At 40.4% G+C, this 72089-nt stretch overlaps 1 long non-coding RNA gene and 1 pseudogene across 1 annotated transcript; both read left to right on the forward strand.

Annotated features, from left to right (window-relative positions):
* The first annotated feature begins 218 nt into the window (after positions 1–218).
* Positions 219–23183, forward strand: LOC113904424. Its single transcript, XR_003514509.1, has 3 exons — positions 219–757; positions 20735–20831; positions 23145–23183. It is a non-coding gene; the product is annotated as an uncharacterized LOC113904424 (long non-coding RNA).
* Positions 23184–26517: 3334 nt separating this feature from the next.
* On the forward strand, positions 26518–28676 carry LOC113903976 (annotated as a pseudogene).
* Positions 28677–72089: the final 43413 nt, after the last annotated feature.

Genomic DNA, 72089 nt, shown 5'->3' on the forward strand with positions numbered 1-72089 from the left:
GCAGCATGCCAGGCCTCCCTGTCCATCACCAGCCCCCAGAGATTGTTGAAACTCATGTCCATCGAGTCGGCGATGCCATCCAACCATCTCATCCTCTGTCGTCCACTTCTCTTCCTGCCTTCAATCGTTTCCAGCATCAGGGTCTTTTCCAGTGAGTCAGTTCTTCACATCAGGTGGCCAAACCAGGGTCTCCTGCATTGCAGGCAGATTCTTTACCAACTGAGCTATCAGGGAAGCTAAGTTATATCAGTAATTTTACTTATGTGTGCTTGACAGTGTACTATGCATTATTAATATATCTATAGCACCATTAATGTACACTAATCTTTATGCATATTGCTCTGAAAAAATTGGTACAAAGCAAAAACCACACGGTGAAGGGGCTATGTCAAAGGGACACAGGGGCCAACCGAAAGAGATTCCAGTGGCCAAAGTTGGGATAATTTGAGCAATAAAGTGATTATAATTCATGTTAAAAAGTAAATATCCCCGAGTTCATGCTGAGATAAATAAATACTTGGAGGAAGGAAGGAATAAATAAATAAATGGAGAAGAGACAAATCTCCCATGCTGGGGATTCCAAATATTTTTTTTGCAGATATTCTGCCCTCAAAGATGTGGAGGATAGCTACCTACGTCTTAAGTGTAAGGAGCACATGGTGACTTTCTTCCAAAGAGGGAAAAAAGGGTAACTTTTCAGAGGAGAGACACGACAAACACCACCTCAGCCCGGTGATTAAGGTCGATATCAACAGTGGTAAGTCACGTGATTAGTACGTGCTCTTTACGTGGTGTACCTTACCCTTGTGGGCTTCCTCCTCAAAACCTGTAACCCCAGTGTAATCATGAGAAACCCATCGGATAAATCCCAGTTCAGGGACACTTTGCAATATATGTGACCATTGTTCCTAAAATTTGTCAAGGTCACACAAAATAAGGAAAGTCTGAGAAACTGGCGCAGCCCAGAGGACCTTAAGGAGACATGACAACTAAATGTAATGCGGTCTAGTGCATAGGGTGGGTCCTAGAACAGGGAATGGAGTTAGGTAAAAACCAAGGAAATATGAATAAGGCATGGAAAAGAGTAAGGCAAAACTCTGACTTTTAGGGGGAAAAAAAAGGTATGTATTTGTGATTAGAAGTGCCATCCAAACTTTAGAAGCATAGTAAAGAAAATAAATGCCAATACTGTATGATAAAATGTTATGTTAATTTTAGGTGAACATTTTTCTAGGTTGATATATCTACAGAGGTAGAGCATATATATGTTTATATATACACACACACACATAACACACACACATATGTACACTCAGACACACACACATACATACATACACACATATATAGTAGGCATGCAGACAAGCAATCTTATAAAAGCAGGATCTTTGTATGTGTTTTAAAATTTTATTTTAGGCACAATTTGATTCTTTTACATTATGAAGTATATCAAACATACATAAAATAACTAACTGACCCCTACCGCATATTTAGGGCTTCCCTGGTAGCTCAGTTGGTAAAGAATCTGCCTGTAATGCAGGAGACCCTGGTTTGATTCCAGGGTCAGGAAGATCCCCTAAAGAAGGGAAAGGCTGCCCACTCTAGTGTTCTTGGGTTTCCCTGGTGACTCAGATGGTAAAGAATCCACCTGCAATGTGGGAGTCTTGGGTTCAATCCCTGGAGGAGGGCATGGCAACCCATTTCAGTATTCTTGCTTGGAAAATCCCATGGACAGAGGAGCCTGTCTGGCTATGGGGTCATAAAGAGCTGGACACGACTGAAGCAACTTAGCATGCGGATTTGTACATTATTACCACAGTCAATTTTAGAACATTTTTATCATCCCCCCAAAGAAATTACACACACATTAGCGTTCACTCTCTATTTCTCCTCAATCCTCTCAGTCCCAGGCAATCAGCAATCTACTTCCAGCCTCTATAGACTTACTTCTTTGGAACATGTCACATAAATGAAATCATACAGTATGTTGTCTTGTGACTGACCTTTTTCACTTAGGATACTGTTTTCAAGGGTCCTTCATCTTAAGATATGTATTAGAACTTTGTTTTTTTTTTTTTTACTGCTGATTAATATTCCATCCTATGGATATACCAACTTGAATTATCCATTCATCTGTTATAGACATTTGGGTTATTTTCACTTTTTGGCTATTACAAATAATGCTGCTATGAATGCTTGTATACAAGTTTTTGTGTGGGCTCACGTTTCCATTTCTGTTGGGTATATACCTAGGAGTGGAATTATTGGATCATTTGATAATACTGTGTTTAACATTTTAGGGAATTTCCAGGCAGTTTTGAAAAATGGCTGCACCATTTTATTAATACATTCTCACTAGCAGTGTGTGAGAGTTCCAGTTTCTCCACATCCTCACCAACATTTGTTATTATCTGACTTTATTGATTTTAGCCTGTTCTAGTGCTTTTACTTTTCACTTTCATGCATTGGAGAAGGAAATGGCAGCCCACTCCAGTGTTCTTGCCTGGAGAATCCCAGGGACGGAAGAGCCTGATGGGCTTCTGTCTATGGGGTCGCACAAAGTCAGACACGACTGAAGTGACTTAGCAGCAGCAGCAGAAGTGAGTATGAAGTGATATTTCATGATGGTTTTGATTTTCATATTCCTAATGGCTAGTAATGTTGAATATCTTTTCATGTTCTTATCGGTCATTTGTATATCTTATGTGGAGAAGTAACTATTTAGCTCTTTTGTCTATTTTTAAAATGGGTTATTTGTCCCTTTTATTACTAAATTGTATGTTCTTTATGGATTCTAATTGTAAGTCTCTTATCAGACATATGGATTTGCAAATATTTTCTCCTAGTATATGGATTGTCTTTTTCATTTGATAGTATTTTTTGAAGCACAAAAGATTTTAATTTTGATGAAGTTCAGTTTGTCTAATTTTTCTTTTGTTTCTAGTGCTTTTGGTGCTTAAGTTAGTCAAAGCTTTCTAAGGTCATGAAGAATCACTCCCATATTTTCTTCTAAGAGTTTTAAAGTTTGGGCACTTACATTTATTGATGGTCTAATTTGAGCTAAATTTTGTGTACGGCGTGAGGAATCGTTAAATTTCATTCTTTTGCATGTGACTATTCAGTTGTTCCAGAGCATTCATAGAAGAGACTATGTTTTCCCTCCATGAATTGTCTTGTGATCCTTGTTGAAAATAATTGATTGTTAATGTAAGGGTTAATTTCTGGATCTTAACTTCCTGCCATTGCCTTATATGTTGATCCTTATGCCAGGACTATGTGTGCTAAGTTGCTTCAGCCTTGTCCGATCTTTGCAACCCTATGGACTGTAGCCTGCCAGACTCCTGTGTCCATGGGATTCTCTAGGCAAGAATACTGGAGTGGGTTGCCATGCCCTCCTCCAGGGGATCTTCCCGACCTAGAGACGAAAACCATGTCTCTTGTGTCTCCTGCATTGGCAGGTGGGTTCTTTCCCACTAGTGCCGCCTGGGAAGTCAGCACTATACCGTCTTGTACTTTTGAAATTGGGGGAAAGAGAAGATATTTTAAAAGTCATTGTTTTAAACTATTAACTTTATTAAATTTAATAACAGAAAAAGAAATAAAATACAATATAAGGATTCTTGAAATTTAGAAAATATTCTTGTTGCATAAGTTGTCAATTCCTAAAATAGCTAAGACTTAAAAGTCATCAAGAATGGGAATTTTGATATTTTGAAAACATGTAGTTATATTTCAGATTCTATGACTAACTCTGCTTTAAAAAATAAGCAAATTAGCGTCTTCATAATTCCTATCACTTCCCTTTTCTCACATTTTATTTTTACTAATAATATTTTTATATCATGTTATCAATGTTACAAGCAGTATATTTAAAACTATAACCCATACAGTGGTGTGGTCTTGGTTATACATTTACATCAACTCAGTACTCCCTACCAGTCCATGTTATCTAGATTGTTGACTATAGGTTCAAAGTTGGGTGTAATATTTTCTTTCTTTATTGAGTTATGGTTGATGTATTCTATTGTATAAGTTGTAGGTGTATCATGCAGTGGTTTACAACTTGTAAAGGTTATACTCCATTTATAGTTATTATAAAATATTGGCTACATTCCTTGTGTTGTACAATCTATCCTTGTAGCTTATGTATAATACTCTATTTCTTAATCACCAAATTGTATTTCCCCTCTCCCCAATGCTATTGAAAAGCTTGTTCTCTATATCTGTGTTTGCTCCTTTTTGTTATAATCACTAGTTTGTTATATTTTTTGTGTTCCACACATAAGTGATATCAAACAGTATTTGTCTGTCTCTGTCTGATTTATTTCATTTAGCATAATAACTTCCAAGTTCATCCATGTTGTTACAAATGGCAATATTTTCATTTTTAATGGCTGCATGGTATTCTATTGTGTGTGTGTGTATATGTGTGTATATATATATACCTCACATCTTCATTCATCTGTTGATGGACACTTAGGTTGCTTTCATACATTGACAGTTGTAAATAAGTAAATAATACTGCTATGAACATTAAAAAACAGAGATATGACTTTGCTGACAAAGGTCTGTCTAGTCAAAAGCTATAGTTTTTCCAGTAGTCATGTATGGATGTGAGAGTTGAACTATAATGAAGGCTGAGGGCTGCAGAATTGATGCTTTTGAACGGTGGTGCTGGAGAAGACTCTTGAGAGTCCCTTGGACTGCAAGGAGATCTAACCAATCAATACTAAAGAAAATCAGCCCTGAGTATTCACTGGAAGATCTGATGCTAAAGCTGAAGCTCCAATACTTTGGCTACCTGGTGTGAAGAGCCGACTCATTGGAAAAGACCCTGATGCTGGGAAAGATTGACGGCAGTGGGAGAAGGGGTGACAGAGGATGAGATGGTTGGATGCCATCTCTGACTCAATATACATTTATTTGAGCAAACTGTGAGAGATAGTGAAGGACAGGGAAGCCTGGCATGCTGCAGTCCACGGGGTCACGAAGAGTCAGACACAACTTAGCGACTGAACAACAACAACAAAAGCAATGCACGCTGGAGTAAGTGTGCCTTTTGATTTAGTGTTTTTGTTATGTATGTATGCCCAACAGTGGAATTGCCGGGTCATATGGCCGCTCTATTTTTAGTGTTTTGAGAACTCTCCATACTGTTTTCCAATGTGACTGCACTAATTTATATTCTCACCAACAGTGAACAAGGCTTCCCTTTTCTCCACATTCTCACCAGTGTTTGTCATGTGTGTTCTTTTCGATTATAGGCCATTCTGACAAGTATGGAGTGAAATCTTTTTGTGGTTTTGATTTGCATTTCCCTGATGATAGCAATGTTGAGCATCTTTTCAGCACAGTGCCTGTTGGCTATCTGTATTTTCTTTCTGGAAAAATGTCTATTCAATTCTGCCCATTTTTAAAATTGGTTGTTGTATTTTTTGATGTGAAGTTGTATGAACTGTTTATATACGCTGGGTATTAATTCCTATTGGTCATATCACTTGCAAATATCTTCTCTCATTGAGTAGATTTTCTTTTTGTTTTGTCAGTGGTTTTCTTTGCTGTGTAAAACTTTTAAGTTCAATTAGGTCTCGTTTGTTTATTTTTGCTCTTGTTTCCTTTGCTTTAGGAGACAATTACAAAAAATAAAACAAAAGAAAAAGAAAAACTACTATGCTGAAGTTATGCCAAAGTGTTCTGCTTATGTTTTTTCCCTCTAGGAGTTTTATAGTATCTGATCTTACATTTAGATCTTTAATTAATTTTAGTTTATTTTTGTTTATGGCATTAGAGAATGTTTTGATTTCATTCTTTTACATGTAGCTGTCCAGTTTCCCCAGCACCACTTATTGAAGAGACTGTCTTTTCTCCTTTGTATATTCTTGCCTCCTTTGTCATAGATTAATTGACCATGAGAGTGTTGGATTATGTCTGGGCTCTCTATTCTTTTTTTATAATTAATCTTATTTATTTATTTTGATTTTGGCTGTGCTGGGTTTTGTTGCTGTGCGGGCCTGCTGCAATGAGTGGAGGCTCCTGTAATGTGCAGGCTTCTCGTTGTGGTGGCTTCTCTTGTTACTGAGCATGGGCTCTAGGGGGCACAGGCTACAGTAGTTGCAGCACGTGGGCTTAACAGTCGCAGCTTCTGGGCTCTAGAGCATAGGCTCGGTAGTTGTGGCACGCAGGCTTAGTTGCTCCATGGCATGTGGGATCTTCCCAAGATCAGGGATCAAGACTGTGTCCCCTGCGCCGGCAGGTAGATTCTTTATCTCTGGACTCTCTGTTATGTTCTCTTGATCTTTGTGTCTGTTTTTGTGCCAGTACTGTACTGTTTTGATTACTGTAGCTTTGTAGAATAGCTTGAAGTCAGGGAGCATAATTTCTCCAGCCCTGTTCTTCTGTCTTCAAATTGTTTTGGCTACCAGGAGTCTTGTTTTGACTACCAGAAGTCTTGTTTTTCCATACAAAATTTAAAATTATTTGTTCTATTTCTGTGAAAAATGCCATTGGTATTTTGATAGGGATGGCATTGAATTTGTTGATTGCCTTGGGTATTATGCTTATTTTAGCCATATTAATTCTTCCAATCCATGATAATGATATATCTTCCCATCTTTCTGTGTCATCTTCAATTTCTTTCATTGATGTCTGTTTTTTGGCTGTGCTCCATGGCATGCAGGATATCAGTTCTCTGACCAGGAATCAAACCTGTGCCCCCTGCCTGGGAAGTGTGAAATCTTAACCACTGGACCACCAGGGAATTCACAATCAATGTCTTATAGTTTTCAAAGTACAGGTCTTTTACCTCCATAAGTAGGTTTGTTCATAGGTATTTTATTCTTTATGATGTGATGGTTCCTTAATAGGATTGTTCCTTAATTTCTCTTTCTGATAATTTGTTGTTGGTTCATAGAAGTGCAGCACATTTCTATATATTAATTTTGTATCTTGATGCTTTAATGAGTTCATTGATGAGCTCTAGTAGTTTTCTGGTGGTGTCTTTAGAATTTTCTATGTGTAGTGTCATGTCAGAGAAGGCAATGGCACCCCACTCCAGTACTCTTGCCTGGAAAATCCCATGGACGGAGGAGCCTCGTGGGCTGCGGTCCATGGGGTCGCACAGAGTCAGACACGACTGAAGTGACTTAGCAGCAGCAGTGTCATGTCATCTGCCAACAGGTACAGTTTTTACATCTTCCTTTCCAATTTGAGCTCCTTGTATTTCTTTCTCTTTTCTGTTTTCTGTAGCTAGAACTTCCAAAACTATGTTGAAGAGAAGTGGTGAGAATTGGCCTTCTTGTCTTGCTCCTGATCTTAGAAGAGATATTTTCAGCTTTTCACCACTGAGATATGGGTTTGTCATATATGGTCTTTATTTGAGGTATGTTCCCTGTGGGCTCTCTGGTGGCTCAGCAGCGAAGATTCTGCCTGCCAATGCAGGAGACATGGGTTTGATTTTTGGGTTGGGAAGATCCCCTGGAGAAGGAAATGACAACCCATTTCATTGTTCTTGCTGGGAAATCCCATGGACAAAGGAACCTGGTGGGCTACCTGTCATGGGGTCACAAAGAATCAGATGTTACTTAGCAACTAAACAATAATAACAATATCAACAACAACATTCTCTCTATGCCCACTCTCTGGAGATTTTTTAAAAATAATAAATGATGGAGTTGAACTTTACCAAAAGCCCTTTCTGCATCTGTTGATATGGTCATATATATGCGTATCTATATGTCTTCTTTTGAAAAAGTGTACTCAGGTATTCTCATTTAAAAAAATTGGAATTGCTTTACAATATTTTGTTAGTTTCTGCTGTACAACAACACAAATCAGCCATAGGTATACATATATCCTCTCCTTTTTGAGCCTCCCTCCCACCCCCTTATTCCACCCCTCTAGAAAGCAGCAAGCTGAGCTGCCTGTGCTATATAGCAGCTTCCTGCTAGCTATCTACTTTACACGTGGTAGTGTTTATATGTTAATGCTCTCGATTTGTCCCACCCTCTTCTTCCCTCTCTGTTCTACAAGTCCATTCTCTACATCTGTACCTCTGTTCTTGCCCTACAAATAGGCTCATTAGTACCATTTTTCTAGATTTCATATATGTGCTTTAATATATGATATTTGTTTTTCTCTTTCTGACTTACTCCACTCTGTATGACAGGCTCTAGGTTCATCCACATCGCTACACTGATTCAATTCATTCCTTTTTTTATGGCTGAGTAATAATATTCCATTGTATATATATACCACATCTTCTTTATCTATTCATCTGTTGGTAGACATCTAAGTTATTTACATGTCCTGGCTATTGTAAATAGTGCTGCAGTGAACACTGGGGTGCATGTGTCTTTTGAGTTATGGTTTTCTCAGGGTATATGCCCAGTAGTGGGATTTCTGGGTTGTTTGGTAGTTCTACCTTTAGTTTTTTGAGGAACCTCCATATTGTTCTCCACAGTGGCTAAACCAATTTACAGTCCCACCAACAGTGTAAGAGGGTACCCTTTTCTTCACACCCTCTCCAGCATTTACTGTTTGCACATTTTTTTATGATGGTCATTCTGACTGGTGTGAGGTGATACTTCATTGTAATTTTTATTTGCATTTCTCTAATGGTGAAGTTGAGGATATTTTCATGTGCCTCTTGGCCATATTTATTTAAGTCTTCTGCCCAGTTTTTGATTGGATTGTTTGTTTTTTTGATATTGAGTTGCATAAGCTGTTTGTATATTTTGGAGATTAATCCTTTGTTGCTTTGTTTGCAGATATTTTCTCTCATTTTGAGGGTTATCTTCTCCTCTTGTTTACAGTTTCCTTTGTTATGCAGGGGCTTTTAAGTTTAATGACATCCCATTTGTTTAGTTTTGTTTTAATTTTCATTACTCTAGCAAGATCCAAAAAGATCTTGCTGTGGTTTATTTCAATGTTTTTCCTATGTTTTACTCCAAGAGTTTTGTAGTGTCTGATCTTACATTTAGGTCTTTAATCCATTTTGAATTTATTTTTGTGTGTGATGTTAGGTAGTGTTCTAATTTCATTCTGTTACATGTACTGTCCGGTTTTCCTAGCACCTCTTATTGAAGAGATTGTCTTTTTTACACTGCATATTCTTGATCCTTTGTCGTAGATTAGGTGACCACAGGTGCGTGGACTCATCTCTGGGCTTGCTGTCTTGTACCATTGGTCCATATTTCTGCTTTTGTGTGAGAACCATGCTGTCTTGTTTACTGTAGCTTTGTAGTATAGTTTCAAGTTGAGGGCGTGCTCCTCCAGGTCTGTTTCCTTTCTCAAGATTACTTTGGCTATTTGGAGTCTTTTGTGTTTCCATACAAATTGTAAAATTTTTAGTTCTGCTTCTGTGAAGAATATCATTGTAATTTGATAGAAATTGCCGAAGATTGCATTGGGTAGTATATTTTTCTAATCCAAGAACATGGTATATTTCTCCATTTGCCTATATCCTTTTTGATTTATTTCATCAGCGTTTTATAGTTTTCTGAGTACAGGTCCTTTACTTCCTTAGGTAGGTTTATTCCTGGGTATTTTATTCTTTTTGTTGCAGTTGTACATGGAATTATTTTCTTAATTTCTCTTTCTGCTTTTTTTCATTATTAGTGTATAGGAATGCAAGACATTTCTGTCATTAATTTTGTATCTGACAACTTTGCCAAATTCATTGATTAGGTCTAGTAATTTTCTGGTGTCCTCTTTAGGATTTTCTATGCGTAGCAACATGTCATCTGTAAACAGTGACAGTTTGACTTCTTTTCCAACTTGTATTTCTTTTACTTTTTTTCTTGTCTGATTGCTGTAGTGAGGACTTTCAAAACTATGTTGAGTAAGAATGGTGAGAGTGAACATCCTTGTCTTGTTCCTGTTCTCAGGGGAAATGATTTCAGTTTTTCATCATTGAGTATGATGTTGGATGTAGGTTTGTCATATATGATATTTATTATGTTGAAGTAGGTTCCCTTTATGCCCATTTTCTGGAGAGTCTTTGTCATAAATGGATATTGAATTTTGTCAAAAAGATTTTTCTGCATCTATTGAGAGGATCATATGGTTTTTATTCTTTAATTTGTTAATATGGTGTATCACATTGATTGATTTGCATGTGTTGAAGAATCTTTGCATTCCTGAGATAAACATGACTTGATCATGGTGTATGATCCTTCTAATGTGTTGTTAGTCTGAATGCTAGTTTTTTGTTGAGGATTTTCACATCTATATTCATCAATGATATTGGTCTGTGATTTTCTTTTTTATGATGGCTTTTGTTTTGGTATCAGGGTGATGGTGACCTTATAGAAAGAATTTGAGAGTGTTCCACCCTCTGCAATTTTTTGAAAGTGTTTGAGAAGGATAGGTGTTAGTTCTTCCCTAAATGTTTGATAGAATAGTACGTGAGGTATATGGTCCTGGACTTTTGTTTGTTGGAAGATTTTTATTCACAGTTTTAATTTCTTTACCTCTGATTGGTATGTTTATATTTTCTAATTCTTCCTGGTTTGGTCTTGGAAGAATTTGTTCATTTCTGAGAATGTGTTCATTTCTTCCAGGTTGCCGGTTTTATTGGCATATAGTTGCTGTGGTAGTCTCTCACGATCCTTAATATGTCTATGGTGTCAGTTGTGATGTCTCCTTTTTTATTTCTAGTTTTATTAATTTGAGTCCTCTCCCTGTTTTTTCTTGAGAAGTCTGGCTAAAAGTTTATGAATTTTCTTTATCTTCTCAAAGAACCAACTTTTATTTTATTGATCTTTGCTATTGTTTTCTTCATTTCTATTTCACTTATTTCTTCTCTGATCTTAGTGATTTCTTTCCTTCTACTGACTTTGGGTTTTGTTCGTTCTTCTTTCTCTGGTTGCTTTAGGTGTACGGTTAGATTGTTTATGTGAGATTTTTCTTGTTTCTTAAGATGAGACTGAATTGCTATAAACTTCCCTCTTTGAACTACTTTTTCTGCATTCCGTAGGTTTTGGTTATCAAGTATTCATTGTCATTTGTTTCTATGTATTTTTAAATTTCTTCCTCAATTTCTGCCGTGATCTCTTGGTTATTTAGCAGTGCACTATTTAGCCTCCATGTATTTGTGGTTTTTACCGTTTTTAATCCTGTAATTTATTTCTAATATCATAGCATTGTGGTTGGAAAAGATGCTCAATACAATTTCATTTTCTTAAAATTTTCAAGGCTTGATTTGTGTCCCAAGATGTTGTCTGTCCTGGAGAATGTTCTTTGTGCACTTGAGAAGAATGTATTCTGCTGCTTTTGGGTGGAATGTCCTGCTGCTGCTAAATCACTTCAGTCGTGTCCGACTCTGTGCGACCCCATAGATGGCAGCCCACCAGGTTCCCCCGTCCCTGGGATTCTCCAGGCAAGAACCCTGGAGTGGGTTGCCATTTCCTTCTCTAATGCATGAAAGTGAAAAGTGAAAGTGAAGTCGCTCAATTGTGTCCGACTCTTAGCGAACCCATAGACTGCAGCCCACCAGGCTCCTCTGTCCATGGGGTTTTCCAGGCAAGAGTACTGGAGTGGGGTGCCATTGTCCTAAGAATATCAATTAAATCTATCTGGTCTATTGTGTCATCTAAAGCTTGTGTTTCCATATTGGTTTTCTTTCAGATGATCTGTCCATTGGTTTAAGTGAGGTGTTAAAGTCCCTTGCTGTTATTATGTTACTGTAAATTTCTCCTTGGTCATTAGCATTTGTCTTATGTATTGAGGTGCTCCTATGTTGAGTGCATAAATATTTATAATTGTTATATCTTCTTCTTGGATTAATACCTTTATTATTATGTAATATCCTTTCTTATCTCTTGTGACAGTTTTTATTTTAAGGTCTATTTTGTCTGATATGAGTACTCCTACTCCAGCTTTTTTTTTTAATTTCCATTTTCATGGTATAACTTTTTCCATTCACTCACTTTCAGTCTGTATATGTCTCTAGCGTTGAAGTGCATTTCTTGTAGGGAGCATATACATGGATCTTATTTTTGTATCCATTCAGTCAGTCTGTGTTTTGGTTGGGGCATTTAATCCATTTACATTTAAGATAATTGTTGATATGTATGTTCCTATGAGGGGCTTCCCAGGTGGGGCTAGTGGTGAAGATCCTGCCTGCCAATGCAGGAGACATAAATGATGCAGGTTCCTTCCCTGGTTCGGGACAATCGCCTGGAGGAGGGCAGGGCAACCCACTCCAGTATTCTTGCCTGGAGAATCCCATGGAGAGAGGAGCATGGTGGGCTACAATCTCAGGGGTCACAAAAAAGTTGGACACAACAGAAGTGACTTAACATATATTTCTATTACCATTTTCTTAACTGGTAGTTTTCTTAATTGTTTTGAGTTCGTTTTTGTTGGTTTTTCTCTTTGTGTTTCCTGTCTGCTACTGCTACTGCTGCTAAGTCACTTCAGTCATGTCCGACTCTGTGCGACCCCATAGACAGCAGCCCACCAGGCTCTGCCATCCCTGGGATTCTCCAGGCAAGAACACTGGAGTGGGCTGCCATTTCCTTCTCCAATGCGTGAAAGTGAAAAGTGAAAGTGAAGTCGCTCAGTTGCGACTGACTCGTGGGGACCCCATGGACTGTAGCCCACCAGGCTCCTCCGTCCATGGGATTTTCTAGGCAAGAGTACTGGAGTGGCTTGCCATTGCCTTCTCCAGTGTTTCCTGTCTAGAGCAGTTCTTTTAGCATTTGTTATAATGCTGGTTTGGAGATGTTGAATTCTCTTAGCTTTTGCTTGTCTATAAAGCTTCTGATTTCTCCATCAAATCTGAATGAAATCCTTGCTTTCAGCACTTTCACTGTTTGTGCCTGGGCTTGATTCCTGGTCAGGGATCTAAGATCCTGCAAGGTATGTGGCACAGCCAGATTTTTTTTTTTTTTTTAAGCAACAGATTTCTGTACATTAACCTTGTATTCTGCACCTTCATTGAATTTGTTTATTGGTTCTAATAGTTTCTTGGTAGATACTTTAGAGTTTCCTATATGCAATATCATGTCATTTGCAAATAGTGACAGTTTTGCTTCTTCCCTTCCAGTTCGGATGCATTTTGTTTATTTTTCTTGATTATTACCGTGACTAGGAGTTTCAGTACTATGTTGAGTAAAAGTGGTGAGAGTGGCCATCCTTGTCTTATTTCCTGAACTTCAAGGAAATTCTTTCTGCTTTTCTCCCTTGAATATGGTGTTAGCTGTGGTCTAGTCATATATAGCCTTTATTGTGTTGAGGTATGTTCCCTTTACACCTTATTTTCTTGAGCATTTTTATCATGAATGGGTGTTGAGTTTTGTCAAATGCCTTTTCTGTATCTATTGAGATGATCATGCATTTTCTTATCCCTCCTTTTGTTAATGTGAAGTATCACAGCAATTTATTTGCAGATATTGAATCATTCTTATATCCGTGGAAGAAATCAAACTTGATCATGGTGTATGGACCTATTTATATGTTGTTGATTTTGATTTGCTTTTATTTTGTTGAGAGTTTTTATATTTGCATTCATCAGGGATATTGGCCTGTAATTTTCTTTCTTTTTTTATAGTATCTGATTTTAGTATCAGAAGAAATTTAGGAATTTTCTCACCTATTCATTTTTCTGGAATAGTTTGAGAGATGTATATAATAACTATTCCTTTTATGTTTGGTAGAATTCCCCTGAATGGTCTTGGACTTTTAATTGTTGGGAGTTTTTAATCACTGACTCAATTCCAATACTAGTAATTGATCTTTTCAGATTAGCTATTTCTTCCTGATTCAGTCTCAGAAGATTGCATGTTTCTAGGAATTTATCCATTTCTTCTAGATTGTCCAGTTTGTTGACATATTTTGTCCAGTTTGTTTACAGTTCTCTTATGATTATTTGTGTTTCCTTGATACATTTGTAACCCCTCCTTTTTCATTTCTTATTTTGTTCATTTTGTTCCTTCTCTTCCCTCCTTTTTAAATGAGTTTGGGTAATGGCTTATCAATTTTTTTATCTTTTCAAAAAACCAGTTCTTGGTTTCATTGATCTGTTCTGTATCATTTTCTTGTCTCTATTTTATTTTCTCTTTGATCTTTATTATTTCCTTCCTTCTGCTGACTTTGGTATTTTCTTGTTCTTCTTTTTCTAATTCCTTTAAGTGATAGGTTAAATGGTTTATTTGAAATATTTCTTGTTTCATGAGATAGCCTGTATTGGTATAAACTCTCTTAGAATTCATTTTGCTGCCTCCCATAGATTTTTTTGAAGGTTATGGCTTTATTCTAATTGGTCTCAAGGTATTTATTGATTTCTTTTTGATTTCATCATTGACCTATTGGTTTTTTATTGACTTTTATTGACTTCATCAGTTTTTTGTTAGTATGTTATTTATTCCCATTTTTCTTTCTGTAATTTATTTCTAACTTCACACCATTGTGGTCAAAAAGATGCCTTAAATAATTTCCCTCTTAAATTTGTTGAGACTTGTTTTGAAACATTCCATGTGCATTTGAAAAAAATATGTATTCTGCTCATATTAGATGGAATGTCCTGTGTTAGGGAATGTTTAACAGGAGGATTCCTATGTGCTGTTTCTCATAAATTCTCTGTTCCTTATCAGTTCTTAGAATGAGTAGTGCTGCATGCAGCTCTTAGGACTGAGATCATGAGAAACGGTATCTGCTTGGATTCCTTTCAGTAACTCCCTTCAGTGACTCTTTTCAGTGTCAGCGACCTTGTATGTATTAGACTTTCCGTATTGTGACTATTGATAAAATTTCATCCTGTGTAATAGCTGAGTAATCATCTTACTAAAGATATATAAGCCTGCATTTCTGCTAATAAAATACCTTTGCTCCATCAGAGATTAGGTCCCTGTGTCTTTTTTGTTTCTCTCTCTCCCCCGCCCCCTCCGGCTAATTCTCTGGAGCTTAGAAACCCGTTCTGCTCACTCTCCTGCCCAGGCTTCTAAGACCCCCTCAAGAAGGTGCCCTGTGCCTTCATGAACAATGCAAGCCCTATGTCAAAGGCTTTATTGGTTCTCTGCGTAAACCAGGGAATATCAGCCTCTTTCTCTCTCTCACTTTCTTATTGTTGACTCTGGAAGACCAGGTTCTGGTCCATTAAAGGACCCTAGCAGTCCTGTAGATATCTACTAAGTCTAACTGGTATAATATGTCTTTTAAGGGCAGTGGTTTTTTTTTTTTTTAATTGATTTTCTTTCAGATAATGTGTCCATTGATATAAGTAAGGTGTTAAAGTCCCCTATTATTATTGTGTTATTGTTAATTTCTCCCTTCATGTCTATTAATATTTGTGCATATGTTTATAAACATTATGTCCTCTTCTTGTATTGTTCTATTTATCATTATATAATGCCCTTTGTCTTTTATTATAGACTTTGTTTTAAAATCTGTTTTGTTTGATATGAGTATTGCCATTCAGCTTTCTCTTTGTTTCCATTTGGGTGGAATATTTTTTTCCATTCCCTCACTTTTGATCTGTGTGTATCTTGTATGTGATGTATACATGAATCCTAGATTTTCATCCAGTCAGCCACCCCATTTCCTTTCATTAGGCATTTAGTCCACTGACACTTAAAGTGATTATTGATAGGTATGCACAGACTGGTTCCAAATAGGAAAAGGAGTACGTCAAGGCTGTATATTGTCACCCTGCTTATTTAACTTATATGCAGAGTACATCATGAGAAACACTGAACTGGAGGAAGCACAAGCTGGAGTCAAGATTGCCAGGAGAAATATCAATAACCTCAGATATGCAGATGACACAACTCTTATGGCAGAAAGTGAAGAGGAACTCAAAAGCCTCTTGATGTAAGTGAAAGAGGAGAGTGAAAAAGTTGGCTTAAAGCTCAACATTGAGAAAATGAAGATCATGGCATCTGGTCCCATCACTTCATGGAAAATAGATGGGGAAACAGTGGAAACAGTGTCAGACTTTATTTTTTTGGGCTCCAAAATCACTACAGATGGTGACTGCAGCCATGAAATTAAAAGACGCTTACTCCTTGGAAGGAAAGTTATGACCAACCTAGATAGCATATCGAAAAGCAGAGACATTACTTTGCCAATTTGTTGGTTCGTCTAGTGAAGGCTATGGTTTTTCCAGTGGTCATGTATGGATGTGAGAGTTGGACTGTGAAGAAGGCTGAGTGCCGAAGAATTGATGCTTTTGAACTGTGGTGTTGGAGAAGACTCTTGAGAGTCCCTTGGACTGCAAGGAGATCCAACCAGTCCATTCTGAAGGAGATCAGCCCTGGGATTTCTTTGGAAGGAATGATGCTAAAGCTGAAACTCCAGTACTTTGGCCACCTCATGCGAAGAGTTGACTCATTGGAAAAGACTCTGATGCTGGGAGGGATTGGGGGCAAGAGGAGAAGGGGACGACAGAGGATGAGATGCCTGGATGGCATCACTGACTCAATGGACGTGAGTCTGAGTGAACTCCGGGAGTTGGTGATGGACAGGGAGGCCTGGCGTGCTGTGATTCATGGGGTCACAAAGAGTCGGACACGACTGAGCGACTGATCTGATCTGATCTGATGCACTTATTGCCATTTTGCTATGTGTGTTCTGATTGTTAATAGTTTTTCTCCTTTCTTTTTTCTTCTTTTAGTCCCTTGTGTTGTAATTTAGTGCTTTTCTTTATGTTACATTTGTATTCCTTTCTTTCTAGTTTTGTATATCTATTGTAGGTTTTATGACTTGTGTTTACATGTTGATCTGTAACTATTTCTATTTAATACTGGTGGTCATTTAAGTTCAAACACATTCTAAAAGCTCTACATTTCAGTTCCCACACAATGTTTTATGTTTTTGATGTCATATTTTACATCTTCATGTCTATCCCTTAACTGTTTATTGCTGTTATAGTTGATTTGACGGCTTTTGTCTTTGAACCTTTGTACTAGCTAATTTAAATGGTTGATCCACAGTCTTTATCAGCAGGATTTTCCCTTTTCTATAATTTCTTATACCTTGTTGTAGCCTTTTCTTTCCTCTTAAAAAAACAACCCTTAACACTTCTTTTAAGACTTGTGTACTATTGATGGGCTTTCTTAGTTTTTGCTTCTTTGAGAAGTTCTTTATCTCCTCTTTAATTCTGAATGATGACCTTGCTGGATAGAGTATCCTAGGTTTCAGGTTTACTTCTGCTTTTAAGCACTTATATAATGCCACCCCCTTCTGTCCTGCAAAGATTCTCCTGAAAAAGTTAGCTGATAGCCTTTGGGGTTCCCTTGTATATAACTCTTTTCTTTTTCCTTTTGCTGCCTTTGTACTTCTTTTTTTAATTTTTAGTTTTGCCGTTTCAATTATGATATGTCTTGGTATGATTCTCTTTTTGTTCATCTTGTTTGGGACTCTGTGCTTACTGGACCTGGATATCTGTTTCCTTCTTCAGGTTCAGGAAGTTTTAAGCCATAATTTCATCCAATACATTTTTAAACCATTTCTCTCTCTCTTCTCTTTTTCTGGGGTTCCTATGGTGTGACTATTAGTATGCTTGATATTTTCTCAGAGGTCCCTTAAACTATCTTCATTTTTGAAAATATGTTTTTCTTCTTGTGCTCTGATTGGGTGATTTCTTTATTTTGTCTTTCAGATTGTTTATGTGTTCTTCTCTATCACCTAATCTGCTGTTAATTCCCTTTAGCTGTATTTTTCATTTCAGTTATTGCATTCTTTAGTTCTGACTGGTTCTTAACAATTTTTTTTCTTCTAGTTCTTTGTTCAAATTCTCTCTGTGTTCATCTGTTATTTTCTCCATTTCAGCTTATTATTACTTTGAGCTCTTTTTTTGTTGTTGTTGTAGTAAATTATTTCTGTTTCATCAGGATTTTTTTCAGGTTTTTTTTTTTTTTCATTTTCTTTCATTTTAAATGCATTCCTCTGTCTTCTTATTTTGTTAACTTTATCTCTATGAAATTAGGTGACTTAGTTACCTTCCTTGATCTTGAAGGCATGTCCTTGTATGGGAACATGCCTATGCAGTCCATCTGTGTCCAGTAGCTTTGGTCAGAGAACTGGAACTGGAGTAAGCAGGAGTCATGTCTTCCCCAGGATGTGCTGGCAGCCACCACTCTGGTGGGACGTAGGACTGGAGATGGAGTGGTTAGAGCCAGGTGCAGGCGCTTCAACCTGATATGGCTGTCACTGCCATATCAGGGCTTGGGGCAGGGCCCACAGGGCTGCAGTAGGAGTTTTGAAGGAGCTGGATTTCTTTCAGATGTGATAGTAGTCTTTGGTTTGGGATGTGGTCTGAGCCTGAGAAGTTGGGGTGCACTTCTGTGTTGATTTCACTTTTCTTTTTGGTGTGAGAGCCCTGGTTAGTTTCTCTGTGTGAGTTGGAGGGGTTGGTGTCAACACTGAGCTAGACTTATCCTACCCCAAGTGTACACAGGGATGTGTGCTATGGTGATGGTGGTCTCTGCTCTGGAGTTAGCCTCATTCCCTTTCAGTAGCATGTGATCAGAAGGTACGTGCTGCAATGGCTGTCTCCACGCTGATTAGAGGCAGGGCCAGTGTGCAAGTTGGCTCCATTTCCTCCAAGTTTGCGCACTTTTGTTGGCTATGGCCGTCTCCCTCTTAGTAGGGAGCAGTGTTGGACAAGAGGGGCTGCAGCAGGAGCCCAGTGCGGGTAGGGGGAGTGCTCTGGGGCGGCCTTGGCATGGGGAGAGCCCCAGGCAATTTTCAATCTGCTGCCTCAGCACTGTGATTGCGAGTAAGCAAGTCTGTAGGCATGCTCTTTAAGAGTGGAGTCTCAGTTTCTTACAGCCCTCTGATAAGCTCCAGTGGTTTTTAGACCAGCTAAGGGGCTTCACCTTCATGGGGTCAGACCCCAGGGTTGGCATGTCTAACATGTCAACTGCTGCTGCTGCTAAGTCGCTTCAGTCGTGTCTGACTCTGTGCGACTCCATAGACAGCAGCCCACCAGGCTCCCCCATCCCTGGGATTCTCCAGACAAGAATACTGGAGTGGGTTGCCATTTCCTTCACCAATGCACGAAAGTGAAAAGTCAAAGTGAAGTCGCTCAGTCATGTCCAACTCTTAGCGACCCCATGGTCTGCAGCCTACCAGGCTCCTCCATCCTTGGGATTTTCCAGGCAAGAGTACTGGAGTGGGGTGCCATTGCCTTCTCTGCTAACATGTAGCTCAAACCCCTTATTCCCCCAGGGAGGATACCTGAGTCTGGAATATCCTCTCCTCTCTGTCCCCTGCTAGGGGTGCAGGTTCTGACCAGATTGCTTCTCCTCCCTTCCTACCAGACTACATGTGGGTCTTTTTTTATAACCTTGGTTGTAGAAGAGTTGTTCTACTAGTTTTCAGGTCAATTTCAGCAAGAGTAATTCTATATATAGTAGTGGTTTTGATGTGTTCATGAGGGAAGGTGAGTCCAGCATTATCCTGATCTGCTAGCTTGATCTCTCTCTTTTGGAAAATGCTATGCTATGCTATGCTAAGTAGCTTCAGTCATGTCCGACTCTGTGTGACCCCATAGATGGCAGCCACCAGGCTCCCCCGTCCCTGGGATTCTCCAGGCAAGAACACTGGAGTGGGTTGCCATTTCCTTCTCCAACGCATGAAAGTGAAAAGTGAAAGTGAAGTCGCTCAGTCATATCCGACTCTTAGCAACCCCATGGACTGCAGCCTACCAGGCTCCTCCATCCATGGGATTTTCCAGGCAAAAGTACTGGAGTGGGGTGCCATAGAGTGTTAGATGGTGTATATATATATATATATATATATATATATAATATATATATATGTATGTGTGTGTGAATGTGTGTGTTTATGGTAATTATTTTATATAAAACTCCAGCCAATAAGAAAGAAATATATATTTATTTCTATTACTATAAAAATACAATAAGTCCATTTTTAATGGGATTGTACTATATAGGTTATTTTGTAAATTATTTAAAAAATATTGACAATGTACTTGAAAATTTTTTTTATAACAGAATATACATGTAGCTCATCCTATCTAGTGATTTTATAGTACTCCATGGTATGAATATTTCATTATGCATCAACTATTAACCTATTGTTGGATATTTAGGTTCAGTTCAGTTCAGTTCAGTTGCTCAGTTGTGTCCAACTCTTTGTGACCCCATGAATTGCAGCATGCTAGGCCTCCCTGTTCATCACCAACTCCCAGAGTTTACTCAAACTCATGTCCATTGAGTCGGTGATGCCATCCAACCATCTCATCCTCTGTCATCCTCTTCTCCTCCCACCTTAAACCTTTCCCAGCATCAGGGTCTTTTCAAATGAGTCAGCTCTTTGCATCAGGTGGCCTGTCAGGGAATGTTTAATTTTAAGGAATCCTATATGTTGTTTTCTGTTTCTTAAGGGCCCTCTGTACCTTATCAGTTCCTGGAAAACAGGAACCAGCAGAGGTGCCTGCAATTCTCAGGACTGAGGTCATGAGGCAGAATGCATACATGGATTCCTTTCAGTAACCTTTTACTTTCCTGTAAAACTACTTATTCATGTTCCTGTTTGCAATACATAGATTGTCTTCTGGCCCTGTGATGATTGTTATTCCCCTAGTTACTGTTGTTATGTATCTGGTTTCAGTGTTTTTTACTCAACTTTATTTTTCTGCCTAAAGCTTCCTTGTATAACAATATATAAGCACACACTGCCATGAATAAAGTACCCTTGTTCCACTAGAGACTTGGGTCCCCCGCATCCTTCTTTTCTTTGCCTTCTTTTCATCGACTCCTGTCCCCAGGTCCTGGTCTATCAAGAAGACCATCATAAGTGGCACCCGAACAGGGACCTGGAGTACGCCCTTGGCAAGTGGACGGAGTGACTGTGGACCTACTGAGGTTGGTAAGTGCAGGGTTATGGGACAAACAGCTGGAAAGCCCCACCACTTTTCTGCTTTGCTTCCATATTTATTTAAAGTTCAAGGACTTTTGGTTTTGCGTCAGCAAATAGAGGCTTGTGTCCAAACGGTAGTTGAACATAATCCCTGGTTCCCTGATGAAAGCAATTTTGATTTAAAGATTTGGAACCAAGTTAGAGAGAATGTTAAATGAGCCACAAGAAGGGGAAAAAGTATTCCAATAGATTTCTGGCCCTTATGGGCACTCATGAAAGCCGTGATTTTGCCTTTTCAAGAGAATTCTGGCTCCCCAATATTCAACAACAGGCAGAACACTTGTTACATGAATATGAATTAGATGATAAAACTTTACAAAAGGCCCAATTAAAACAACATAAAATATTTCAAAATTATCCCACCAGCTCTGCTCCAGCTGCTCCAAGTGCTCCTCCTCCTCTTGCAATGGATGCCAAGCTGAAAGTCCTCTTAACTCAAGGACAAAATGACTCTGACAATGACTTTTCTGAGGTCTTTTTTGACACTAAAGCTGACAATACTTTTTAAAATGACAATGATAAGCCTTTAACACACACATTTGTAAGAAAAAACTTTCTACTCATTCTCCTTTACAACAAAAGCTTTATGGGTTACTAGACTGGGACATGGAAAACGAGCTCTTTCTAGCCTTCACCACGTCGCACCTATCCTTAGCTGAATAAAACCTTGCCAAATATAAACTCCTAATAATTGAGCCACCCAACTCTGACAAAGATGGTCCATATTTTGAGCCCAATCTATGGATGTGGATAAACCCCAACATTGTATTTTCCCCTGGAAAGTAGGAAGTCAATAAAACCTGAAGACAAGTACACAAAAATATTTCAAGGACCTAATGAAGCCTATGCTGATTTTTTAGCTAGATTGGAAGTTGCTATTTCCTGTAATGTTATAGGAGAAGAGGCCAAAATGCAGCTAGAAAAACTGCTTGCTTATAAAAATGAAAACCAAAAATGATAAAGAGCTATCACTCCAATTCATGAGACTGAGACTATTATTGATTATTTGAAGGTTTGTAGCAATTTAGGATCAGAGCTTCAAAAAATGCAAATGTTAGCTGAAACAATGGTTGCTGCCTTTAAAAAGGAAATGAAGGATGTTTTGCATGTGGGGATAAGACCCATTTAAAAAAGAGATTGTCCTAAAAACACACACAGAAAAAATTAAAACTATTAAAAAACCTCCAGGAATTTGCCCTCGTTGCCATAAGGGCCAGAGAATATCAATCTAAATATGATATTGAAGGGAAGCCTATTTTGGGAAACTCCAAGCTGAGGACTCCCCAGGTCCCCATCAACAAAAACCAGGGGCAAACTCCATCTTTTCCCTCAAACCCTCAACATCTGGCAGTGCTGCCGTCGATATACCAGCCTTAAATGATTTTCTCCTTTTTCCTCAAGTAGTCCCTTCTAGAATACCTACCAGACTTTTTGGACCTCTACCTCCACAAACCTTCAGTCTTTTACTTTTACTGATCTAGTTTGACTTCTAAAGGAATTACTGTTCACCCTGGAGTAATTGATTCAGATTATAAGGGAAAACATTCAAATTATGATGTCATCTCAGATACTATGGCAATTCAAAAAGGGGAACAAAATTGCTCAATTACTTCTTTTACCTTACATTTCTATTAACTCCTCTGATAACATACAGACAGGTGGATTTGACAATACAGATAAAAAACAATCCTTATGGACATCAATAGTATCTGAATATGCACGACCAAATAGAAATGTCAAAACTAATGGTAAAAAATTTTCTGGTCTTCTTTATACTGGATCCGACATTACTATTATCCACAAACATTTATGGCCCGAATCTTGGCCTATACAGAGAATTTCTTGCCAAATTGCAGGAGTTTCTCAAACCAAAGTACAAGAGGTTTATCAAAGTGTCCAAATATATCCATGTGAGGGACCAGAAGGCCAGTGTGCAACATTATGATCTTATGTGACAGATGCACCCCTTAGTTTAATAGGAAGAGATTTACTTATGCAATGGCAAGCCCAAATATGTATTCCACATTTTTCCTAGGGGCCACTGCTCACTTAACAAATGGTGCAATTATTAAAATAATTTGGAAAAGTGACGAGCCTATTTGGACAGAGAAATGGCCCCTTACAAAAGACAAACTAGAGGCTACTAAGGAACTTGTCAATACACAATTGAAATGAAAACATATTGAGGAATCTTATTCCCCTTGGAATTCTCCCATTTTTGTAATAAAAAAAATCTGACAAATGGTATCTCTTAATAGACCTCCGAAGAATTGATGCTTTTGAACTGTGGTGTTGGAGAAGACTCTTGAGAGTCCCTTGGACTGCAAGGAGATCGAACCAGTCCATTCTAAAGGAGATCAGCCCTGGGTGTTCTTTGGAAGGAATGATGCTAAAGCTGAAACTCCAGTACTTTGGCCACCTCATTCGAAGAGTTGACTCATTGGAAAAGACTCTGATGCTGGGAGGGATTGGGGGCAGGAGGAAAAGGGGACGACAGAGGATGAGATGGCTGGATGGCATCACCGACTCGATGGACATGAGTTTGAGTGAACTCCGGGAGATGGTGATGGACAGGGAGGCCTGGCGTGCTGCGATTCATGGGGTCGAAAAGAGTCGGACACGACTGAGCAACTGAACTTAACTGCAGTGTACTGAACAGACCTTCAAAAAGTTAATGCATCTATGAAACCTATGTGTACATTGTAACCAGGAATTCCAGTTCCTACCACTATCCCTCAAAACTGGCATATTATTATAGATTTACAGGATTGCTTTTTTACTATACCTTTACACCCTCTAGACTGAAAAAGATTTTCCTTTTCTTTTCCTTTTCCTAATCATATTGGGCCTGATAAACGATATCAATGGACTGTATTACCTCAAGGAATGATGAATTCTCCCACCACGTGTCAATATTATGTAGCCAAAGCCCTTGAACCTGTGAGAAAACAATTTCCTGACTTTCTTGTTATTCATTATATGGATGATATATTGTTTTCAGCTCCATCTGTTTTAGAAACTCAACATATGTTTGACATAGCTCAACGATGTTTAAAAGACTCTGGATTAATTATTGCCCCTGAAAAAATTCAAACCTCTACACCTTACCATTGCTAATGCTAATGCTAATGCTAAGTCGCTTCAGTTGTGTCCGACTCTGTGCGACCCCATAGACGACAGCCCACCAGGCTCCGCCGTCCCTGGGATTCTCCAGGCAAGAATACTGGAGTGGGCTGCCATTTCCTTCTCCAATGCATGAAAGAGAAAAGTGAAAGTGAAGTCGCTCAGTCGTGTTCAACTCTTAGCGACCCCATGGACTGCAGCCCACCAGGCTCCTTTGTCCATGGACTTTCCAGGCAAGAGTACTGGAGTGGGGTGCCATTACCTTACCATTACTTAGGATCTATTGTTAATAGACAGCATATTACTCCCTAACACACACAAATTCGTGTTGATAAATTATCAACCTTGAATGATTTTCAAAAACTTTTAGGTGTTGTAAACTGGATTAGACCCTCTTTAGGCATTACAAATTGTCAACTGACTAATACTTTGAAAGGAGATCCTGATTTAAATAGCCCTTGTTCACTTTCACAATAGGCACAGGAGGAACTCTGTTTAGTACAAAATAAATTACAAAAACAGTTTTTACTTGTATTAGACTTGAATTACCTCTAGAGTTGTTTGTACTTCCTTGTCTCCATTCCCCCACAGGACTTCTTGCCCAACAAGAACACCCAATAGAATGGATCTATACCCATTTTAGAGAGACAAAGTCACTTATACCCCATCTTGATTTGATTGCTCTAATAACTATCAATGGGAGAAATAGAACTAAGACTTTATTTTTTTTAAATATAAATTTATTTATTTTAATTGGAGACTAATTACTTTACAATATTGTGTTGGTTTTGCCATACATCAACATGAATCCACCATGGGTGTATACGTATTCCCCATCCTGAATCCTGCTCCCACCTCCCTCCACATACTATCCCTCTGGGTCATCCCAGTGCACCAGCCCCAAGCATCCTGTATCCTGCATCGAACCTGGACTGGTGATTCATTTCATATATGATATTATACATGTTCAGTGCCATTCTCCCAAATCATCCCACCTTCTCCCTCTTCCACAGAGTCCAAAAGACTGTTTTATACATCTGTGTCTCTTTTGCTGTCTTGCATACAGGGTTATTGTTACCATCTTTCTAAATTCCATATATATGTGTCAGTATACTGTATTGGTGTTTTTCTTTCTGGCTTACTTCACTCTCTATAATCCAGTTTCATCCACCTCATTAGAACTGATTCAAATGTATTCTTTTTAATGGCTGAGTAATACTCCATTGTGTATATGTATCACAGCTCTCTTATCAGAAATAGAACTAAGACATTAATTGGCTCTGATCCTCACGAAATTATATTACCTATTAATAAAGCTCAATTTGAAAATGCATTAGAAACTTCTACCGATTTTCAAAAAGCCTTCTTAGACTATTTTGGAGAGATTTCATTTCATTATCCTTCTAATAAACTTTGAAATTTCTTCAAAAATACTAAATTTATTATCTCTTGCATTGTTATATCACAACCTATACCTCAAGCTGATGTTTTCTATATAGATGGGATAAAAATGCTAAAGCCTCATTTTGGTCTCTCAAAGAATATAAAGTCTTTTATACTAAATTTCATTCTGCTCAACAAAATGAATTATATGCTCTTATTCAGGTTATTCACCTACATCCTTACCCTATTAATATAATTTCTGACTACTCATATTCAGTTTTTGTACTAAAAAATATAGAAACTTCTACCATAAAGTCTTATCAGTCTATTATTCAACAACTTTTTCTTGAATTACAGTATATTATTAGGGACCACACTTCCCCCATTTCACACACTGAAACTACAAATAAAAAAATTAAAAAAGGAGGAATACACAAGAACAATTCTATCTTCCCTATCCAGAGCAGACTTTACTAGATTCCAGCGTAAGATATTCTTTAATCCTGTAACTATTGTTAATACAGCTTTATTTGTTTTAAAATTTTTAAACTTACCACAAGGAGTTATCTTGACATAAGCACAGAAACATTTCTAGGAATTGAAAGATACTTCTCTTCCTCTGCTCATTTGATATCAAGGTGGGCTAACTAAACAATGGAAATCTGGGAAATTAATCTTACAGGGAAAAGGATATGCTTATATTTCTCCAGATAGATCCAATGAAAATCAGTTGGCTCCCTCTCTGGAAGATCCGCCTCAGAAGATCCTCCGGCATTCAAAATAAAAAAGAAATGACAAAATTCTTGGGAAGAAAAAATTCCAACACAAGCCATGGTGACTCTAAAAATCTCCAAGAAACAACGCCCTTAATGTCATCGACCTTATGATCTCCTTGCTGCTGCTGCTGCTGCTGCTAAGTTGCTTCAGTCGTGTCCGACTCTGTGCGACCCCATAGACCGAAGCCCACCAGGCTCCCCAGTTCCTGGGATTCTCCAGGCAAGGACACTGGAGTGGGTTGCCATTTCCTTCTCCGATGCATGAAAGTGAAAAGTGAAAGTGAAGTCTTTCAGTCGTGTTCGACTCTTAGTGACCCCATGGACTGCAGCCTACCAGGCTCTTCTGCCCATGGGATTTTCCAGGCAAGAGTACTGGAGTGGGTTGCCATTGCCTTCTCCTACCTAGAGACAAACAAAAACCCTTACAAATCAAGCTAAAAATCTGGGTTCTCAACAGAGAATACCTCTGAATCTGGAAAATATTTTTGTTGCTATGCTTGCTTTGCTTGCTTCTGCTTTCCCCACTCAAGCTGAATTAATTAATCATACTTATTGGACCTATATACCTAACCCCCTTTTTCACTACAGGTATTTTAGACAAAAGACTGGTGGAACCCATCCTTATTATAAACATGTCTCAGAGCAACTGCGAACTAGTGGTTGACTTTCTCTCTTACAAGCTTTTCCAGAAAGGATACAGCAATGCCATCAATGGCAACCCATCCTGGCACCTGGAGGATAGCCCTGCGGTGAATGGAGCCCCTGGCCACAGCAGAAGCTTGGACGCTGGGAAGTGATCCCCATGGCAACAGTAAAGCAAGCCCTGAGGGAGGCAGGCAATGAGTTTGAACTGAGGTACCATCAGACATTCAGCGACCTGATGTCCCAGCTCCATATCACCCCAGGGACAGCATATCAGAGCTTTGAACAGGTAGTGTATGAGCTCTTCTGGGATGGGGTGAACTGGGGTGGCATTGTGGCCTTCTTTTCCCTTCGGTGCGACACTATGCATGGAAAGCATAGACAAGGAGATGCAGGTATTGGTGAGTCAGATCACAACTTGGATGGCCACTTACCTAAATGACCACCTAGAGCCTTGGATCCAGGATAACGACAGCTGGGACACTTTTGTGGAACTCTATGGAAACAATACAGCAACCCAGAGCCGCAAGGGCCAAGAGTGCTTCAACCGCTGGTCCCTGACGGGGATGACTGTGGCTGGTATGGTTCTGCTGGGCTTGCTCTTCAGCTCATAGTAACTATTCCTTTTGTTATAGTCATTCATATTTTATACAAGCTTACGTTCCTCTTCCTTTTGTTATAGCTATAGAGAACTTACAATTTAATAAGACTCTACGTTTTGTGACTTGTATAGATTACAAATTATATACTTGTCTTAATTCCTCTGTTTCTTTGAAAAATGAATCCCTGGAAAGAGGGTCCCATGGCAGGACTTGCCTCCTGGCTACTCACTAAATGACTCCAGTGATCTAAACGATTCATTGGATGGTTAATTCTTGGCATTTTGGGATTAATAGCCATTTGCACCACTGCTGCTATCGCAGACATTGCTTTACAAACCTCAGTTCAAACACATAATTTTATTCAAAATTAGACCAAAGATGCTCATACTATGTGGGCCACTCAGGCTCAGCTAGATGAGGAAGTTGAAGATGAACTATAGGAACTAAAAACAGCCATCAAAGGGGTCGGAGATCAATTAATAGATTTGCAGAAGCAAATAATACTAAAATGTGATTGGAATTCTGCTCAATTTTGTATTACCCCTGTTCAATTCAACTATAGTGCCTACAACTGGGAACAAATCAAATTTCATTTGCAAGACACACACGATAGAAATCTTTGAAACCTTCTCTAAAAGTCTGCCCTCTTCGAATAATTTGGAAACTTTAGCTGAACAGCTAGCTGACCAATTAATTATCTGGGCTAGACCCTCGAGGATGGTTCCAAAGTATTACTCATAGTATTGGGTCTGGTGCTGTAACATTGGTAATTGTCCTGGTAATTATATTTGTTGTATACCGATGCCTTTCAACAAAAATTGTTCAAACTAAACAAACTCAATTGGTCAGGGCCTTTTTGACAAAAATAATAAAAAAAGGGGGGATTTTCAGGGAACGTTTAATTTTAAGGAATCCTATATGTTGTTTTCTGTTTCTTAAGGGCCCTCTGTTCCTTATCAGTTCCTGGAAAACTGGAACAAGCAGAGCTGCCCGCAGTTCTCAGGACTGAGGTCATGAGGCAGAATGCATACATGGATTCCTTTTAGTAACATTTTACTTTTCTGTAAAACTACTTAGTCCTGTTCCTATTCGCACTACATGGATTGTCTTCTGTCCCTGTGACTATTGTTATTCCCCTAGTTACTGTTGTTATGCATCTGGTTTCAGTGTTTTTTACTCAACTTGATTTTTCTGCCTAAAGCTTCCTTGTATAACAATATATAAGCGCACACTGCCATGAATAAAGTACCCTTGTTCCACTAGAGACTTGGGTCCCCCGCATACTTCTTTTCTTTGCTTTCTTTTCATTGACTCCTGTCCCCAGGTCCCGGTATGTCAAGAATACCATAACAGTGGCCAAAGTATTGGAGTTCCAGCTTCAACATCAGTCCTTCCAGTGAATATTCAGGACTTATTTCCTTTAGGATGGACTGGTAGGATCTCCTTGCAGTACAAGGGACTCTCAAGAATCTTCTCCAACACTATAGTTCAAAAGCATCAATTCTTCGGTGCTCAGCTTTTTTGTAGTTCAACTGTCACATCCATCGGAGAAGGCGATGGCACCCCACTCCAGTACTCTTGCCTGGAAAATGACCACTGGAAAAACCATAGCCTTGACTAGACAGACTTTTGTTGGCAAAGTAATGCTTCTGCTTTTTAATATGCTGTCGAGGTTGGTCATAACTTTTCTTCCAAGGAGTAAGGGTCTTTTAATTTCATGGCTGCAGTCACCATCTGCAGTGATTTTGGAGCCCCCCAAAATAAAGTCTGCCACTGTTTCCACTGTTTCCCCATCTGTTTTCCATAAAGTGATGGGACCAGATGCCTTGATCTTAGTTTTCTGAATGTTGAGCTTTAAGCCAACTTTTTCAGTCTCCTCTTTCACTTACATCAAGAGGCTCTTTAGTTCTTCACTTTCTGCCATAAGGGTGGTGTCATCTGCATATCTGAGGTTATTGATACTTCTGGCAATCTTGATTCCAGCTTGTGCTTATCCAGCCCAGCATTTCTCATGATGTACTCTGCATATCAGTTAAATAGGCAGGGTGACAATATACAGCCTTGACATACTCCTTTTCCTATATGGAACCAGTCTGTTGTTCCATGTCCGGTTCTAACTGTTACTTCTTGACCTGCATACAGATTTCTCAAGAGGCAGGTCAGGTGGTCTGGTATTCTCATCTCTTTCAGCATTTTCCACAGTTTATTGTGATCCACACAGTCAAAGGCTTTGGCATAGTCAATAAAGCAGAAGTAGATGTTTTTTTGGAACTCTTGCTTTTTTGATGGTCCAGCGGGTGTTGGCAGTTTGATCTCTGGTTCCTCTGCCTTTTCTAAAACCAGCTTGAATATCTGATAGTTCAAGGTTCATGTATTATTAAAGCCTGGCTTGGAGAATTTTGAGCATTACTTTACTAGCCTGTGATATGAGTGCAATTGTGTGGTAGTTTGAGCATTCTTTGGCATTGCTTTGGGCATTTCTTTGGGACTGGAATGAACACTGACCTTTTCCAGTCCTGTGGCCACTGCTGAGTTTTCCACATTTACTGGCATATTGAGTGCAACGTTTTCACAGCATCATCTTTTAGGATTTGAAATAGCTCAACTGGAATTCCATCACCTCCACTAGCTTTGTTTGTAATGATGCTTCCTAAGGCTCACTTCACTTCACATTCCAGGATTTCTGGCTCTAGGTGAGTGATCACACCATTGTGATTATCTGGGTCATGAAGATCTTTTTTGTACAGTTCTTCTGTGTATTCTTCCCTGGAAAAGGAAATGGCAGTCCATCCCAGTACTATTGCCTGGTAAATCCCATGGACAGAGGAGCCTGGTAGGCTACAGGCCACGGGGTCACAAAGAGTCTGACACGACTGACTGACTTCACTTTCACTTTCACTATCTGTGTATTCTTGCCACTTCTTCTTATTTAGGTTATCTACCATTTTTTGCTATCACAAACAATACTGAAGTGACCACCTTATATTTCCTTGTCAATATGCATACTGTATGTAATTTTAAAGGAAAATTCCTAGAAGTGAACTTCTGGGTTTAAAAGGTTAAAGGGTTAATAGATTAAAGTGCTAAATTATCCTCTAAAAGGATTTGTCAATTTTTGTTCCTTTGAACATTATGTGAAAACAATATTACTTTCTCTACACCTTTGCCTTTACTGAATACTATCCATCCTTTAAATTTTTGCTAATAGTGAATAGTGTTTTCTCATTGGTTTAATTTGCATTTCTGTGAACAGCAGTGAAGCTGAGCATCATATATATATACATTTGTACTTTTAAAAACATTTCATTTGGAAGTAATTTCAAAAGTGCAAACACAAAAACAGTACAAGGAATGTATGCACACACTCTTTACCAGGTTCATTTTGCTTTATTATTTGCTCTCTCCATGTATGTTTACATGGGTATTTACATGTGTGGTGCATGTATGTTCATGTATGTGTGTGGACATAATTTTTTTGCCGACCTATTTGAATGTTACATATATTATAATACTTTAAGGTATCTCCATGTATATCCTAAAAATAGGAATACTTTTTTACATAACTATAATGAAGTTATCAAATTCATAAATTAGCATTAATACAATACCTTAATCTATCATTCATATTCCAGTTTTGTCCATTGACCTATTAATATCCCTGATAGGAGTCTTTCCACTTCAGTAAAAGATCCAGTCCAGGATAAGGTATGGCATTTAATTGTCATGTTTCTTTAGCTTTCTTTGATATAGAACATTTCCACAACCTTTCTTTGTCTTTCATGACATTAATATTTTGTAACAATGTAAGCCCCTGTGCCCCACTTTCTTAGTAGAATGTTCACCACTTTGTGCTTGTCAGATGTTTCCTAATAACAGACTGAGGTTATGCATTCTTGGCAAAAATACTGCATAGCTGATGCTGTGCTCTTCTCAGGGTATCACGTCTAGGGCATGGCTTGTCCATCTCTTCCTTATTGGTTATGATAATAGCCACATGTCAAGTGTTCAACATGCATCCCTTGTTTGTTAAGTACTGGATTCAAAGATGAATAAGATAATCCCTTTGCCAAGGAGATTACAGTCTAGGCAGGAAGCAGAAATATAAACAGAAAAAATGTGTTGAATGTAATAGAGACATGAACAATGGAGTAATTAAATCTACCTTTAGGAATAACTCTGGCCAGGGAAGCTTCACAGAGATGAGTTACTTAAGAACAGGAACTATCCCAATGAATGTTTGTTTCCTCGATAGCACCTTTCCTTAAACTCATTATATAAATGTTGAATAAGTTAATGGAAAAAATCTATGTACCTCAAAATAAAACTGTCAGAATATGGTGCAAAATATGATTTTATTTCTCTTTGTAGTTCACTATCCATTATAGAATTGAATGTTTTACACACTGAATAAATTTATTTACATGCTGAGAGAAAATGTTCATAGTGAATAATGTGTAAAAAATGTGGTTTATAAATTTACGATATAAGTTTTTCTAATATAGTTTTATAGCCAGTTAGAGACTTTGATTACAAACTTGAAATATGTACAGAATCACAGATCTTGATGCAGAAAAGAATTTCAAGAGTGCATTCATTCCGATCTCTTCTCTTGAGGCAAGGTCAATTATACACATGAAGCCATGGTGCTCAGAGAAATTTAATGCTTTGACAAGGTTAAAGTTGTACAGTTATCAAGGCTCTGTATAGTCCAGATCTAATGCCAGGCATGTTCCTGGCAATAATTGGTGCTTAATCCATATTTGCAGAATGAATAATTCTTTCTTCCCAGTGTATTGCGTAATCTACTGTTCATACTGAACTTTTATGAATCCCTATGATTGCAGCTTTTATGTGTGGTCTCCAAGAGTCACAGCTAACCCTTCAGGTCATGTCCTAAAGTTACAGGTTCTATTGCTGTGAACTGATACGATGGTCTAATAGCGATACCAAATGAGACATGTTTGTAATCATGAGTCTTGCAGTAGCCACATTAAAGAGGTAAAAGAGAGAAGAAAGTAAATTTTCACAATATATTTTATTTAATGAATATACGCAAAGTTTAACATTTTGATGTGTAAATAATATAAAAATTACTGAGATATCTTACATTCTTTCTTTATAGTTTCTTAGAAAAGCAGTGTATATTTTCCACCCCAATCTTGTTTTGGACTGTCTACATTTCAGGTGCCTGAGAGCCACGTGTGGCTAGTGATTTCTGTACAGTCCAATACCAACGGTATGGAGTGCGTGTTGGACAATGCAGATCTAAAACATGACCTTTGGTAATCCACTTTGTGCTTCGCATTGCTTAATGACAGATGCCAAAGGACAAATGTCCCAGTTAAGGGTTTCTTCTCCCACTAGACCTGACTGTGACGTAGTCTCAGGATTGTGAGTACAGATCTTTATATAGTTCTTTCACAGAACTGCAGAATTTTAGGAGGGGACAACGCAGTATGGCAGGACTTGGATAAAAATACTCACAGGACCGTTTGTTTCTCGTGCTTATGGGGGCGGCGGCTAGTTGTGATGCTCTCAGAATTAGACCACGAATAATGTGTTTATCTAAATTGTTCTCCATGTTCCTTCTATAGATTGATACATCACAGCATCAAGATAAAATTGCTTACTCCTAGGTTTGAGGGGAGGAAAACAAGGTAGCTTTGATGAAAATTTGACACTCAGATTTTAAATTCTTTATTTTATATGTTGATAGTGAACATTTTTCTTTGCTATTATTAGAGACAGAAACCTTTGTAGGACATAATATTTCAAATTAGTGGGTAAAGATAAATGGACTTAATACACGATCTTGAGATAACTGAGCACACATCTGTAGAACTGTAAAATAACAAAGCCGGGTCCCAACTTTGCCTCTATGTCAATCAGATGTTTTGGCTGATGCTGTTGGTGGAGTGCAAGATTGGAGGGCAATTTGGCAATGTCAATTTATTTATTTATTGTTTTTAAATAAATTATTTGCTTTTATTTTTGGCTGCTCTGGGTCTTCGTTGTGTGCATGCCAGGATATCTCTAATTGCAGTTAGCAGTCGTATGAGGTAGGCATTGTTATTCTCATTAGCTTCTTTAACATGGATTAGGACAGTTCAGAGAGAGGTTTGACTAAGATCACACAGCTAGTACATGGTAGGCAGTCTGATCTAAAAATGTAGGTTCTTTATCAGTATTAATTAGTACCTTGATATATTTGGGAGGTCATAAATTTTATTTCTTTTTTAAATCTTTTGGCTGTGCTGTGCAGTATGCTGCTGCTGCTGCTAAGTCACTTCAGTCATGTATGGGATCTTATTTCTCCAACCAGGGATTGAACCCACACCCTGTGCATTGGAAGAGTGGGGTCTTAACTCCTGGACTTCCAGAGACATTCCAGATTTTATATATCCTCCCCTTTTCAACATACAATAATTTTTTCTTTTAAAGAAAATAATTTTATTCAGAGATAAGGAATCTCTTTACAGCCAGGGGGCAGCAAATGATTGCTTTTGAACCATGTGTAGGGCAAGTGAAAAAATGCAGATAGATTTTTAAACTGCTTAACTATAGTTAATAAGCCCCAAAATAAGAAAATGAAAGTCTTGCCTGGGCTTTTCTTTATGCTTTTAGAAAAAGTTACTTTCATGTTAAAGGAATATTTAAAAATATTACTTTGAGGTCATAAATTTATACAAAGACTATCATCATCTTGATCTGAATCTTGATCTAAATATCAGTATCTCTAATATTTTTCCACTTTGATTTTATATTTTAAATGCCAGAATATGTCTATTCATTACAAATATTGTAATTGCTGTTTTCATAAGAGAGTGAAATAAAATTAGAAATGGAATTTCAATTTATGTATACAAGATATTTTTTAAAGATTCAAGAAGGAGGAAAGTGATAGGGAAACATGAGCATCAACTGAAATATTAACTTAGGTTTTCCGTGTTGTAAAAAGGTACAATTGTTAGATGCTGTAAATGAAGATTTGAGGGTGCTTTTAGATCTTTTTAAAGGGATAATACAGAGAATAGCAGAATGGGGCATTTACTAATAAATAACAACTCAATAATCTTTGATAATCTAATGGGAAAACTGATACTTAAATGTTGTTTCTCCAAATCCATAGACAGAACTGGAATTGGGACGCAGGATTCTTAACATTCTGATGGACATGAGTTCTAAAACTGAGGGGAATTCATATTTAATTTATTTACCATCAGGCAGATACCAATCCAAAATGAGGAATGCAAGCGTTCCCTTTGGAATGACTGTGGGGTGAGAAGAGACGGCAGAGGCAGGTGGCCCGTGCCCAGCAGGGGTCGGGGCAGGACTCAGGTGAATTTTGCTCCCTAGACTGCTGGGTCTTGCTTCAGCTCCTCCTTGGACTGGCTTGCCCGCCTGAGGCCTAACCCCCCAGGCTTACTGCTGGGAAGGGCTCCAAAGACCTCTCTCCAAGAGCCTCTGCTCAGCAAGCCATCACCTGAGGTCCGTTCCTTTTATTCAAAGCAGCCTCTTAAAAATAGTAGGTGTGCTTGAGGGAAAACACATTATACTACCAGACATTACTAGTGCTTTTGGATGACTGATTTCCTTGGCTAGTTTCCTTTAGGATAGGGAGCAGGATTCAGCCTTTCCCCCAGGGCTCAGCCTCCTGGTCTTGTTTTGTAAACCCTTCCTCCTGGTGCCTACTCTAATCTCCCCACATGGAAGCCAGTGACTTGCCTTTTTAAAGATTTTTTTTAAACTTTGTATTGTACATTGGCGTATAACTGATTGACAACGTTGTGATGATTTCACAGCAGAGCAACTCAGCCACACATGTACATGTATCCTATACATATACATGTATCCATGTACATGTTCCCTAAACTCCCCTCCCAGTCAGGCTACCACGTAGCATCGAGCAGAGTTCCCTGTGCTCCTTGGTAGGACCTTGTTGCTTATCCATTTTAAATGCAGCAGTGTGTACAGGGACACGTCTTGCTCTTGCTTGACTCCTTCTGACCCTGGCATAGACTGAGCCTAGAAGAGAGGGGAGTGGGCGTGGGCATGTCCGGAGGAAGATGTTCCCAGAGAGGGCCTGTGGCCAGCAGGCAGGGCTTAGACCCCCAGAAGGAGGAGGGCGTGGCTGAGGCCTGCAGCTGGAGGCAGGGCGAGGAAATGTGTACATTTCATGATAGCACTGCTGAATGGTTGTCCTTTGCAGAGGTGAGAGAAAACAATCATCTGAACTCCTCTGGGTTCTAAATTAATGCTGTATCCCACCTCCATTAATAAGGCTTTGCATTTGACAAAGAATTTTCTACTTCTTTGTCTCAAACAACAAACATAAGAAGAGGCCCTTTTGATATATACATCTGAGGAATCGCGGGAAGTTCTATGCACAGGGAAACATTATGTTTTTAGTGTTGTGTCCAAACGTAGTTTGCATATAATATAAACATTGTGTAACTTTTATAAATTTATATCATATTCATATACTTACATATCTACATAATATTTATATTTCCCCTTGCTATGGTCCTAACTCTAGTTGGCACCGTGCATGCTGCGTCACTGGCCCACATTTTTTGAACAGAACTCCTCTCAGATTTGAGCTCATTTAGGGACACCTTGTCCACCAACTCCAGCCCCTCCTCCCCCTGCCTGCTGAGCTTTCTTCCCGACTATATTGTTTTTATGGAATCTAAGGCTGTGGATCATGTTTGCATCTCTCTTCCAGCTCTTCTCTGGTGGCTCAGCTGGTAAAGAATCCGCCTGCAAAGTGGGAGACCTGGGTTTGATTCCTGGGTTGGGAAGATGCCCTGGAGAATGGAATGGCTGCCCAGTCTGGTATTCTGGCCTGGAGAATTCCGTGGACTGTATAGACCATGGGGTTGCAAAGAGTCGGACACGACTGAGCACCTTTCACTTTCACTTTTCACTTTCCAGTTTTTAAACAGTTGATTTGCTATTAGCTTTAGTACCTCTGTATCACCTGCTTCCTTACATGATTTCCGCATCTTCACAAGGTCTGTAGTGCTCAGCACTGCAGTACATGTGTCAGTGTTCCTGCTTCCAGGCCTTTGCACTTGCCACCCCTTTTCGAGGAGCATTCGTCCCCCAGATAGTCACTTGACTCTACAATGTGGGAGACCCAGGTTCGATCCCTGGGTTGGGGAGATCCCCTGGAGAAGGAAATGGCAATCCACTCCAGTACTATTGCCTGGAAAATCCCATGGACAGAGGAGTCTGGTAGGCTACAGTCCATGGGGTCACAAAGAGTCGGACACGACTTAGCGACTTCACTTTCACTTTCACTTCCTTGAGACTCAACTTAAATATACCGGTCAGTGCCTGAAATCCTCCTCCCTGCCCCATGGCATTTTGTAGCTCCCTTTCCTGCTTTGTTTTTCTACTGAGTACAAAATACACCTAGTCTTCTAGAGATTATATTTTACTCATTAATGTGGTTTGTTTTCTGTCTAAATTACATGTTCCAGGAGGACAGAGACTTTGGTCTATTTTGTTCAGAATTGTATCCTCAGTGCTAGCACACAGTAGGTGTTTAATTAGTAGTAACTCATAAAGGAATGAATAAATAGCAGCATTAAATAAATGCAGTAGAAATGAATCAGAGTACTCAGGCGTTGGATCTGAGCCTAGAACTGATGTCAAGGGAAATGAATGATTTTTTCCCCCAACATGTGTAGAAGGGCACTAGCTAAATTAATTCAGTTACCTGGATCTGCTAAGTTTGTGAAATGCCAACTAGTCATTTCACTGTTTCATATATGTGTGTGTATATACATGAAATTAAAAAATAAAGAGTGGGAATCTATAAAGATTTCCAACTGATTTTTACAGACCAAAGGGAAACATAGATCTTTGTCTCTGGATTGTCAGAGACGTCATTATGCTTCTAAGACATCTGTTCACCTCATCACTTTTGTTTCCTCCTGTGGTTTGTACAATTGAGCCTATTGGTACGTGTTTGTTTACATAATATGGCATATGGTATTGGTCAGTTCTGACCATAGAAATGTCCTGAAGATTTGCGGTGGCACTGGGCCTCACAGTGTATGGTTTTGTCATTGAAAAATTAGATTTTTACTCTGGTAAACAAAATGAGTACTGAGCAATTTGACAGGAATTTTGAATAAAGCTATTTAGATTTTTCATCCCACTATACAATACTGAATTGCAAGATTTAGTGAGCTAATACTGAATAAGTAATTTTTTTTTCACTTATTAAATGTAAGCTTGGATCTGGGCAAATTGGGACACCTTGATATTCCAGAATGAACTTGGAAAAAATTGGGACTTTTAGTATAATTTGTGAAAAGATTTCACTATTCTTGTGAATGCAGATATTTTCCAGAAAGCACTGCCCTTGAAAAGTTGTGAAACTTTATCTGAGCAAAGAAAAAAATATGAGAAATATGTTTACCCTCATGAACATTGTATGATTTTGCTTCTAGAGCCGGAAGACTTTATCATCCTGGTTTGCTTTATTTAGTAGTCAATGTCCCTCAGCTTTAATTAGAATTCTTGATTTTATCAAACAAAAAATGGACTTAATAAGGAGAGACTTTAATTGCAAAAGGGGGAAGGGGCTGTTACAGTGTTGTAAGGGGGCTATTGCTGTAGAGAGAATAGTGACCATGGGACTTTAAGTGTCTTTGAGTTAGGCAAAAGGGCTCTTATAAGAGGAGTCATTGTTCAGTCGCTAAGTTGTGTACGACTCTTGGTGACCGCATGAACTGCAGCACACCAGGCTTTCCTGTCCTTCCCTGTCTCCCTGAGCTTGTTCAAATGCATATCCATTGAGCCAGCGATGCCGTCCAACCATCTGCAGTGTCTTAAGAATTAGGCAAAAGGGCTTTTATGAGAGATGTAGTCAAAGCTAGAAAGAGCCTGCTGGGGGGAAGTGGATTGAAAGGATGGCATATAGGACAGCAGATGAGAGAATGGTTTGTCTTGACACCATCCAGGAAGGACCCACAAATAGAGGCTGTACACTGTCTCAGGCTGAGAGAAGGCACAAGGCCAGGGACCTGAGAAAAGGAGAGGGGTTTAACCAGTGTTCAGTTACCAGACATTTTGTTCTGCTTGGTCAGTGGGGACAGGGGATTGGGCTGATCATTTATGAAGCCAAGGCTGACCTTGCCATAGGTAAACACAGGAGCATCTACGAGTCTCATCTATGTTGAGTCATTTGGGAAGGCTGGTTCTTCACAGGAAGCTGTTTTCCAGAACACAAAGAATGGGAGAACTCCTGTAACCTTCTCTGTTTGCCAGGAGCACAGGGCTCAGTTCAAATTCAACATCATCGGCTTCTTTCCTTCAATGATTTTGGACAATATTCTGGCTTTATTTTCTTTATAAAAAGATTACAATGAATTTTTCGTTGGTGAGAAGTAAGTGGTGGTTACTAATTTTAACATTTGAGAGTCCCTCTCCAAGATGTTCTTGGGGGTGGGATGTGAATACGTAAAATATCTCGTTAAAAAAGAAAAAGGTGTTTTTGAAGCTTTTTACTTGCAGATATAGTAATATGTATTAAAGGATGTGATTTCCTGGTTTATATGACAGCTGACTTACAGAGGCATTGCATATTTAACTGTTGAAAATGAGAATTGTAGGAGATATAAATCTTTAAAATATTGATTAATCAAACTTAATATTTAAAAACTTTACCATAAAGGTAAACATCTAGGTCACCCTAAGCTATTTCCTTCACAAAAATTTAAAGACTACTTCCTGACCCTCTAGGAAGTTTCATTCTACAGTGGATGACATTATGGCAAAAAGTTGCATACAAATAGAAGGAATTAAAGATAAAAAAAAGTTGTGTTTCATTTGTTGTACCATGTTAAAAAAGACCATAGAAACACAGAATTTATATTTAAATCAGTTCATTCTTTACTGAAACAGATTGGATACATGAACTTAGAGATAACTGCCCATTTTATTTTTTCTTGTAGCTATGCATTTATATTAAATTCTGATTTTCTTCAAGGTATCTCAAAGAAAATGCGGAAAATATATAATTTTATTAAGCCTCTGAAATTCCAAACATATGCAAAACAAATAAAAATAGGCTAGAGGTGGGAAAACTTTTGAGGAACATTTTGTAGGTGTGCCCACCTGGCAGGAAAATTCCTTCCCATTGGGCCCGGTCTATGAGGAAAGCTTGTATTCAGTCTGAGTTCTGTCACTCACCACCTGGGTGACTCCAAGGACACCTAAATTTTCCTAGCCTCAGTTTCTTGCATTCCTTAAATACAGACTAGATGGTCCATAAAGGATAAGCGTAGTTTTAAAAGTTTGTTGTATTGTCTTAAAGCCAGAAATTCCTTAATTTATGAGGCAATTTAAAAAATCTTGTATCATCAACAGATTTCCAGTCCTAAAAGATTTGTCCATGGGATCGCAAAGAGTCGGACACGACTGAGCGACTCAACTGAACTGACTGAAAAGATTTGTAGAAGGTGCGATTAGGGAAAAGGGTAAGAAAGAAGAAAGGAAGATATATACAGTAAAAGGCACAGGAGAGAGAGCTTCCCTGAAAAGGGCTGAGTGCTCAGGGTAAAAGTTCTGTTTGCTGGTAACACCCAGGATCTTGCATTTTTCCTCACCTCATCCTGGCCATGAATTTTTACAGGGTCACCACCTATGCCAAAACAACCCCCCTCTTTGTTTTTCTTCTCCCTCCTCAGTCTCTGCAGAATACTCACCCTCACATCCTGGTTTCCAGAATCAGCTGCACCTGTGACAGCCTCATCACTTTTCCCCGCAGCCTTCTGCAAATCGCGTATAAAATAGCTTCTGTTGCTATTTCCATTTTCAGGCACTAGATGGCACTGGTTTACCACTGTGGCGGTCTCAGCCCGTTGTCATCGGTGTTCCCAGGTCTTCTATATCAAGTTATGTGTTTAACTACCTTAGAGTAAGAAATATTTTATTTTCACTTGTTTGTAATCATATCTTCTAGGCAGTAATTTTATACATTTATGTAAAATTCGCAAACAGTGCTTCCTCATTTTGGATATTTCTATAGAAGAGTTATTTTCTCATTGTGATGCTGGAGGATGGGAAAACCAGCTTTGTATCTTAGAGATCTCATGAAAGCATGCCATCTTCCATGAGGTGTTGAGATGTTGCCTTTTGGAAAAAACATAAAAAAAAATCTTGTGTAGTTGACAATATCTTCCAGCTAAATGTTTGAAGTTCTATTTCTAATGAAAAAAAAAAAACAAAAAACTTTTCAAATTGTATCACCCATTTGATTTTTATGCCTTTTGTATATTTCTTTTTCTTTAAGCCAAAGACATTTAGTCTTAAAAGATGCAGTTCAGAATCAGTTTTCTGGAGACAGATTGTCATTTTTCTCTCAATGCTGTGCCAATAAGCTAAAGGGAACAGTATAGAGCGGATACACACATCATCATGACAGACATCTAAAATATACTTACGGTCTTCAGGAGGATATGCCTATCATTTGGAAAAATTGCAAAAATGACTTCATGAGAGATGTCTTAAGAATTTCCATGGAAAACAAAGTTATGGAGAATCTGAATAAAATTTATCTATTAATTAATAACTTTATAATTTTTGTAACTCTGGTGATTAATGTTACCAGCATACAATTCTATTTATTTCATTGAATGGATATTTAAAAATTTAAATTCTTTCTTTCTTTTCTTCTTGGTATTTGACCAGATGCCACATAAGACCAAAACTGTAAATGTATAAAATAAAATAATTTTAATTTCCAACGAAAAGGTCTCTAAAACTCAGTTTTTCTGCAAAATCTTGATTCATATAGATTTTTTTCAAAATGTCTTTTTAATTAAAAAATTAATCAGTTCTTGGTGCTGTTGTTTAAGAAGGTAACCTAAATATTTTTAGGGTTTCCAAGTGGTGCCAGTGTTAAAGAATCCACCTGCCAATGCAGGAGACACAAGAGACTTGGGTTCAATCCCTGGGGTGGGAAGATCCCCTGGAGTAGGAAATGGCAACCCTCTGCAGTATTCTTGCCTAGAAAATTCCATGGACAGAGGAGCCTGGTGAGCTACAGTCCATGGAGTTGCAATGAATTGAACATAGCTGAGCATACATGCACACACAACCTAAATATTTTAGGAGTTGAATTACATTTTTGATGAGCCCCCCGATTAGCATTAAAAATAATTAAAGATCTTTTATGTATTCTCAAATAGGATTCTTTAGCAGATTATAATTTAAAAATGATCTCTGATATCTTTTGCAACAGTGGAGTTCTGTCATTTCACAGTTCCCCTCTTAACTATCCCATTACCTGAATGCCTACACTGTGGACGCAGTCCTTCCCGACTTGATGGTGGCTTTGTGTAGCTGTCAATTCTAGATTTATTGCTTAGTTTGGGAAAGCTGTTTCAACAGCACATGCCCTGTAGATCTCTCTGAACCAGCAAAAACAGTTTGCCTAAAGCAAAATATTAGTTGATACCTCACGTCTGTAATTCTGAAATTATGTAGTTTATTTTTTTTTCCGAATAAAGTTAAAAATCTAAAATGACAACAAAAATTTCTTAACTTTATTGTAACTCTGTGATACTGCTTTCTGGCAATAGCCACGGCCAAACCCACAATTTAAATTTCAAACTTAGTAAGTGTGAAATCATCTTTGCGAGCCAGAATACACGAAGCAGCAGTTGCAACAATATCCTTCTACAACACATGTTAGAAAGGACATCACAAAACACGTTGCCAAAATTATTAATTTTCTAGAAGAAAAACACACGAAGCAAATGTTCTTGTAGAACTAATATGGTTCATGCCTTGAAAACTGCTTTAACTAGCAATAATATATTGCTGTTGAATTATATGTTCAAGACATTGGAATTCTTGTTAATTCATACTTTGTTTCATAACTACACATACTTGAGAAAGCCGGATATCTTTAAAAGCTGAAGTTTTGAGGACTCAGACAGTTTTCTGGGACCCAATCCCAGTCTTTTTATAGGTACGAATGAAAAAATGAACGGTAAAGGCAGGGCCCACTGCTTCTTGCTCCTTCCTCTCCTCATGTCTCCTAACCTGTCCTGATTTGATAAAATAACTTCACTCATGTGGTCTGTGCTCAAGTTCAATATTCCAACCAACCTTTCTCTCTTCCAAACGGTAGTATTTTTAACCCCCTTGTTTTTGTCTCTTTCTTCAGGGTCAGAAACCACGGGCCATTGAAATCTTCTCCCTCTTTCTTGTTTCTCTTCTAAATTCTTGTGGTCGCTGGGTTCTTTCTCTGAAACATTTCCTCTTCTCAATTATTGAAATATTTTCATTCTCTCCTCATCACATCTGGATTTGATGGGTCAAAATTCAAATTAGCCTATTTGCAACATTGATTTTTACATTTCTCTCTCATCTTCCCCAGAACTTAAGAGTTTAGACTCTGCTTCCCAGGGGGTGCTAGTGGTAAGGAACCCACCTGCCAATGCAGGAGCCATGTGGGATGTGGGTTTGATCCTTGGGACTGGAAGATCCCCTGGAGGAGGGCATGGCAACCCACTCCAGTATTCTTGCCTGGAGAATCCCATGGACAGAGGAGCCTGGCGGGTTACAGTCCATAGGTTCACAAAGAGTCAGACACGACTGAAGCAACATAGCATGCACACGCATGCTGGTGAGAGCAAAGACAGGCTTTGCTGGTAGATTATAACAGATGCCGCCTTACTGGCGTGATCCTTGTTACCAGCCCCACAATGGCAGCACTTGTTGCTGCCTCTGCAATCCTTTCCTTCATCATTTCGCCTCTTGCTCTTCTTCGTGCCTTCTTTGATCCAGCTTTGTTTTGCTACTCAAATTCAGCATATTATTCATTCAAAGTGTGGAACAAATCCTAGGAAAGCTGCACTGCTACCCCAAAGAGCACCCCTGTGGCCCCCTCCCTCCTGCAAGTTTTTTTTGCTGGCATTTCTAATGGATAGCCCATGACTTTCCTTGTGTTCTTACTACGGCCTCATGTGACCACTGCAATGTCCCAAGAATATTTCAGATTCCTGAGGCTGAGAATATTATAATTTTTGTCAAATTATCCACCATATGTTCTTTGTTGTTGTTGTTGACAATTGCATTTGTTCTCTCCCTCAGGATTCTGATGACTGCTCCTCCAAGTGATCTTTGCCCCTGAAACTACGGTTGTTATTCATTTGGCAATCTCTCATTTCTTCAGAGAGGACTGGTGTGTAATTTCAAATGCTGCTTCCTCTTTTGGCTTTAAAATAAAACAGTTTTATTTATATATAATTTGCATACTATAAAGTGCACCTGTTTTAAGTATCAGATCAGATCAGATCAGTCACTCAGTCATGTCTGACTCTTTTCGACCCCATGAATCGCAGCATGCCAGGCCTCCCTGTCCATCACCAACTCCCGGAGTTCACTCAGACTCACGTCCATCGAGTCAGTGGTGCCATCCAGCCATCTCATCCTCTGTCGTCCCCTTCTCCTCCTGCCCCCAATCCCTCCCAGCATCAGAGTCTTTTCCAATGAGTCAACTCTTCGCATGAGGTGGCCAAAGTACTGGAGTTTCAGCTTTAGCATCATTCCTTCCAAAGAAATCCCAGGGCTGATCTCCTTCAGAATGGGCTGGTTGGATCTCCTTGCAGTCCAAGGGACTCTCAAGAGTCTTCTCCAACACCACAGTTCAAAAGCATCAATTCTTCGGTACAAATCCATAAATTTTAGTATACCTACAGAGTTATGTAACTTCCACCACCATCTAACTTTAGAATATTTTCATCACCTCCAAAAGAAACGCTGTACCATTTTCAGCCACTCCACTATTGGTTGGCATTTAACCCACCAGTGTTTTAAAATACTGAATGCATTAGGACATCTCTATTCAACAGTGTGGTTATTATTGAGGAAAAGTTATCAACTAATTTTTAATGGATTAAAAAAATACATTTTCCTGGCACTCACTTATGATTAAAGATCCTTGATTAGGCACTCATTTGAAATTTTTGTTTGTTTTTTGGTGCATCGAACTCCAATGCAAAAGAACATTTGGCTTTTGTGCAATGGCAGATCATTTTTTATTTTGAAAGAAACTGTGTCAACGGAACAACTAATTCATTCATCTTGATTGAATTGATGAGTCAATTTAGTTTTTCCAACACTGTTAAAAGCGATTATTTGATCAAGAACATTTGTTATTTTATTCAAGTTTGTCAAATAATTTGAGTGTGTGGATAGTCTTATATTTACATTAATTAATCTAAAAATGGGTGGGAAAGGAATAAGACCTAATGCAAAAAGAATCTCAATGGAGCACCACTTTGGAATCTAGCTATGTGTCTAGTTCCAAAGCCCCATGTGCTTGTTAAAACTTGACAGTAGAAATTTAAAATATTTTATTCAACAGATGTTCCTGGTGTAGAGAGTAATAACTGCACTGATTTGTAGATCACATATCAGGAGCTACAGTTACTATGGGTACCTTGTGTCCTTGTGGCCATTTCCAGTATTTAGAAAATGGTAGGCAAAGTCTGAGTGTTCCCAGGTGGTGCTAGTGGTAAAGAACCCACTCGCCAGTACAGGAGACACAAGAGGCATGGGTCCAATCCCTGGGCCGGAAAGATCCCCTGGAGGAGGGCATGGCAACCCACTGCAGTACTCTTGCCTGGAGAATCACCATGGACAGAGGAGCCTCGCTGTCTATAGTGCATAGGGTCACAAAGAGTCAGACACGACAGAAGCGACTCAGCATGCACCCCCACACACACACACAGGCTGACATTTTGATATTTGCTTTTACCTTTATTATTTCTTCAAGGTTTTACGTGTACCTTGTCGGTTTTGCTTTCTAAATATTCCGGGAACCCACTTGGAACATCTCTCAGGTGAAGAACTGGGACTCACTCCTGGAATTTCGCTGTCCATACCCGGCTTGTATTTCTGCTCCCCTTGCGGGCTCTTTCCCTGTCACCCCATCCTCAAGCCTGTGTCTTCACCCCGAAGCCAGCATGATCCCTCAAGACCAAACCCAGTCGGGCGGGCCCCTGCGACGTGCCTCTGTCCCAGGGAGGGCCAAGGGCGGACTGCTCCGCGGGCCCTGCTTCCTCACTGTCTCCCACCCCTCGGATGTTCCCACATCTTGCTGGATGCTTCTCCACACGTGCTCTAACGCTTCCTGCCTCCCTTCAGCAGTTTGCTCTGCCTGCAGTGGTTGCCCTCCTATCCTTTTTCACACAAGTCACTTCGATTCATTTTTAAAGACAGTTCAGGTGTCGACTTTTCTGGAAAGCCTTTCCTTGACCACAGATTAGGGGAAGGGTCCCTCCCCTTTGCTCCCTGAAGCATGTCGCTCATTCTGTCATTTTCTGAAGCAGTTAGGTATGTGTCCCTCACTGGTGTGCAGATTCCTCGAGGGCAGAGAGTGTGTTTTAATTCTCTCTCTATTCCCGGTGTTTGGCAGATTCTTTATGAAAGTTGGCTGACCTGAAGTGAATTTTGCTGAATACATGGCTACATTTCTTGGATATTGGAACACTTCTGCTCTTTTTTTGTGCCTTTTTCTAAACACTTGTTCATCTCAATATTGTTGCTCTGATTTACAACCAAGTTTTTCTAGAACTTTATGAGTATAAACATTTTTTTTCCATAGTGTTTTTGTGAATGACTCAAGTCTGACCTTAGGATGAAAAATGCAAAGTAAAGGTTCTAAAACATTATTCTGTATTAACTCTTCATATGTTTACATTTATTTGTTGATAATTTTCTAAAGTGGAAGTTAGATTAAAAATGCTAAGTATTATTATAGCTACCACCTTTATTTATCAAGTGCTTACTGTATGCAGGGGACTTCTCTGGTGGCTCAGATGGTAAAGTGTCTGCCTACAGTGTGGGAGACCTGGGCTCAATCCGTGGGTTGGGAAGATCTCCTGGAGAAGGAAATGGCAACCCACTCCAGTATTCTTGCCTGAAACATCCCATGGATGGAGGAACCTGGTAGGCTACAGTCCATGGGGTCACAAAGAGTCAGACACAACTGAGCGACTTCAATTCACTCACTTACTGAATGCCAGCCTCTATAAAATATCCCTTCACAGTAAGTTTATTATACTAAAGCATCCTAACAACAGATGCATAAGAAATTATTATCCCCACTTTTACATCCAGGGAAACTGGGTCTCAAAGAGGGTAAGTAAGTTGCCCAAAGTCACACAGCTATAAGTTGCACAGCTAGGATTCAAACACAGAGGTATTAACTCCAGAGTCTACTTTTCTACTGAGTTGCAGTGCCTTCCAGAAAGGCAATTTCTGGAAGAATGAGACACAAGGTCAGTAAATTATGAAAACAAGGCGGTAGCGAGGAGGCAACCGTCAGACACTGCTTTGAGAGGGTAAGCACTGTAATAATAGTCAAAGCAAAGTTAGAATGGGAGAGTGGGTGTCTCTACGGGGAGAAGGCAAGCCTCTGACATCCGGAAGGAGGATGTGGAAAGGTGGGGAGGTCTGCCAAAGACACAGTGTGCCCAGGTCCCCATTTTTCAAGTGACTGTTCTCGACAGGAAATGTTTTGGTGCTTACGCCTCATCACATGACCCAGGAAAAGCTATGGATGGAGGAATCCTTCCCTCACTCCTAAGTCTTTCTTTCCTTTTCTTCTTGTTCCCTTCTTCCTCCTTATTTTTCACAAAACAATGAAAAGGGGAGAAAGAAATTAAAGGAAAAAGAGAAAACTATTTATTAAGTGGTAAAGAAATAAAGAGAAAGGGTTAAGAAATAAAATATGTCAGCACTGGGGTTGGTCATCAGATAGTTTTCTATGTAAACATCATTATCCTCAGATAAATTATTTCTTTCTTTTGGGAACTTAAATTATATCTGCCACAAATTATTTTTCAAGAAAATCCATTTGGCTTGATTTTTAACTTCAGTATTTAAAAGACCTGCAATCATCATTCTTTTTTCACAGTTTATGATTCTTTTGAGGTCCCATTTTCTCAACATTTGACCAAATTATTGAAACAGAAATGGAAAAACATGGATTTCTTCCAAATAGTGTGAACATTGCTTTATAACTTTGTTAGCATGTAGAGGTGACAGAATGCTCAGCAATTTTGTCTGCAAAATCTGAGTGTGGACATTCCATTTTAAAATGAACATCAAAATAAAACGAATGTCATTTGTGAATGTTATTATGTCACTTTCTTTTAAAATTATGACAATAAATCGGTTTCTTCTCTCTTTGTGGTATTGAGTTAAAACTTTCTAGTAGCTGATCTTCTTCCCAGTATGAAGACAGATTTGAATTAACAGTCCCTTTGAAATGGAAAAAAATGGTAAGCTGTATTGATAAACTGTGTGATAAATGGTTGTGTAGAAACCACTGACATTGTATGGTGGATCAGAATTTAAAATGACTTAATTTATATATATATATATATATATATATATATATATATGCATGTATACATAGTCATTCTTGTAAATTAGTCTCAATCACATGGCTTTGCTTTTAGCCATATATCTATGTAAAATAGTACATTTAAAAATATTTAATTTTACAATGAGACAAAATAAAAAAAAAATTGACTCAGAGGAAAATTGAACAACAGGGATGATGAACTTCCTCTGACCTGGCATAACTGAAAAAGTGATTTCAATCAAAAATAACTTTTTTCCCTGCAGAGTGGGAGGGTAATATATGGAGATAACTTTGCAGTATCCAGACCTGTGATTTCAGGGTTCTGCCAGATGTTGTATGTGCGCCAAGAGACCTCACAGAATTGGCTAGGAAGCATGGACCTTGCTGCCTGAGTGACACGCAAGGAGGACCATGGGCCAGTAAGGAAAGGCTGCTGCCCAAACCAGGACCCCAAAAGCTGGTGGGGGAAGGGCTTAATCAGGTGCTTGCCTTGTTTTGTCCCCATCAAACAGGAAGCAAGGCTGGCTGGGGTGGGGAGAACCAGATCCAAGACTTGGTTCTAATCCCTTTCATTGTCCTCTTCCCCTAAAATGTAGGAGGAAAGGGCATGTAAAGAAACTTCAGATTATGCAGAATTCCCTTCAATTTAAATTTCAGGCTGTAATGTCCTGAGTCCAGTGGTGAAGCCTACTTATTGTACATGTTCTCCTTTTATGCCTTGTTACAAATGGACTGATGAACTTATTTAATCTCTCATTTCTTCCTTTCTTCATTTGCTTATCTTTTTTTAAATTGAGGGGTAATTGCCTTATAGTATTGTGTTTGTTTCTACCAAATATCAGTATGAATCAGCCATAGATTTCTTCCTTCCGTCATTTAGCTACAACCATTAATTGTGTTATCATTTTGCCAAAACCTAATGGTGAAATAAGGCAGGTTCATGGTCCACAAGGAACCTGTGAACAGGCATTAGCATCACTGCTCATGGAGCTCAGTCTAGTTGGGGTACAGTCAGTAAAATCAGTAAGTGGAATAAACCACTTTGTGATGGCTGCTGTGAAAGAGATGAACAGGATACAGTGACAGCGAACAATGCTGGGGGAAAAAACTACTTGGTAGGGTGGTCAGGGACAGGTTTTTGAGGAGAGGGCATGGAGGCTCAAATTTAATATGATGAAGGGCCAGCTCTGCAAAGTCAGTGAGTTGCATGTGCAAAGGCCCTGAGGTTTGCACTCCTTGTGGTAAGAAGGAGCTGGTGTTTTCAAGGCACAGAAGGGCAGGTATTTTCTTTCTCAGCTGCAGCTTTTGTGAGTCAGAGAGAGGGGCACAAACAGGAGAATGGGTTTGGCAGAGTTTTTCAAGGCAAGGAGCTTCATTTTTCTTTGAAATAAAATGTGAAGTCCTTGAAAGGGCTTAGACAGGGAAGAAATATGAGCTAGTCTATGTTTTAAAAGGAATTCTGGGGCTTCCATGTGAAAAACAGATGGAAGTGGGCAGGGGAAGAAGCAAGGGCATCTGTAAGGGGCTTGTGCACTGGTCTGGGTGAAAGGACAGTGCTGTACCCGTGGTTACAGAGGTGATGGATGGGATGGGGAAGATGGGTAGGTAGAGTGGGCCGGGCTGAGGGTGAGAGATCTCTGCTTGTCCTCTGGAGTTCTGCGGCTCTGAGAACACAGCTTGAAAATCACTAATCCGTACAGTGTGAAGATGAATTTGACTGACGTTTTCATGAACATAAAAATGATTTGACTGAACTGACCAGATTCCCTAGTGGTTGAAGCTTTAGTTCTTCTAAAGCTAAGATTCTAGTTCATTTTATTCAAAAGCTCCAAGATGGCTTTTGATGATGGAAGTGTATTTATTGAGGTGTATAAAAACTGTTTACCACACATGTTTTATTTAAAATGTTCTGTGGAGGAAATAATTTCTAAACCCTTGACTTTCAATCTTATGATTGAAATCTCATGATTGAAAGTCAAGATTGAGTGGGTAGCATAAACAAGGGATGAGGCCATCAGGAGGAAGAAACAGCAAAGATGAATGGACTCAATGATTTAAATGCATACAAAAAAAAAAAAAAAAATCAACCTAAGACTGCTGTGCTCAATCTTAATTTTTTTTTTTAATGATACCCCTTCTTTCAATGAACAGTGTTTGGAAGGTTAAGACAATGGTTTTGTGATTTTGAGGCCTCAGGCAGGTTGTGCTTCTGTACTTAATTTTGCTGCAGTAACACACGCCCTGACGGAGCTCTGGCTTGATTATTGTAATTCCCTTTTAGTAGGACTTCCAGCAGGGCTGTGCCGTCACTCGCAGCTCACGCAGTAGCAGCGGCGCATCTGCGGGCTGATTTGAGAACGGGCAATCATATTACCCTATCCTGTATAATTTGATCTGTGCGGGTCACCGAGGATGCTGGCAACGCTTCTTTGTTTCTCACTCGCTCTCCCTCTTTCTTTTTAAAGGATGAAAATTACATTCCTCTGTATCCACGCCTGTCTTTTTTCACCATCGTTTATCTTTTCTTGGGGAGAATTGTGTGCCATTTTACCTACTCTCAAGTCACATGTCATTTTAGGTAGCCATGCTGCTTATGACATGAATGACAAGGGGAAAAAAAACAACAACAACAATGAGATAAGATTATGTGAGGTCCTGTTTTCATACATTTTGTTTCTACTTAATCAAAGAGGCTTATATCCCCTGGAAGGATGAAGAGCGATTCGATTTGATTCGATTCCGTTCCATCCTTCTACTCACACCTTCTTGAAGCTGGCAGCAGCCTGGAAGACAGAGGCAGCTCCTGCTCACGCTGCAGCTTTGTCTGTGGTTGGTAAGGTAGGTTTTGACGCACGTGGTCAGTAAATGTGAGAAAAGCTGTGGACGCAGAGGTCAGGTCAGGAGCCATGATGCTGGATTGCCAGGTACCCCTGTTTGTTGTCCAGTGAGTATCCTAGTTTAAGGTTGTTTAGAATGGTGGGAAATTGGATTGGAAAAAAGATCATCCATGTGTGTGCATGACTTGGGACTCCTACCCAGAGGGGATGTAAGCCAAGGTACACAGGTAGGGGATACACATCCTGCCGTCAAGGCCAGGTGAGCACCAGGCCTTCCTTCCTTCCAAATAGAACAAATAATCAAAGCAGATGGACACAAACAAAGACATTCTTTTATAATTGGTGTAAAGATCAGATTAGTGATTATGTGGCTATTGTCAATGGATCAAATTCCATGAGAAATCTGTTCATTTTGACACTGTTTTGTCTTTTAAAACATCAAGTACTGCATCTGAACATTTATTGTGTACAAACACAGTGGAAGCAATATGTGTAAGAAATTCAAGCCTCCCTCCTTCAGAGTGAGGTCTAAGAAAAGTCAAAGAAGAAGGAATCTAACCAACAAGCATTTTAATAGATGGATAGTCCTGCTGGGAACAGAGAGTGGTTTGTAGAAAGAAATCAGATGACTATAATTAGTGCTGGATGCAAATGGTTAAACAAGGAAGTCTGCCTTCATACAGCAGTGAAAGCCATTCTTGCTGTGAAATAGCTTCCCTTCTGCTGAAATAAACTGCACAGTGTCAGTCTCAGGCTGGTGATTGGAGAACCTAATTCTTGTGACACTTCTCAACCAAGGAGTACTAAAGCTTTTGAGATAGTGCAGATGTTCAAGGTTGCCCTTGGCTTTACAGACTCGCAGTGATATATAGCTGAGCTCTGTTAGGTCATAGAATTGGTTACCGGCTTTCAGAGGGATTTCAGTTTAAGTTTGAAATCTCCAAGTCAAGAGTGGGATGCTTTTCCTGCTAGTCATTATAAAATAAGTCTTCAATTAAGCCATGTCACAGGACATATGGGACAGGGTGAAGTCAGTGAAGGCTTTGTTTCTTGTGGATTAAGGACAGGTAACTCTAGGACACTACTCTACAATATTTTTAAACAGGTGAAATTATCCTATGACTTGTATTTGGAAGTAACAAATTATAAATATTTTGGGTGCATATACTGGAATTGGTTACTTCATGAATCAGAGCATGAACAAAGAGTTGTGCTCTAACCTGTGGCTTCAGCTGTGGACAAATCCAATGGGGGAAACTGACAGACACCGTCAGTGTCACTGAGGTATCTAAAGGAGACATTTTCTAAAGCCAACCTTGAGAACAGAAAGCAAAATGCAAGTGGTGGTGGGACTTGAGAAAAATACTTTCTCTTGGGATCTGGGAAGGAAATGCCAGAGAAGATAGAAACCAAGCCTTGGAAAAATGGTGTGAGCTAAGAGGCATCCTGGATAATTTTCAACATTGTTTGCTTAAAATGTTCTGTGGATTATTATTATTTTTAACAAAAACTCCTCTGAGGACCCCTAAGGGGATCCCTAAATGTAATGTACATCACATTAAAAATTTGCCTATTAAGTTGTTCTTCAATTTGTGATATCCTAGGTGAATCAAGTCCACATGATCTTTCAAGTGATCAACATAACCTTAGAGAAATAGCTAGATTCATGGGGAGTTTTGATTTTGATTTTGATTTTGATATTTAATGAGCCAGGTTTTAAAAGTGTGCACATGAGTATTTTATATTAGGGAAATGGCCAAAAACCTTATTGAAAAATAGAGAGTACAAGATGGCTTATACATTCTTGTGACCGTGGGGAAGTAACTATGCTTTTTTGGTCCTCAATGACTTCATTCATAAGATGAGAGAACTGCTGTAGGTTCTTGGAAGTGTATAGATACTTACAAAATACATGATAATGCTTGCGTGTAAATACTCTTAATGCACATTGACTGTTGCTTATCTTTTTTGCTAACTATTATGAAGTGGGCTTAGCTGGAGGAGTGGAGGAGGAATATAAACAGGGATGAGGAGAGGCTCCTCGTGTGGATTGATGATGCCAGTATTCCATGGGCTGAGGGGTCACCCATGGCCCGAAAGATTAAAGCAAAGAAAGGAAGCTGGATCAGAGGGCAGTTCCCAATCTATTTAATCTCATCAGCCAGGAATATTTCAAAGACAATGTTTGGAGATTGACCATTATATTTTGTAAGGATGTTAAAAAATCTAATATGATGTGTTACCTTCATTTTATAAATAAAATGACGTTCATATCTGTAAAATACAGGAAGCATATGAGAAAAAACCCTTTTCTTTAACAAATTTGTCTTTTGGAAAACTTATCCTATGGGCCCTATTTTCCTCATTTTTCATTGGACTGGTAAGAAAGGGTCACAGGTCCTAGGAATGGCATTTAGAAATCAGTCTTTCCAGAATTCATTCTATGATTCTTTTTTTTTCTTTTTTCTGGAAGAGAGCTAATAAATGAGTGCTCTCCTAGAGAGTCCCCAGAGCCTCTGTTTAGTGGTGCTCGTGATGCAGGGCTTGGAGGGAAGACCAACTCTTTGTCATCTTCTTAGGGGACTAGTGAGCTGCTGTGTGTGTGGGGAGGGCTTGTAGGAGTGTGCGTGCATTTGGAAACAGTGGGGAGCACTGAGACGGAACCTTGGAAACCCTGCTGGGATGATCATCTTTAAGATCGAGTTTTACAATTAGCATGGTACGAATAACATAAATAAACTGATGGTGATTTACCTTGCTTTTTTATTTCATTTCCTGGAGTTTTATGACTTGAGTTTTGTGAAAATCTCCATTATCAGTCAGCGGGTAGTCCACCCATCTAAAATTATTTGTTGATTGTCTGAGAAATAATTTTCCCCCAAGAAAGTCCAGCACCAGCAAACAGTCATAATTATTACACAATTCTGCTTATCTTTCCATAGCCTTTTGGTCATGTGTAGCTTTTTGGTGTTCTGAGGGTGCTCCTAGCACTGCAATGGTGCTGTCTGCATCCATCAGTCTACACTTGATAGGAAAACCTGTTTTCAGAGGAGCCGGTTTCCCCCTCTGTGTTGGGGGATGGTAATAGTGAGACTGTCATCTCCTGGAGGCAGAGATAACAGCATCCATCCATCGACCTGTCGTGATTTCCTGATGTAACTGCCCTCGACATCCATGTGTCTTTAGACTAGGAGCTTCCCACTACCTATAGCCCAAATTCCTCGATGTGAAGCTGCAGTATATATACTGGCAAATAATCAGTGTCCCTTAAGAAGACACTGTTAATGGAAAGCACTTTGGAGTATTTCTATTAGAGCATGTAAGACCTCTAAGCTTTGGCAGCTTTCTGATCAGTCCTCTTGTCAGGCAGGAGACCAAAGCAGCATTGGCCCAGAAGCCACTAAAGTCGGAAAGAGTAAGTAGAGGATGTGTCTCCCTTGTTTAGAGTCACTCAGGGGCCTTCAAAGAAATTCCTCTGGTGTTTAGAACAGGTTCGGAAAAGAGGAACCTGGTCTACTCGTCCCCTACTGAATGTTGTATGTAACAGCTTTTTTATTTTTTAAGTTCTGGTAATGAAGTAGCTTTGAAGATGAGCCTTTCTGTTTTGTGAAGACACAGCCCTCTAGATGGTATAGCAAAGAAAGGGGCCTGGGATAGGGTGAAGAGGTGGTAGCCTGGATAGTGATGTGTGAATGACTCTCATCTCGGCGGGACGTCTTGTGGAAACCGGAACTCTGCCCATGAAGAGTCTTCATTCCGCCATTCTCTAGGTCTCAATCAATGAAACCATTTAACTGCAGCCATCCGCAGTAAAAATTTTAGCCCATTAAAAAACTTTATCAGTGCTCTTGACTTTTCATATTCAATCAGTTGCTAGGGGGAGGGTAATTTTTTCCCTAAATAGTTCTCTCCCTCCTCATCGTAATTACTTAATCCAGGGCTCCCACGTTCCTGCCTGGACTTCGACATGGTCCTCCTCTCTGCTTCCTTGGACTCTGTCTCTTAGCCCTTCCAGTCTGTTCTCTGTGCCTGTTTGAGGACTTATCTTTCCTTTACCCCCACTCAGACCATCACCTCCACCCAGTGCATCCAGTCTCAGCTCTACTGCCTGAATTTCTCCAGGATTCACCTGCTCCACATGCATTTATTGAACACCAACAATGCACTAGGCAAGTGCTAGGACCTGGGCATATGGAAAAGATAAAAGCCTTACTGTTGAGGAACAGTGGTTCTCGTCAAGGAGAGAAAGTGTGGGGGAAGTTCCGGAGTCAGGGAAGGCTTTGCCAAGGAGGTGATCTTGGAACCTGGTCTTGAGGGAATGGAATTCATCACACAAAAGGGATTTCCAAGGAAGAGGAACTGCGAAGAGAGATGAAAGGGCACCAATTTGCGAGGTGGCATGAATTCTGAAGTTAGCTCTGGACGGCCTGAGGGTGGTGAGCCTGGAGGGGTAGGGCGGAGACAGGGGCTGCAGCCAGGCCTCATCGCGGTGGTCCTGCTCTCCCCAGCAGACAGCCTGGACTCTGAATGGGCCGTCTCATGCCCTTTGGTCCTTTCCCCACCCAGGCCCCCCACCCAGGCCCTCACTCGGGTGCTCCCCTCACTCGGGTGCTCCCCTCACTCGGAACACGCCATTTCCCCAGATCTTCCTGTCTTCTAAGATGCAATTATTGTGCCACCTGTTCTAAGGAGACATCGTAGACTTCTTTAACCCTCTTTACATGCCGTCTGTTTCTAAACTTTTTTGTGTGGTAAAATTACAGGCTATGAAATTTACCATTTTAACTACTTTTCAATGTACAGTGTGACATTAAGTACATTTGCGTTGTGTCTATCACCACCATCCATCTCCAGAACTTTTTCACCTTCCCCAGAGACTCTATACCGCATCCCTTCAGCTTCTGGAAGCCACTTAATTACTTTCTGTTTCTGTAAATATTACTTCTCTCGATACCTCATGTAAGTGAGGTATATACAATATTTTGCCCCTCTGTAAATGGCTTCTTTCACATAGCATAAAATCTTCAGCTTTCATCCATGTTGTACCATGTGTCAGAATTTCCTTTCTTTTTCAGGCTGAGTAATACTCCATTATATGTATGTACCACCTTTGTTTATCTATGCACCTGTAGATGGACACCTGGGTTCCTTCTATCTTTTGACTATTGTGAATAATGCTGCTATTAACATAGATGTACAGGTTTGAGTCCCTGTGTTCCGTCCTTTGGGAGTGTTTCTTTAAAAAAATTATTTTAGACTATGTAACATAATTTGATATGAAATAGTTTCTTATTTATTACTGATATTATTTTATACTACTTTGAATATCTACTAAATGGTATGATATAGGCACTTTATGTAGAGAAACAACCTGAGCCACTAACATCAGTTGGGCTCTTATGATGTATCAAGCACTCTTCTGTATGTTTTACACCTAATAACACATTTAATCTTCAGAATAACATGAGAAGAACACTTACAATCCCCATTTTGCAGACTGAGGAAATGGAGACACTGAGTGGTTACGTAATTTACCCATGGGCATATAGCAAGTAAGAGGTATATGTTACTAACTCTCAGCTACTCAGAAAGGCACATATTATCATCTTCACTTATTCAGATGAGAAGATGATTGTTCTGAGAAATTAAGTGTCATACCTAATACCACACAGTTAAGAAGCAGCAGAGTTCAAACATAACCCTGGTTTACTTGACTCCTGGGTTCCCTGGGTTGGGAAGATCTCCTGAAGAAAGGAAAGGCTACCCATTCCAGTATTCTGGCCTAGAGAATTCCAGGGACTGTATGGTCCATGGGGTTGCAAAGAGTCGGACACGACTGAGCGACTTTCACTTTCACTTTCTTTTACCTGACTCCAATTCTCATGCTCTGCAGTGTATTTTTATTTTACTTTAAAACCAGATTGTACATTCTCGAGAGAGGAAAACATCCTAAGTATGACACGTTTCCAAGTATATAATCAGTGATCACTAAATATTTGATTTCTCATTGTTAGGTTAATGAGTGGATGAATGCACAGGATTTAAGGAAAGAACATCACATTTTTGAATGGAGACGAGGCATTTGAGGACAGGGGATTGGGAAGACATCATTTAAAACAATACTTTCATGAAGACGTTAGTGCTCAATAGCTGCTGTTTTTCCAAATCTGTAAGTAAGTCATAATACATGGAATGCAGTGTTTCAAATGCTGCATCCCATGAAAAAAAGTCATTGATGATTCACAGAGTTACACTGCTCTCGTGAATTATTAATGTCTGCTAGTGGGATAAGAAGCCCCAAACTCCCACCAGGCTGCTGCTTCTGCTCCTGCCATGGAGGGGGGCCTTTTCTGTGAAGAGGGGAGACCTTGGGGGAAGCCAGGCTGGGAGGGGATGGCTGACAGAGAGTCAGTGTGAGGATGGACGGCCCCATTGGGAGGAGGGCACGCGTGAATTGACAAGTAGGATCCATCCATTATATAAAAATAAACAATAAGCAACTTTTGAATCACGGTGCTGTATTTCCTTCTGGGATTCAAATGACTACACAAACCACTTGAGCTTCATTTTTATGGTTTATGAAGCTCAAGGGAATTATATGCTCATAATTTATAGCTGCTGGTTCCATGTAGTGTTTATGGCTCCGTATGCTATGTATGATGATATCGTGTTCATGCCTGTACACAGGCTTTAATTAATGACCTAGAGATTATCCTTGGCTTGACTTATTGATGTCTCTGTGTTGGAAAACATGTGCTCACATGCTGAAAAATAAGAGCAGCTCAGGGCCACGAGCAGTAGCCTTGACATTTGGAGTGAAATTTCACGCCACTCTATGCTTATCCCAGCTGCAGATTCAGTATTTGGAATTCTTCATAGGTTGTGCACCTTTCAAGCTCATCCTCTAAGCTTCTACAACAAGTGAATCAATTGAAATTTGAATTAGGTTCTAAGTCCCTTTGAGTCTGTTCTTTCCTATATATTTTGGAGAGTGCAAGGGGCATAAAAGTTGCCATTGCTTTCTTAGTTATTCTGTCTTTGAGAAGCAGAGAGTCTTCTTCATTCTCTGCAGTTGGAGGGATGGTGTCCTGCTGTGGAATTTGCAGAGATGTCTTTAGGGCTCCATGTGTAAAGAGAAGAGGGAAGATGAGGGATGCAATTTTACTTTCTCCTTTAGAGTAGCTCTGCTAAAGCTATATTTTAGACTGTTGAAGTGACTTAATTAGATCTAGTTCCACGATTTTCAAACTTTAAAAAACTTAGAGACCCCCTCTTTAAAGAAAAGCAAGTGTAGATACCAAAAGATAAAACAGATAAATGAGCAACTGCCTTTGTCCCTTTGGCCAGGTGACAGGCAGTGTGTACAGTGGTTCAAGTATGAACTGTGGCATTGGATGACTTGAGTTCAGGTCCTGGCTCGTCACACTTACTTAGAAGGACAAGTTATTTAATCTTCTTGTGCCTCAATTTCTCCATCTATAAAATGGGGAAGATAAGAATAAAACTTCTCTTATGGGATTGTTGATATAAGTTACATTTTTAGGTCATGCCTTGAAAATGAAAGTCACTCAGTCGTGTCTGACTCTTTGCGACCCCGTGGACTATACAGTCCATGGAATTCTCCAGGCCAGAATACTGGAGTGGGTAGCCTTTTCCAAGGGATCTTTCCAACTCAGGGATTGAACCCAGGTCTTCCTCATTGCAGGCAGATTCTTTACCAGCTGAGCCACCAGGGAAACCCAAGAATACTGGAGTGGGTAGCCTATCTTTTCTCCAGTGGATCTTCCCCACCCAGGAATCGAACTGGGATCTCCAGCATTGCAGGCGGATTCTTTACCAACTGAGCTATGAGAGAAGACCCCAGGCCATGTCTTACAAGTGGTATTAATACTATCAGCTACTGTTATTGTTATGTAAACTGTTCAAGCCTTGGTGAAACAGCCTGAAAACTTTGAGTTCTTCAAATATTTATTGGACACCTGCTTTGTGACCAGGTCTAAGCACTGGAGGGAGAGTGGTGAACTAAGCAAAGTCTGCTTTACTGGCTCTTATATTCAGGTGGTCTAGCCCAGGGGTTGGCAAATTTTTTCTGAAAAGGGTTGGGAATGTAAACGTTTTAGGCTCTGAAGACTGTACTGTCTCCATTACGGCCCAGCTCTGCAGTTGCAACACTAAGCAGCCCTAGACAATATGCTAAGAACAGGAAGTGGGCTGGATCTGGCCTCAGGGCAGAGATTTGCCTCTTCCTGGTCTAATCTAACCTCTCCTTTTATAAACAAGAAAATCAAAGCCCAGGTCACACAGAAGTGGCCAAATCAAGACTAGAATCCTGTTTCAGACAACCTAAACTGTACTCTGAGACATTACTTTGCCAAAAAAGGTCCATCTAGTCAAGGCTATGGTTTTTCCAGTAGTCATGTATGGATGTGAGAGTTGGACTATAAAGAAAGCTGAGCACCGAAGAAGTGATGCTTTTGAACTGTGGTGTTGGAGAAGACTCTCGAGAGTCCCTTGGACTGCAAGGAGATCCAACCAGTCCATCCTAAAGGAAATCAGTCCTGAATGTTCATTGAAAGGACTGATGCTGAAGCTGAAACTCCAATACTTTGGCCACCTGATGCGAAGAACTGACTCATTTGAAAAGACCCTGATGCTGGGAAAGATTGAAGATGGGAGGAGAAGGGGATGATAGAGGATGAGATGGTTGGGTGGCATCACCAACTAAATGAATGTGAGTTTGAGTAAGCTCCAGGAGTTGGTGATGGACAGGGAGGCCTGGTGTGCTGCAGTCCATAGGGTCGCAGAGTTGGAGACGACTGAGCTACTGAATGAAGCAAAGCTGTACTCTTCCACTCTGCCATGCTCTCTGGTGCACTGGCTCTGTAAGGGCCCTGTCTTTTTCCCTCCTATCTTCTATTAAGCACAGAGAGCTGGATGAAGAAGATAACCAGGAGCCTTACCAGCAGATGCTATGATTTACTAGCTTTTGTATCTGTTTTCAGATTGGTGTATTCACTCACTCAACAAATAATTTATCAAGTGTTTATTGTGTCCTAGGGTAGTTAGCAAAGCAGGCAAAGATCCCTGCCCTCAAATAGAGACACAGACATAGAGAGCAGACTTGTGGACACAGCGAGGGAAGGGGAAGGTGGGTTGAACTGAGAGAGTGGCATTGATATATAAACACTACCGTGTGTAAAATTGGAGAAGGAAATGGCAACCCAGTCCAGTATTCTTGCCTGGAGAATCCCACGGACAGAGGAGCCTGGCAGGCTACTGTCCATGGGGTCGCAAGAGTCAGACACGACTTAACAACTAAACCACCACAAACCATGTGTGAAATTGATCCCTAGAGCAAAGCTGCTGTATAACACAGGGAGCTTAGCTTGGTGTTCTGCAATGATCTAGAGGGGAAGGATGGGGGTTTGGGAGGGAGGCTCATGAGGGAGGGAATGTATGTTGGATGGCTGATTCATGCAGTTGTATGGCAGAAACTAACACAGCATTGTAAAGCAGTTTTCCTCAAATTGAAAAAAAAAAAAAGATCCCTGCCCTCTTAGAGCTTCCATTCTAGGGAGACAGTAAACAATACACACCACAGATAAGTAATTAGGTGATGAGGATCGGGAATGTAGGGGTAGACTGTAGGGCTTCCTGGTTGGTTAGAGTAGACCTTACAGAGAAGGTGAAATTCTTACCAAATCAAACTTGGATCTTCTCCCCTGCACACAGTAAAGCCAATTTACGGACACTACATTGTGGTGGAGGAAACTGCAGCGTTTATTGCAGGTCCAAGGCAAGGACCTGCAAGGAGCCCAGGCAGCTGGTGCCCCAAACACCTAAACTCCTTGCTGGGTTTCAGTAGTGAATTTTTAAAGGCAGGATGGGGAGGGGCATCCCAACCAGCTCATGCACGGTTCTCCAGTTGGTTGAAGGTGAAGTAACAACGGAAGTGACATTATCAGTCCTCAGGCTCCAGGATTTCCAGCAAGGGGGTCCAACCAGTCCATCCTAAAAGAAATAAGTCCTGAATATTCACTGGAGGGACTGATGTTGAAGCTGAAACTCCAATAGTATGGCCACCTGCTGCGAAGAGCTGACTCATTTGAAAACACCCTGATGCTGGGAAAGACTGAAGGCCGGAGGAGAAGGGGACAACAGAGGATGAGATGGTTGGATGGCACCACCTACTCAATGGACGTGAGTTTGAGCAAACTCTGGAAGTTGGTGATGGGCAGGGAGGCCTGGTGTACTGCAGTTCATGGGGTCCCAAAGAGTTGGACATGACTGAGCAACTCAACTGAACTGAACTGAGGCTCCACGAAGCCTGGGGGCTATGTGCTCATGGTCATCAAGTGGTTAACATTTTCCATTTGGTGAAAGTTTTTGAATCAACTCAGAAAACATGCATCAGATGCTATTGTCTAGGTCCTTCAGAGAGGAGCTAAAGCAGAGGATATGGAGGAGGGGTCTGTCCCAGGAAGGCCCTGTAAGTTCCTGCTCAGTGACAAAATTTGAGAAAAACCTTGAGGGAGTCAAGAATATCACCAGAATGAAACCAGGGCAAGGGCCTTTCTGGCAGAGGGAACTGCTGGAGAAGAGAGAGGGTATCCAGGCAAGAGAGTTGGAAGAATGGCAGATAGGCCAGAAGTGCTGGAGAGGAGCATGTGAGGAGGCATAAGAGTAGTGGAGGTGACGTGGGGCAGAGGCCGTGTGGCGTCTGTGAGCCCGAGGGCAGTGGGGAGGCACCACAGCATTCTGGACAGAGGACGGTCATGCTCCCGGATCATGGACTCACTCCTGTTTCTCTTGAGGCTGCAGTGTAAGAAGCAGCCTGGTGAGGAGGCTGTAGCATCAAGGCAGACAAGAGGGGACGTTGGCTCAGCCCCAGGGATAGCTGTGGGTGGGGAGAGCGAGAGGAGGTCAGAGTCTGGATGTCTATTTTGAATGATAGGCATTCCAGCATTTTGAAGGTGGAGTGTGAAGAATGAGAGGAGTTAAAGATGCCCCTCTGCTTACAGGATTCCCAGGATTCCCGAGCTAATTACACAACCCAAGACACTTCTCTGAAGCCTGGGACAACTGATGTCCAGAGAGTCGTCCCTCTGGTCAGGGCAACTCTACCTCCCTCTTCTGTTCCCCATCGCCTCCGTGTGCTTGTCTTCTTCCTGCTTCCCTGATGCTGCAGAGCTAGGTGCCCCTTCTCTGTCCTTTCACGGTCATTCTGTTTTTACTTCCTTCTGCCACGAAAGCAATGGCACCCCACTCCAGTACTCTTGCCTGGAAAATCCCATGGACTGGGAAGCCTGGAAGGCTGCAGTCCATGGGGTCGCTGAGGGTCGGACACGACTGAGTGACTTCACTTTCACTTTTCACTTTCATGCATTGGAGAAGAAAATGGCAACCCACTCCAGTGTTCTTGCCTGGAGAATCCCAGGGATGGCGGAGCCTGGTGGGCTGCCGTCTATGGGGTCGCACAGAGTCGAACACGACTGAAGCAACTTAGCATCAGCAGCAGCCACGAAGTGTCCATCTCTGTTTAAGGACTGCCCGTGTAGGTTAGCTCTCTGAGGCTCCTACCATAGTGCTTGATACACTGTAGGTGGCTAGTTAATGCCTGTTGTGTGGATATGAGTTTGGGCAAATGCCGGGAGATAGGGAAGGACAGGGAAGCCTGGCATGCTGCAGTCCATGGGGTCGCAGAGTCAGACACGACTTAGTGACCTAACAACAACAATGAAGAAGTAAATTTTTTCAAATAGTCTCCAAATTTCTGGCCATTCTAAAGTCTCCTTTATAAGTTATCCTTTTATAGTTCTTTCACTGACTTTCCCTTCAGTGTTGTCTTTCTTTCATTTCTCATGGAATCTTTACTTGGATTTGCTTCATATTTTCCACTTTAAGAGTTTCCCCTAGGCCTGTCACATTGAAAGGAAAAGTCCTTTGATTTTCATTTTAAATTACATCCGTTAAACAGTAACACATCAGGCAGTAAGGCATTTGATATTTTAAATCTCTCTTTTTACTTTCTTTTGGTTCCTCAACAGGTCTCTCGGGGGGCATTCAAGCTCAGAGCGTCTTGAAATTCTGCCAGGACTGGGGCACGGTTGCTGCAGTGTGTGTAATCCATGCATGTGTGAAGTGCAGCTGGAGAACGCAGCGCTTACTCACGCCCAGAGTGTAATACATCTGTCTGCGCCCGGCCCTCTCCTTTGCCATTACTCTTAGTTGAGCACGTGCTATAAAAACCACCAGGTGTTAACCGTCTAGGCAACCGAGCCCTGACTAAATCTTCTCAGGATGAAGATGCACCTGCTGGAAGCATCTTCCAGAACTGCAAATTCAAACAACCCTTTGCTTTTAGCTGAATTATTGCTCCAAATCCTGCAAACTACAAAAAGACAGCATCAGGGTAGAGTACGGAGAAGGACATGGCAACCCACTCCAGTGTTCTTGCCTGGAGAATCCCAGGGACGGGGGAGCCTGGTGGGCTGCCGTCTATGGGGTCGCACAGAGTCGGACACGACTGAAGTGACTTAGCAGCAGCAGCAGCAGGGTAGAGTACACAGTGGGTAAAACACCCATTATCTGCAGTAACTTCAAAGAATTTTATTCTTATTGCATATTTTTATTTTTTGAAGGATGTGTGAGTCTTTTTATTGCCTTAAAAGGGCTGTGAGGCAGCAATAGATTATTGGTTGCCATACTTTGGGCTTTATGACTCACTGATCGTAGTCTCATTGTTTCGAGTCCAGTGATAAAATAATAGATAATATTTATTGACTGGTACCATGCTGAGTGTCCTACATGTGTGTTTAATTCTCACAACCCTAAGATAGGTGCTATTAGTATTATTATTATTCCCATTTTACATTTGAAGCATGAAGTTAAGACCCTGTGACACTATCTGTGGAGCCCAAGACACACTTGTTCTCACCAAATGGTATTTGCATATCTACAGGCTCTCTGGTCTCATGCAGGCTCATATTCAGGTTTTCCCTCATTTATATTTTAAATTCTGATCCTTTGGGGATACAGAGTAAATCTTAGTAAACCCTAAAGTTTACTTTGTGTAAAAAGTTAATTTGTGTTTAATTTGGCATATGATATTTTATAAAAACTTCCAACTTTTATGTATCACTATAGCACTTACAAAATATTTTAAACATAATATCTCCCTTAATTTTATTGTTCTTTGGACACTTACTCTTCTATAATCAGAGTCATACTGATCATCTTAAGTGCAGAGAAAAGCTTCCTTGTCCTTCTTTTTCCTTTTAATTCTCCCCAAGTCCCACCTCTCCTCACATCTATTGCTTCACAGTATTCAAAATAATTTAATATCTATTATTGCATTTAATCCTCAAATCAGTCATCTGAGGTAGATGCTATTTTCCTTATTTTTCTGTTGAAAAAATTGAGTCTCAGTGACTGATCTGACTTGTCAGAGAGAAGACTTGTCAGAGGGATGAGGCAGAAGGGAAATCAGAGAGATTTGAAGTCTGGGAAAGATTCAGCCTACCATCTCTGGCTTTGAAGGTGAATGGCCCCAAGCCTGGGAAGATGAGCAGCCTCTAGAAGCTGAGATCAATCCCTGGTAAAGAGTTGGCAAGGAAATGGGGATCTTAGTCCCACAACCTCAGGGACCTGACTTCACCCCTAGCCCTTCCAGAGAGAAAAGCAGTACATTGAGCTCAGCCTTGTGAGACACCTAGAGAGAACCAACTGAGCTTTGCTGTGTCTGGACTCCTGACTCATGGAGCTCATTGGAAAATAAATATGCAGTTTTAAGCTGCTAAATTTGTGATGATCAGTTATAATGATGATAGAATACAAATACAGTCCCATATTGTTTGCCAACAAAGGTCCATCTAGTCAAGGCTATGGTTTTTCCCATGGTCATGTATGGATGTGAGAGTTGGACTATAAAGAAAGCTGAGCACCGAAGAATTGATCCTTTTGAACTGTGGCGTTGGAGAAGACTCTTGAGAGTCCCTTGGACTGCAAGGAGATCCAACCAGTCCTTCCTAAAGGAAATCAGTCCTGAATGTTCATTGGAAGGACTGATGCTGAAACTGAAACTCCAGTGCTTTGGCCACCTGATAAGAAGAATGGACTCACTGGAAAAGACCCTGATCCTGGGAAAGATTGAAGGTAAGAGGAGAAGGGGACGACAGAGGATGAGATGGTTGGATGGCATCACTGACTCAATGGACATGAGTTTGAGTAAACTCTGGGAGTTGGTGCTGGACAGGGAAGCCTGGCATGCTGCAGTTCATGGGGTCGCAAAGAGTCAGACACAACTGAGTGACTGAACTGAACTGAACTGAACTTATTGCTTCCATGGGCTTCCTGGATAGCACACAGCACTGTGGTCTCTGAAAGTGAGAATATTATCTGCCCTGGGTGTGCTCAAGATAATCCACTTGGGTCACAAAGAAAGCTCAACTCTTACATTTATAGTTTTGTGTCATTTTTATAGTGTAATTAATGTATTGGTGTAGTAGAATATTTATAATGCATATATGTGTTGTCTGCTCAATTGTTTTTTATTGATAGGGTAACATGATCAAAGAAGGATGTTGAACGGTGACCTGGGAGAGAAGCAAGTGGAATGTCAAGTCAGAATGTTTTAGTGGAAAGCTCCCTGTGTTTGGAGTTAGAGAGATGGATTTCTTTTCCACCTATGATGGGATCAGCCTGGTGGCTTTGGCTCAGCCACTTCACATCTGTGGCTCACACTTCCCCATGGAACCTGAGGGAGATTTCTTGAACTTCCTTGAGAGTATAGTGATGCCATGTTGATGTCCAAATTAGTAACTACAATTCTCAAAACATGTATTTGTTCTGATTGAGGAAAAAAGAAACACAGACCAAAAAACAGGTTTTACTGAGTTGGCTGATTGTTCGAACAAACTGATCAGTGTGTTTGACTGAGTTTACTTAATACAGTAAGCTACTTCTGGTAGTATTTTTCTGATTCACTTCCTACGTTTACCAACTTCTAATCTGATACTTAACACCAGATTAATAAGATTTTGCAGAATCAATGGATGGACTTAATTAGGTAGAAAAAAAATTTAACAAGAAGCATTGATAATGTAATTTTAGTGATGTATCTTTACTTATTACCAAGGCCCAGTAATAATGATGGCCTGCTGGCTTCTGTTAGACCCCAGAATCTCAAGGAGATTGGCAGTAAAATTGACATCTCTAGGCATATTCTAACAGGACTGTCAGTTTCATAATATGGCTCCATGTGTATAGTATATATCATGTGCCAGATGTTACTCTAAGTACTTTCTTTTTCTATATTAACTCAGTGTTCACGATAACAATATTGCTTTAGTGCAATATTACTCCTTTATTACAAGGGGGTAAAGCAAAGGACAGAGAGGTTAAAGAACCTACCACAGGTCACACAACTAGTTGGGAGGGCAGGGATGGAAATGCGGGAGGCTGACTTCAGGGTCTGTGCCCATCACCACTATGTGCTGTTGCTTCTCCATGGCAGGAGGTTATGAGGTAGGCTCAGGAGGACTCTTCTCCTGAGTTCTGTGAGCACAAGTATTTCTTAAACTTCTAATCAGGAAAAATTGAGGACCTTTCTTCCCCAAGGGCTCAGAGCATGAGACTACAGTGGGAGAACCCAGAGTGGGGTGTCTAGGGTTGCTATAGAGATAAGTAGTGAGGAGGGCATGGCACAAAGAACTCTCTGGCCTTGGGAAAATTAGTTAAGCTTTCTAAGCCACAGTTTCCTCATACGTCGACATGGAGCTGACAAGCCTACAGGATGAGGCTGTAGAGGATGAAGTGAAATAATGAATGTTTAGCATTGCTTTAGGCATGGAACACAGCAGGTGCTTAATGAGACTGTTGAACTATACTGCACCCCTGTCTGAATGGCTCTTGAGCCCAAAAGGTGTTAATATACAGGAAAGAGGGTACGTCCTACTGACCGTGGGGCAACTTCGGCTACACGGAGCTTGAGTGTACCATGGCCGAAGCCTCTCCCATGAGCTTCCTCCCTCCTGACCTTCTGTCTTCCTGTGTTCTGACCTCTTTCCAGGATTTCACAATCCCCCAGTGTCCTAGGCTGGAAACCTCACCTGCCTCCAAAGAACTGCTGAGATGTTTCCAGTCTGCCTCTTTACAGTCAGCAGGACTCAGCTTCCTCTTTGCTTCCTTATGGTTGAAGATTTAGCTATGGAGAAGGAAATGGCAACCCACTCCAGTATTCTTGCCTGGAAAGTCCCATGGACAGAGGAGCCTGGTGGGCTTCTGTCCATGGGGTCGCACAGAGTCGGACACAACTGAAGTGACTTAGCCTGCATGCATGCATTGGAGAGGGAAATGGCAACCCAGTCCAGTATTCTTGCCTGGAGAGTCCCAGGGGCAGAGGAGCCTTGTGGGCTGCCATCTATGGGGTTGTACAGAGTTGGACACGACTGAAGTGATTTAGCAGCAGCAGCAGCAAAGATTTAGCTCAGGGTCTCATCACTAGGCTTAGATTACAGGCACAGTCTCTTAACCCGTCTCCCCAACTCCACGTCCTCTGTATTCCTGCTGGTTATCTGTCCAAAACACAAGCCAACATGTTGCTTCCCCTTGAAAACCTCATTTTCTCTTTGTACTGCTCTCAGTGAGGCTGTATGTAATCTGGAGCCTTTCATGGTCACATCCTGTCCAGGAACAAGATGTGCGCTTGGCAAAAGTGCCTTATTATCTCCAGATAAATGAGTGTGATGTGGCCGCTGGATAGGGTGCTTCAGCAACTGGGTAAGGGGGCTGCCAACGTGGGTTGCTTAGAATAAGTGGTCAAACATAGAAGGTGACTAGCGGCAATCTTCACCAGGGCCATAGATTTCTCCTTCCTTTTGACTTTCCACCTTTTAAACACTTTGTCGTCACCAACTCTCCCACCAAAGTGTACATAAGAAGAACAAAAACAAGCTTTTGAGAATTTGCTGAACCCTGGGAAGGGCTCTGAAGACAGTCTCCATGTTCAGAATCTGAGAAATACTCACTATATAAGCTTTGCTTCTCCATACACAGTTTGTAGGCCTGAGATCCTTTTGGTCACTAGGCTATAATTTAATGTATTTAAAAGGAATGTATTAGTAAATATCTTGGTGACTTCTCAAATATAGATACCATAATCTTCATCATGACTTTGTTTACAACTAAAAAATACGTTTAAATGTTCATTTTCTTTTTATTAGTAGAATCTAATCATATCATTCCCTGCTAATTTCTTCCTGTCGCTTAGCAAGAGATCAAAAGTTTACTTATTTGTTAAATTAAAATCTTTTCTATAATACTAACTGCATGTTAGTCATTATTCTAAGAACTTTACAAATCATAGTTCATGAATAGTCCCAGATATGTACTATTATCATCATCCTGATTTTGCAGATGCAGAAACTAAAGCCCAGGAGGGGTAAGTCGCCATCAGCTGTAACACAGCTGGTAAGACTTCATGATTTGGCTCCTGCCTGGCCCACAGACCCCATCTCATTGCTCCCTCCCACTCTTTCTTTCTGGTCATCTATATATTTTGTGCACACATAATCCTAAAAGATGATGCTGTTAAAGTCCTGCACTCAATATGCCAGCAAACTTGGAAAACTCAGCAGTGGCCACAGGACTGGAAAATGTGTTTTCATTCCAATCCCAAAGAAGGGCAATGCCAAAGAATGTTCAAACTACCACACAATTGCACTCATTTCACATGCTGGCAAGGTAATGCTCAAAATCCTTCAAACTAGGCTTCAACAGTATGTGAACTAAGAACTTCCTGATGTACAGGTAGATTTAGAAAAGGCAGAGGAACCAGAGATTAAATTGCCAACATCCATTGGAAAAAGTAAGGGAATTTCAGAAAAACCTCTACTTCTGCTTCATTGACTATGCTATAAAGTCTTTGACTGTGGGATCAAAACAAACTGTAGGAAGTTCTTAAAGAGATGGGAATACCAGTCCACCTTACCTGCCTCCTGATAAACCTGTATGCAGGTCAAGAAGCAACAGTTAGAAGCAGACATGGACCAACAGATTGGTTCCAAATTGGGAAAGGATTACATCAAGGCTGTATATTGTCATCCTGCTTATTTAACTTGTATGCAGAGTACATCATGCAAAATGCCAGCCTGGATGAATCACAAGCTGGAATCAAGATTGCTGGGAGAAATATCAATAACACCTCAGATATGCAAATGATACTACCCTAAAGGCAGAAAACGAAAAGGAGCTAAGAGCTTCTTGATGAAGGTGAAAGAGGAGAGTGAAAAAACTGGTTTAAAATTCAACATTCAAAAAACTAAGATCATGGAATCTGATCCCCTCACTTCATGGCAAATAGATGGGGAAAAAAATGGAAGCAGTGACAGATTTTATTTTCTTGGGCTCTAAAATTACTGCAGATGGTGACTGCAGCCATGAAATTAAAAGATGAAATTAAAAGCTGTGACAAATCTAGACAGCATATTAGAAAGCAGAGACATCACTTTGCTGACAAAGGTCCATATAGTCAAAGCTATGGTTTTTCCAGTAGTCACGTATGGATGTGAGAACTGGACCATAAAGAAGGCTGATCACTGAAGAATTGATGCTTTTGAACTGTGGTGTTGGAGAAGGCTCTTGAGAGTCCCTTGGACTGCAAGGAGATGCAACCAGTCCATCCTAAAGGAAATCAACCCTGAACGTTCATTGGAAGGACTGATGCTGAAGCTGAAGCTCCAATACTTTGGCCATCTGATGTGAAGAGCCGATTCATTTGAAAAGACCCAGATGCTGGGAAAGATTGAAGGCAGGAGGAGAAGGGGACGACAGAGGATGAGATGGTTGGATGGCATCACTGATTCAATGGACATGAGTTTGAGCAAACTCCAGGAGATTGTGAAGGACAGGGAAGACCAGCCTTCTGCAGTCCATGGGGTCACGAAGAGTCAGACACTAGTGAGTGACTGAACAACAAATGATGGGCCTGGAATATATTCTTTCCCACTTTCCATTAGTTAGTTCCCAGAAGCGGAAATATTATATTATGAACATACTTGGAAAGGGCAGAATTCTAACAGCTGCAATTCCCTGGACAGGCAGAATAATAAATCTTAATCAAAGGGTCTAATGTGGTTTTCGCTTACCTCCGTCACATCCGTGCTTCCTTCAGTCTTCCCTGTCTCTGTTGGCAGACCCCCATTCTCCCTTATGTTCTTTTTCCTGCTTTGTGTTGGGAGGATTGCTGTTCACCTGTCCGGTCTCTTTTCACTGTCTCTAGGACCACTGCTCACCCTGTGTTCCGGCTCCCCATCCGGGTATGGAGGACCACTGCTCATCCTTGTTTTCTCTTCCCATCACTGCTGGGAGGACCACCATATATCATATGTTGAGGCTTAGTCCTTTGGAGCTTTCCTTGACTCTTCTCTTTCTCCTTTACTCCACATCCCATCCTGTCTGTTCCAGCTTCATAACCTGTCCTGAATCTAACCATGTCTCTTATCCTAACCACTGCCAGGTTAATCCCAGCCATTAGCACCTCTTGTGGGCTTCCGCTTGGACGCTTTGTGTTCACTTGCTAATCCCTCTGAAGCGTTCTTCCCAGATCTGCCGTGGCTGCTCCTTCTTACTCTTCATGGTCCTGCTCAGACTTTATCTCCTTAGAGAGGCCTTTCTGTCCCCAGTGCTCTCTCTTTCATAACCCTGTTGATTTTCCTTCATGGCATCTGACTTATTTCCTTTTTTTTTTAACTATGTATTTATTTGCCTTTTTGTTCTCTATCTAGGATGTACAGGGATTCAGCACCTGGAAAAATACCTGATACATAGTAAACGTTTGCTAAATATTTGGAACAGTGGGTGAATGAATTACTGTAGAATTAAAAATGAATATGGGGGAAGAGGGAGTTGGATATTTCCAGGAAGATTTCTGCCAAGAGCAGCAGGGAGCGAGAACGCATTCCGCCATGCGGTAATTCCCTTCCCTTCGTAGCAAGAGGGAATGCAACCTTCAAGGAACACAGCCTGGTTGGGTGAGCCCTCCCCACCGCTCTCTGTTTTATACGCCCGTTGCTGGCCCACTGGGTCCCCCATCCTGCTGGCTAGAGGCTCAGGGACGACTGCTGCTTTGCCGTCACTAGCAGAGCAGCTGTGCTTTTCTCCCTTCCTTGGTGCGTGCGTCTCGCCGCCGGGCACGGGCTTACAGAAGCTCGGGGCCTGGGACGTTCGTCCCCCCGGATGGTCAGGGAGCAGTGCAGAGCCTGTTTGTCCACTTGGGAGTCAGGTCTTGGGAGAGATAAACACAGTAGTTTGGCTGAATAGCAGAGCCTCTCAGCAAAACCCTCCAAGGAGTTTCTGCTCAGGCCTCCCAGGGAAGAGCAGTGATTTGCAGCCATTTCAGGCCTCTTTATATTCCAGTTTCATCTCTCCCCATTGATTTTGCCATTTGCGGCTTATAATAAAAATGAGGCGAGTGGGTACAGATGGAGCAGTTACTAGACGCATCTCTTTTCTGTAGCTGGGGCACTCCTGGGGAATCAGCTGCATGGGTGTTTGCTTCCTTAACTCTTCTCTGGGTTTCTCCAAGTCAAGGTCGCCCGGAAGATGGTTCTCAATTTTGTCAACTGGTTCATATTGTACAGAGCGAAATATGATGAAAGAGTTAGGGCTGCTCCTAACACAAAAGCTGAAAGGAGAACATAAGTATATGAGTGGTGACCATTTGTACTAATTTTATGAATGTACTTTGCTAAAACTGGTGAAGAATACATTACGTTGGAAAAACTTCCCTCTATCGAGTTCTTAGGAGGCAATAAATTGTTTATTTTGTTGCAGCTTGATCATGATGCTGGCATCATAAAGAAGGTTGGTATTTATTTTGCTGTAAGAAAACTCGAGATACATATGGTGATATGTCATTTATGTAGAGGCCAGTGTGGAACGCAGCTTTGGTCTAAAAAGGTAAGTGGAAAAGGCCTTAAAGATATGAGTCAGGAGAGTCATGTTTGTGCATGAAATCAGGGGCCCTTCATTACTTATTCTCAGTTCCCACTTAGTATTCTAGCCTCAACATTTGCAGGTGTCTTTTGTCCCCAGCCCAGAGCAGCTAAGAGCAGATTGGGAGAGGGCAGGGAAGTTACAAGTCACAATCATACTCATGGAAGAGGGAGATGACAGCTGACAGCAAGGGAGGGGACAGCAAAACTCAGCTAGCAGTGCAGGACTGCTGCAGACTAGTTCAGAACTGTTGACTTGTGTCTGCAAGTCCAGGAAAGACTGTGTGGGGATTGCCTTTAGGCACCACATGCAGGAAGGGGACATCGGAGGGAATAACTCCAGGAGGACGTGAATCTCTAAATGTTCATCAATTTGCCAAGTCAGAGAGCTCTACCTGGGAAGGAAGCTGGGATAGGAAACTGGGCAAATGTTGCTTGGCTCA

This window comes from Bos indicus x Bos taurus, chromosome 14 (genome assembly GCF_003369695.1).
Source record: "Bos indicus x Bos taurus breed Angus x Brahman F1 hybrid chromosome 14, Bos_hybrid_MaternalHap_v2.0, whole genome shotgun sequence".
Lineage (NCBI taxonomy): Eukaryota > Metazoa > Chordata > Mammalia > Artiodactyla > Bovidae > Bos > Bos indicus x Bos taurus.